The 72,089-nt window shown below is 45.1% G+C and overlaps 1 protein-coding gene across 1 annotated transcript; it reads right to left on the minus strand.

Annotated features, from left to right (window-relative positions):
• Positions 1-17,411: 17,411 nt before the first annotated feature.
• On the minus strand, positions 17,412-49,113 carry B3GNT2 (UDP-GlcNAc:betaGal beta-1,3-N-acetylglucosaminyltransferase 2). The gene is made up of 2 exons (XM_068975737.1): positions 49,030-49,113; positions 17,412-19,855 (listed from the first exon to the last, which is right to left on the minus strand). Exon 2 carries the CDS (start codon positions 19,844-19,846, stop codon positions 18,653-18,655), a length of 1,194 nt encoding a protein of 397 aa, XP_068831838.1. The 5' UTR covers positions 19,847-19,855; positions 49,030-49,113; the 3' UTR covers positions 17,412-18,652.
• Between the last annotated feature and the right edge of the window lie 22,976 nt (positions 49,114-72,089).

A 72,089-nucleotide genomic window follows, 5' to 3' on the forward strand; every position in this document is an offset into this window, starting at 1 on the left:
AAGCTTGAGAGGCAGCATCATCAAAAAGATCAGATTAAGGACACTACCTTTCTCTTCAGTCTATTGTTTCTGATGGTCTCAAGTAGCTGCCCTTATGCTAAGGAAGAGAGAACTGCAGAGAACATCAACAGGTAAATGAGATTTTAGAATTTTTAGCTGTATTTAAATGACGTGAGATATTTCACTGTGGTTACTTGCACATATAGCTGACTTGAATTGCCAATGAGACCACAAGTCAGGCCTGCAAGCTGGTCTTGAACCAGGGGATTCCATCTGATTCTCCCAAAGTCTGGCGTTTGACCTTATTTCCTTCAGCACTATCCCCTCCCCCAGGCTGGGCTTCTGATTTGCCTAGAGCCCAACATCTGTCATACTAACCTGCTCAGCCCTCCTCCTCACCAGTCTCCTATTCCAAAGCTCCAAATATTCCTCCGCCACTCCTAACAAGGTCTTCTTGACACCATTCTTGGGCCCAGAGGTCTACCTGCTGGACTAGACTTACAACAGGATCTGTGCCCCAGAGTCCACCCTGCCCCAAGGCCAAGTCCAATCTCCAGGTACCAGCTCCTCTAGTCAGGCCTGAACTGCCACCCTCAGCATCCAGGTGTTGAAAGAGGAGACTTCAGGTGCCTGGCCAGGTAGGGTCCTCAACATATGGTCAACTATTAGAAAGGTACTTCTCACAATTAACTGAAGTGTCTCTGGTACAACTTCCACCTGAGATTCTGATTCTGTCATCTTCTCCGTTTAAAGGGAACTTCCCTATTTCCTACTCTACCTGATCACCTTACAGACAGAAGATCTCTTTCATCACCCGTTCCTTTTGCCTGCTCTTCTCAAAACCAAAGCACTTTTAGTTGAATTAAATTTAGAAAATATATATATATATATATTGCCCTTCTAAGGATACGTAAGATACAGTTGGACTCAGAGCAGGGAGAGTAGAAAGAAAGAATTTCAATCTTTCCATCAAGAAATTCTCTGTCCTACTTGATGGGAACAGGAGCAGAGCCAAACTTTCTAAACCCTGAAGCTGCTGCAATTTTGTGACCATCTTAAAAGAGAGAACACAAAACATCAAATACACACACACACACACACACACAATTTCTTGAAATAAGAAAATTTCAACGAATTTAAAAATTGTATATAGCTTAGAAATAAAAGGATCATAACATCCCCCCAAATTACATACTTTTATAAATTGCCTGAGACACCTCTATCGTACTTTTTCCCTGTATTTTTTGGTCTGTACACTCTGATCATATGTCACAGAATAATAATTTTGTGAAATGATTTTTTATAGAGAGAACAGAAGGATAACTCAGTCAGTCTTTCTTAGCATGTTTGATGAAAACTTGCTTTATATTGACAGTTTACAAAAGTCTCTCCATAATGCTATGTATATTGTTCGATTTTTTTCCCAAATGTGGGGAAAATTATCAAGTTCCTTTTATATAGAAGCTAAACTAATTCCAGGGACTTTCAAGTTTTCTTGTTCAGTGACTCATTTTATGCTTGGAATTGACTACATTCATCATCCATTTTGCCATCAATATCTTCATAGAGGCTCAATATGAGTTTCATGTTAATGTCAGTTTTTCATAGCAAGACAGCCAAAACTTAGAAGACTATATAGGTGTGTTTGGGAGAGGTCAGTTCAGGCCGAGGCAGAAGTATGAGCACAGGCAGGCCCAGCAAAGAGAAGTTCCATGGATCATGCAAAGGGATCAGGGATGATGTCAACGAGTGATAAGACTAGGCTGTTAGACCAGGTTGGAAGGTAGAGAATAGTGTCAAATATAGCAAGTATCTGAAGGCAGATTCTCATGCCTTTAAGAAATCAAGTCATTGATGAATCAATGAGAATATGAAAATCAACCTAGTCTAGCATTAAATCCATGCAATGAACCTCAGATTGAATCCTAACTCTGCCAAGCACCAGCCTGTGAAACCTTGCCAGCAACATGGCTTGACACAGAAGGGACTGCAAGTCACATGCATGGACATCCCCAAGTCTCACAAAATGTATCTTCAAATCAAATTTCCCTTAGTCAGTCCTCAAAACGTCCTCACTTATAGCCACACAGCCAGGCTCAAGAGGAAGGCTGAAGCAGGAAGAAGCCCCAGCCCTAACTGACTGCTGTTAAAATACTTCCTAAACTTTACAAAAACATGACTGTGTGAACACATGGCTAGCAGCAATCCCAGAGCTGTGCAAGTGAGGAGCCCACAAACTCAAATTTCACTAGCTTCCTAGTAAATTTATCTCTTGGTGGAGAGCATAAAACAAAACACAAACACAATGTATTAGTTATCGCCTGTAGAATAACAAATTACACCAAAACTTAGTGCTTTCACATACACTTATTATCTTACAGTTACTGAGGGAGAGGAATCAAGGCTGCAACCATAATGTGTTGGCCTGGGGTCTGTAGTCTTATATGGAGGCTCAACTGGGGAAGGAGCCAGCTCTAAGCCCATGCATGTAGTTGTTGGCAGGATTCACTTCTGTGAGGGTTTTTAGACTAATGGCTCCATTTCCCAGTTGGCAGACAGGCCACTCTCAGTTTTTTGCCACATAGGCCTTTCCAACACAACTTGTTCCATTAAAACTACCAAAAGGAGGACATCCCTAGTGGTCCAGTGGTTAAGAATCTACCTGCCAATGCAGGGAACATGGGTTTGATGGTCTTGGAAGATCCTACATGCCAAGGGACAACTAAGCCTGAGGGCCACAACTACTCAGCCCACTTGCTGTAGCTCCTGAACCCACGTGCCCTAGAGCCCATGCTCTGCAACAAGAGAAACCCACAGACTGCAACTGGAGAGTACCCCCCACTCGCTGCAACTAGAGAAAGCTCGAGTGAGGCCAGAAAGACCCACTGCAGCCAAAAATTAATAAATAATTTTAAAATACATCTTTCCTTTAAAAAAAGAAAAGCTATTGAAAGGAAGGTTTGCTAACAGGAAATCATTTATAATCTAATCATGAAAGTGACATCTCCATATCTTTGTCACAGTCTATTAGTTAGAAGCAAGTCACTAAGTTCAGACACTTGGAGGCGCCAAGAAGAAGCTGGTCTCTAGAATAATTTTCTATCTCCCTCCACTGGCAGGGACACTGGACAGGACACAGCATGGCTGGTTGGCCTACAGGCTGGGGCAAAAATTAGAAGTGTCTCATCCACTGTGACCATAGGCAGGGTTGGAGACTGAATGCCAGACCCCAGTCAAATGCCCCAGGCTAAGATTCAGGTCTCAAAATGAGTCATTAAATGCAGGACTGGGACAGATATCAAAGCTAAGAGCAGAGGCAAATGGGAGCTGGAAGACTGGACAAGAAGTGATACAGGTAGTCAAGGTAAGTGATTGGCACCTACAGCCAGGTATTTATTATTTTCAGGTTATCCTTGTGCAGGCAGCTTGAGTCCATGGAAGGGGCCAGGATGGGCTTCCCTGGTGGCTCAGGTGGGATGGTAAAGAATCTGACTGCAATGTGGGAGACCTGGGTTCGATCCCTGGGTCAAGAAGATCCCCTGGAGAAAGGAACGGCAACCCACTCCAGTATTCTTGCTTGGAGAATTCCATAGACAGAGGACCCTGGTGGGCTGAAGTCCATGTGGTTGCAAAGACTCAGACAGGATTAAACAACTAACATTTCACTTTCAAGGGGCCAAAATAGGACAGATGGAAAGGACACAATAAAGAGTTAGCCAGAGGGGAAAGGAGTGGGGGAACACGTGAAATAGGTGAGACAGATGGACAGATAAGAAGTACAAACTTCAAATTAAAAAGAGAATGAGTCATGAAATGTATAGTGTGGGAATACAGTTCATATGATCATGTAATATCTTTATATGGTGAAAGATGGTAACTAGATTTAGGTAATGTATAGAAACAGCCAATTACTATGTTGTGCACCAGGAACAAATATAGTGTTATAGTTCAATTATACGTCAAAAAACAAACACACAAATAAACTCAGAAAAAGGGATCAAATCTGTGGTTACCAGAGGTAGGGGGTGGGGAAAGAGGGAGCTGGATGAGGTGGTCAAAAGATATAAACTTCCAGTTATAAGATAAATAAGTACGAGGGGTATAATATACAGCATAATTTTTATAATCAACTGCTCTATGTTATATATTAAAATTTTTTAATTTTTATTTTTACTTTATTTTACTTTACAATACTGTATTGGTTTTGCCATACATTGACATGAATCCACCACGGGTGTACATGCGATCCCAAACATGAACCCTCCTCCCACCTCCCTCCCCACAACATCCCTCTGGGTCATCCCCGTGCACAGAAAATTTTTAAGAGAGTAAATTCTAAGAGTTTTCATCACAAGGAAAAATAATTTTTTCTTTTTCTTTTCTTTTTAGTATATATGAGGTGATGAACAGTCAGTAAACTTATTGTAGTAATCATTTCATGATGTATGTAAATCAAATCATTATGCTGTACACCTTAAATTTATACGGGGCTGTATGTTAACTCTGGGGCTTCCCTGATAGCTCAGTTGGTAAAGAATCTGCCTGCACAGGAGACTCTGGTTCAATTCCTGGGTCTGGAAGATCCACTGGGGAAGGCATAGGCTACCCACTCCAGTGTTCTTGGGCTTCCCTTGTGGCTTAGCTGGTAAAGAATCCGCCTGCAATGTGGGAGACGTGGGCTCGATCCCTGCGTTGGGAAGATCCCCTGGAGAAGGGAAAGGTACCCACACTCCAGTATTCTGACCTGGAGAATTCCATGGACTATACAGTCCATGGGGTCACAAAGAGTCAGACACGACTGAGCGACTTTCACTATGTCAATTATATCTCAACAAAACTGGGGAAAAGTCAAGTGCCACCCCCTCCCAAATAAAATAAAAAATGAAGAGTCAGCAACTGTGTGGAAAGAGAAAGGCAAATACCACAAGACAGCACTTATAATGTGGAATTTAAAATACGATGCAAATAAACTTTTTGGTAAAACAGTAACAGGCTCACAGAGATAGAAAACAAATTCATAATTTCCAAAGGGGAAAGAGGGTGGGGGTGATAAATTAGGAATTTAGGATTGGCAGAGACAAACTCCTATACATTAAAATAAACATCAAAGTCCTACTTACAGTATAGGGAACTATATTCAGTATTGTGTAATAATCCACAATGGAAAAGAATAAAAGTATATATATGTGTGTACATTATGTATGTTTATGTGCTGTGTGTGGTTAGTCACTCAGTTGGGTCCAACTCTTTGTGACCCCATGGACTGTAGCCTATCAGGTTCGTCCATCCATGGGGATTCTTCAGGCAAGAATACTGGAGTGGGTTGTCATGCCCTCCTCCAGGGGATCTTCCCAACCCTGGGATCAAATCCAGGTCTCCATTGCAGGTGGATTTTTTACTATCTGAGCCACCAAGGAAGCCCAATATGTGTGTGTGTGTGTGTGTGTGTGTGTGTGTGGGTGTGTGTGTGTATAACTGAATCACTTTGCTGTACACCAAACACTAACACAACATTGTAAATCGACTATATTTCAACTTAAAAAAAAAAAGTTAGCGACTGTGTGGAATAAACACTTCCCTATTCTTTCTTCCTTTCCTCTCTGGAGACTTTTTGCTTGTCTCATTACCTTTTCCTCCTTCAACAAATATTACCTGTTCATCTCTTCATTTATTCGACGACTCTATTAAGCTCCTATTATAGACAAGATACACAAGTAAACAACAGAGATCTGCCTCATAAAGCTTTGTACTTACTTTCACTAGAAAACTAAGGGGAAGAGAACAAAGACTGAACTCAAATCAATCAATCTGGGTAGTAAAAAAAAACTTAGGATAAACACTTCGGAATCTGAAACTATTACCTATGCACTCACATATGTCTTCCTTCAGCAAATATTAGTTCGCATATTCATTCATCCAACATCCACCTCTTGAACTGCAGTTATGTGCAGGTTCAGAGGCAATTAGGATGGACACACCTCTGTCCTGTGGGTGTGTATGGGAGACAATGTGCAGACAAAGAAACCAGTTCTTCAAAGTCAGTAAAGGGGAGGAACGGGACGGCGGGCTCTCAACTCATGGACAAACAAGCCAGCGCCAGCCTCCTCCTGGGTGAGCACCTAGTCTAACAGGAGGAAGGACACGAGGTCAGCAAAGCGACTGAGCCCAGAGGCCGATGGCCTCTGCCCTGATTGTACCTCTGATTCCAAGCAACCAGCTCATGGAAAGACAGGGACCTCATGGCCTCATGAAAGCAGAACTATAGAATTTCAGGATCAGAAAGTCTTAGGCCTTGGTCTGCAGAATCGGGAAGGAGTGTATGGACAACTGGGGTGCGTTCGCATGCTCATGCCACTCAGTCATGTATGATTCTTACAGACCCATTGGACTGTAGCCCACCAGACTCCTCTGTCTCTGGCATTTTTCAGGCAAGAATACTGGAGTGGGTTGCCATTTCCTTCTCCCCAGTGGCTCAGTGGTAATGAACCCGCCTGCTGTTTAGGAGCAGCAGGAGATGTGGGTTCAATCCATGGATCAGGAAGATCCCCTGGAGGAGGAAATGGCAACCTAGTTCAGTATTCTTGCCTAGAGTCGCAAAGAGTTTAGGTGTGACTAAGCATGCATAGGTGTTAAGAGCCCACTGGACAAGTGGGCAGGAAGCATTAAAAGGATACACCTAATAGGCAGTAACAATCATAGAGTCTAACGTGTCCGATACTAGTTTTGGGGAAACAGTCTGAATCAACTGATTTGCTCTGTTTCTGTGCAAGATTTGGAACCTTTTTTTTTTTTTTGGAACCTTACCTTTTTTTTCCCCTTAGATTTGGTGAAATTTAATTTTTTTTAGCAGCAACACTATTGTGATATAACTCACATGCCACACATTTCACCTTTCTGAAGTGTGCGATTCAGTGGTTTTAGTATATTCACTGAGTTGTGCAACCATCACCACAATGAATTTGATGGTTTTCATCTAAAGAAATCGTATACTCTTTAATAGTCACTGCCCGGTTCCCCGTTCCATCACCTCTAAGCCCCAGGCAGTCACTAACCTGTGTGGCCTTTTAACTACCTATTTGAAATGAAAAGGTCACATGCTCTATGAGCCTCAGTTTTCTCCTCAACTAACACATCTTCATCAGCAAACACTGTGGGTCTTCAAGTAGAGCCCCAGTAGCTGCACAGCGGGAGACCAGGGTGGGGCTGTATCAGACCCTCAGACGACAAACCTGAGCACAGAGGCTGACGAGGGGGAATCTCTGGACAGAGGCGTTAAAGTTCAAAGGGCAAAGAGAAGCTCCTCCAGGCTGGGGACCTAGACAGGGGTGTCACAGCGCTGGTGGCATTTGCTGGGGACAGTGATAGCCTTACACATGCTCCTCTGGAAGGCCCAGGGAGACAGTCTCACAGCACAGTAAAGCCCTTACACTTTGAAGTCAGATACCCCAGGCATAAGTTCTGGGTCCCGAACTTGGGTTGACATAACTTCTTAAGCCTCACTTTCCTCATCTGCAAAATGAAGGAGGAAACCAGGACTCAATGGAGGATCAATGGATCCATGGCTCAATGGATTACATCCCACTCAATGGGCTCAAAGTATCATATCCCACAGACGCACTGAACTTCCCTCCCTGCAGCCAGAGTGCTCCCCACAAAACCAGACTCCTAACACTCCCTCCAGCAAGACCTGGAGGTCTCACCTCCCCACATCTGACAACACCAAGCACGCTTTCAAGAATGATCACATCGATTGGAACAATCGATTATTCCAACCTCAGCAGCTGAGACTCTGCTCACTCAGTCCCGGAAAGCCCCGTGCAGCTCGGAGCACAGAACTTCCTAACGAGCACCCATCCACCTTCTCCTCCCAGCTGGACCCAGCTGCTTGCTAACCCCTATAGAGCTGCCAGGGTCTCCCTCCGTTGACTGAGAGCCCGATAGGGGACCTGCATCCCACGCCCTGGTTGTAAAGGCAGTAAGCACCTCCCCCTCCTCAATCTTCTCCCAGCCCACTAGCATCTTCTCACAAGGAACTCAATTTTACACATGCAAACACACATGCTTGCTCACACACATCTCTCCCATTTATTTTTCTGGCTCTTCACATGTCACCAGACCTCTCACTTAAAAACTGAGCTGTTAAACTTGACCCTGAAAGAGAAGTTATAAACTGTCTCATTCAGGGATCTCCAGACTGATGCTGAACACATCCTGGGAGAAAAGAAAGATTACTTCCTATTCCCCACTGCCTGATTCCTAAATTTTTTCACCCGGATTCTTTGGCCTAGGACAAGGACATCAACTCCCACCCCCAGCTGCCTCCTGGGAGCCATCGACTTGCAACTGGGAGGCATGGACTTGCCTTGGAGGAAGCACCTGGAGGCATCCACAGCTGGACTCAACCTAGAACTCAGGGAAGGAACTAGCCTTCATCGTTATCAACCTTGACCATGAAACCCAACTCCAGTGAGCTTGAGAGGAAAGGGAATGTACTGGCTCGCAGAGCCAGGGAGGCCAGAGGTGGATGAGCACCCATGGCTCAAAGTCTCCCGTGTATCACCATCACTCCCTCCACACATCCTCCTGCTTCACACAAGTCTCCCTTATCCTTTTCCTCTACTGATGGAAAGATTCCAGGGGAGTCAGGGAGCCAGCCAGGCAACTCCACTAGCCATGAAGAAGAACACCCTTCTCCCAGTCCAGGGAGGATGCCCACGGGTCCTGATTGGCCATGTGCTCAACACTCCAGTCCTGGGGCTCAGCCTGGCTCCAAAAAGAGGAAAATGGAGGAAAGCGTGCTACAGACAAAATCAGTAGCTACAACGTCCTCCACATGGCAGCTAGTCTCAAACATGGAAACTTCATCTCTGCATCAAAATAGAGTTCAAGTGCTCTAAAGTAGGGGAAGAGTCTGGGAGGTCCAGAAGACTGCCAAGGAAAGCCATTCTGTAAACAAAGCTCTGTGTGTTAGGACAAGGAACTTCTGGGACAGCACTTTGTAGCAGGCAACCTTGAGTACATTGGCATCTCCTGACCTTGGCCAAGGACCCCCTGCTTTCATGCAGTGGGAACCAGCATTGCTTTACTTGGGCATCCTTGTCCCATGCAGGAAGGGAGGGTTGCTCAGGGCTCCCTCCAACCCTGACCAGACCGTCCACTCTGGGATGACCCTTGAAGATGGCTCAGTGCAGCAACCCACTGCCTTACTGGAGTAAACTTCACCGACTTCTTTGAAGGAATTTACTTCTAGCTCACTCCTATTTTGGGCTTCCCTGATGGCTCAGAGGGTAAAGCGTCTGCCTGCAATGTGGGAGACCTGGGTTCAATCCCTGGGTCAGGAAGATTCCCCTGGAGAAGGAAATGGCAACCCACTCTAGTATTCTTGCCTGGAGAATCCCATGGACGGAGGAACCTGGTGGGCTACAGTCCACGGGGTCGCAAAGAGTTTGACATGACTGAGCGACTTCACTTTCACTTTTCACTTTCACTCCTATTTCAAGCCTCTGCTAGGTGGGCCCTCCATCATCCTGTCCCTCCAGGTCCACAAGGAGTGTGACCGTGGATCTTCAGGTCCTGGCCAAGACCTCTACCACGAGGGATATGGGCCAGCTGAGCAGCCCCCAGCCAAGGCCACTTCTATAAGCACATATTATAGAACATTCTATAAGTTCTGTAAGCACATCCCATAAAGAGAGATATACTCTCCTGTTAGCAAGGCTTTCCCCTTGCCCTGGAGTAACAAGAGGCTCTTGCGTCACCCCAACCCCGTGAGCCAAGACACTGCTAGCTCTTCCCTGCCACAGATATTTTGAGAGCCAGCCCCAGTGTGAGGAAGTAACCAGTGCGGGTTGGATCGGCAGGGGATGCAGAGGATAATGAAGGGAACAGTAAAGGTAGCCAAGACCAGAGGAAAACCAGGCATAGACCTGGGACAGAGGCAGCAATAATAGTGATGATGAAAAAAACAGCTGTCTTCATTAAGCACTTACTGCACACCAGGCTTTAAGTGCTTTACATGCATTAACTCAGATATTTGTTAGTTTTAAATGTAGAAACTTTTCAATGTACAAATGTCCTCCAAGGCATTTCTAAACTACAAAGATAAAGAACCTTACAGAGAAGAAATCCAGTGAACAAGGTTAAAATTGCCAGGAATGGGACATCTTGACACCAGGAGCCCCAGCAGGACGCACTGAGGATGGAACAGCACTTCTGTGGTGTTATTGCCAAAAATGCAAAACCTCATACTAATCGTGAGTAAACAATCATGAGACAAGTCCAAGCTGAAGGTCACTGTACAAATATCAAGTACTCTTCAAGAGGATTTAAGTCAGGAAAGGCAAGGAGAGGTTTAGAAACTAATAGATTGGAGAAGGTCAAAGAAAAATAACAAAATATAATGTGGGCCCCTGAATAGGACCCCAGTGGACATTAGTGGAAACAACTGGTAAAGTTCCCATAAGGTCTGTAGTGTAGAAAATAGAATTAGAGCAGCGTGGATTTCCTGTTGTTGGCTGGCTCAGTGTTCATTTTGATCACTCTGATGTGGTCATGTCAGAAGCTGGGCTTCCCTGGTGGCTCAGATGGTAAAGAAACTGCCTACAATGTGCGAGACCTGGGTTTGATCCCTGGGTCGGGAAAAACTCCTAGAGAAGGGAATGGCTACCCACTGCTCCCTGGTGGCTCAGACGGTAAAGCGTCTGTCTACAATGCGGGAGACCTGGGTTCGATCCCTGGGTTGGGAAGATCCGCTGGAGAAGGAAATGGCAATCCACTCCAGTGCTATTGCCTGGAAAATCCTATGGACAGAGGAGCCTGGTAGGTTACAGTCCATGGGGTCGCAAAGAGTCAGACGTGACTGAGCGACTTCACTTCACTTCACTTCACCCACTGCAGTATCTTGCCTGAAGAATCCCCATCAACAGAGGAGCCTAGTGGGCTGCAGTCCATGGGGTCCCAAAGAGTTGGGCACAACTGAGCCATTAACACACACACACACACCCAAGATGTTAACATTATGGAAAGTTGGGTGGAAATGTACAGGTACTCTCTGCTCTACATTTCTGTAAATAAAAAATTAATTCAAATTTTTAATTTTAAAATTATTTTTGAATTTGATGTCTTCTAAGTGCAAGAGTCTCCAAACAAATCAATCCCATCTCAGAAGAGTAACTTATGGGGTTGGTCTAGCAGCAGTGAAAAATGCCCATGCTTTGAATAAAGCAGACACTATTTTGTTTGCAATATTATTAAAAATCTGCCACAGCTGGGGTTTTTAGGGCTCTAATAGGCCCTCTTTGTTGAACAAGTACTCAGTTGCACGGACCATGCCAGCTCATTCCGCAGTTTCTGGAGGTGTGACCAGCAAGACAGAACGTGAAACGTCCCTCCCCACCTCACAGGCCAATGGGCTCTCCACGGGGTTGTTCTGGATCTTTCTGTTCATCTTGTTCTTCAATCTAGTAGGGCTCAGTGAGAGAGAAGTTTCTCTAGCTTTTCTGACTGTGCATCACACCCCCTCCTTCTTCATTCCTTCCACAATGACTCACTCTGGGAAGCTTTTGCAATCAAATAAAAAAGGCATTTCCCACCAACTTTAAATGCGACAACTCTACCCCTCAATACTCATGTCTCACATCCCACAAGAGCAAAGACACACGTGAGATCACTGCTATTTAAGAGGTTCGGGTTTATCCAGGTTTGATCAGTTTCTTGGTTCTTTTCTCTTTGTGCCTCTTGGGGGTTCTCCCATCTTGCTGGCTGGGAGGATAAGAGTAGATCTGAGGCTGGGGAATCTGGGGCTCTGGCTTCTGGCTGCTTGCTGCTCCAGGTATGCTGGGCCTCAAGGTTTCAACGGGCAGAACAGGCAGGACTTAAGCCTGGTTGCTCATCTGGACCTCGGTACCTGTTGTCTGACCCTGCGCTTCTGCACAGTGAAGTTCCTGCCAGGCCCCTCCAAGGCTCCCCGAGGCTAACTCTTCAATGTGCCAACAAAGTTCAATGTTTCCATTCTCTCCTCTAACCACAGACTGGAAAGAAATCACCCAATGATTAGTTAACGTCTCATGACTGTATCCTATTTTGCAATGAGGTAGGACAAGTGGGAAAAAGCATTCTGAACCCAAGGCCTTGAACCCTTGAACAAGAGGAAGAGTCCAGAGTGCCACTGATGCAGAGGAGGTGAGGGCCAGGTCTTTGTCCAGGGAGATCTTGATTAGGGCCAGAGCAAGCTGGGGAAGGCCTAGCCACGTCTCCCCTACCCAGGAATTTCTGGCAGCTGAGGGGGTGCTGTCTGTGCAGGGTCAGGTGTCTGTGAACAAGCCCCCTTCCCCAGGCCACCCCCACCCCCACCCCACCCCTCAGCAGCTTCAAGGGACAGTGTGGAGGGCAGAGCAGGGGGAGACAGCTCTGTCCCAGGCCCTCTCGGGCCAGTTCCAGTTGTGACCCTCAGGAGAATACAGACAAACAAGGGAGGGAAGGCGAGGCCTGCCATGAAGGCAGTTGGGGGTGCTCTGAAGGGAGCACAGGGCGGATATCAACAGACAGGGCAAGGCAAGTGCTCTGACCCCAACAACAAAGGAACTGACCTTCCATACTGATCTTCTTGATCCCAGGGGCATTCACAAGTCTACCACACTCATGGGCAACTGAAGGTCTCTGCACCCCACACTACCTGCCCCAGACGTAACAGCATTCAGAGAGATCAGAAGCCAGGGCCTAGTCCTTTTAAATCTGGGGGATATTCACCTTAGAAACCATAAAATGGAATGCCTTCCATTTCATAAGGCCTCTTCCAGACCTGACAACCCAGAGACCCCTTTCCCTAGGATGGCAGTGGGTGCCAGGAGGACATTTGTGGGGCCTGACTGTGACCCTAAGTCTACAAAGTTGACACGTGTGACCCCAAGAGTCTGTGCCAGGTCTCAAGGCAGATCTATCCCTACAGGGAGAAACAAGGGATGCAGGTTCTGCAGAGGAAGGAGAGGAGAGGAGGGTGGCAGAGGAGGGTGGCAGAGGAGAGGTGGGTGAGAAATGAACTTGGAAAGGTTTCCCACTGGTTTCTTCACTAGACTGAGGAGTGGGGCTTAGTGATGGAAATACTGGGGAGGGGGACAGAAGGGAGGAGGCTGTGGGGGCAGTATGGGAAGCTCAGAACCAGGGAGCTGGCAGCACTAAGGGGCAGGAGGATTTCATGATGGCACACATGGGTGAGGAGCGCCTGTTGCACAGGGCGGGAGGGACAGCGTGGAGTGAGATGCTGCAGAGGTCGGGGAGGGACAGTCAGAGGACCCTGGTTCAGAATAGCGCACAGGCAGAAGTGTTAGCCTCCTCCCACTACTAAAATCACCTTGAAATGACAATAAGGGAGACAAAAGGGAAGAAAGAAACCCCAGCAGCAAAGAAGAGAAAGTTTTCATCTCTGAAAAAATAGAAAATATACAGAACTGTATTAATAAGCAAACCAGGAGAGCAGAGTCCAGAACATGAATAACAAAGATGCAGGGGATGTGCGGCCGGCCTTCCCAAGGGAGCCCCGTAGAAGCTCCCAGCATGGAAGAGGGAATGGGGGTGATCTGACCGAGGGCCTGGCTATACAACAGCTGGGTCAACACCGCCCCACAACCACAAGCATAACTACACACAAAACAAGTTCAGTGAGCATGAGCTCAGCTTACAGGCCAGGAAATGTTCCCTAAACTGAGCAGAGATGCAGGAAAGGCAGCTTCAGCATCTAGGGTCAAATCTTCTGCTTCCCACCTGAAAGGACATCAGCCTAAACTGGGACACACACTTATTATAGATCCTCACTCCAAATGCAGGGAAGTGGCCTTTTGGATGAACAGCCCTGAGAAAGACATCCTTCTCAGGAACTTATACAAGTCAGTTCAGTCCTTCATTCATAAAAATGGCAAGTAATCACTTTACTATTCTCTTCATAACCAAGCCCTGAGGAAATCCATGAATTACCAAAATAAAAGTCTATTTTCTTATAAGAAGTCATTGCATCCATAAAGACAGGCGGCTACAGAAAGACGAGTAATTAGAGAAAAAGATACTGTTTTGGAAATTTAAGGAAAAGAAAAAATGCACAGCCAAAATTTAAACATTCTATAAAGGGCTAAGTAATAGAATGGTTACCACTGAAAACCTAACTGTTTCCATCCCGGACCATGCTGATAGTTACAGCGCAACCCTACTCAAAATCACTGTACACTTGAATGTCTCAACAGAGCTGTTACCAAAAAATAGCCGAGCCCCCTCAAGCCTGAGAAGTGATCCTGCAGAGGCACGCTTTCTGGACCATTCTTTAAAGATGCCCCAGGGACTTAACTCCAGTTCTGTGGTGCCAGTTGGCTTAACACACACTACTGTTGGCTGTCTGCCTTCCCAACATCACTTCACCATGAACCATGCACCTACACTTCCCTACACAACTTGAGCTGGAATCCTCCTAAGATCTGTTTCTGGAAGAGCCCCAACCAAGAGCAGGATAATACTTTTTTCATTTTGATAAAATTATTTTAAAAGAAGAGGTGGTTGCAGTTGGTACCAGGATCAGGGTTACTGATGACCTTTCAACAGAGTGGTCAGGGAAGCCAAGCTGGGGGAGGACTTGGATGATGAGATGAAGCATCAGTTGAAGACAGGCTAGGGGTGGGCTCTATACAAGATGGTAGGATTCGAGAGTCATGAGCAAGCCCACGCTGACACTGAGGATGCAAGCTCCTGGTGCAGTCCGCTTACTGCTTGTGTAAGATGAAAGAGCATTTCCCTGATACAGGGCAGCTGTCGGGAAGCTGCAAGCACCATTGTTCAACCGCCTGGCCCCTGACTTCAAAATAAGCCCTTGGATTACAATCAAATTAAAAACTCTACTTCTGCTTCTTCAGCACAATCAATACATCCCCTTTCACAATGCACAATGGACAGGAAGAAAACAACTGCCAAAGCTCAGAAGCCACTACTATGATTGCTTGGGTGAAAATTCCTAAACACAGATCAAAGTGAGAGAAGCAGGAAATAAACCTAAATGGGCTCCACCTTTCAAATAAACCTAAACAAGGCTCCATCTTTCAATTTAAGGGCACACACATACACACTAAGGCGGTACTTCAGTTATCCTAAAATGTAGTATTTCACATTTTAACACCTCCCACAACTGAGTCATATCCTACAATTGATACAAATCATATTGAGTTTTTTAGTGGTGTATAAATAGTACGGCACCTTATAATTAATAAATATGGAATTTCATATGTAATGTGAACAAATAAGATTTTAGGGACTCCTTAAAGAAAAAAGGGCCCAATTTTTGGCCTCTACCTTCCGAGATGATATTAAGGGGGAAAAAAAACTTTCCTTTCAAATTACTTTGAGACCTGAATACATCATGATAAATATTTTAATTTTTCACATTTACTGTTAATGCTAATTAGGTAAAGTTTGGTTTCAAAGTTATTTGGCAGGTGACCCAGGCATCAGAAAAGTAAAGCCAATACAGAATTAACATAACAGAAAAATCAATGTATCCTATACTCTACACAGTCCAGCACATGAACTATTTATTTTCCTGGTCTAAACAAGAATTTTTATTTCATCTGACATTTTTCTTAAGGCAAATCACAGAGAAGTTAACTTTTAGCCCAAATAAACACTTCATTTCAGCTTTCCTTAGAGTGAAAATAAGCCATCCTTTACTTTAGTAAGGGCAGCCTTCCTTTCTGCATCTGAGAGAAAACAAGATAACCCAGTACATATCAGACATTCCAGACCATACCAATCACAGGTAGAAAAGTAGGAGGTGGTCACACTTTGGGTGCCTTTATTTCTGGATTCAACTTCAAGCATGACTCAAACTTCCTGCCCTTCTTTTCTATTCTCCCCTCAACCAACTCAGGACAGGAAACCAGAGTCAGGGATGGAAACGAGCCATTCTGGTCTCCTTCATCCTTTTCCTCTTAAAACCTGGTTGGGTTGATGAAAAGTCCAAACTCTGGCAATGATCATTTAGCCTTTTTGACCTTCAGACTCAAAATCATCATGACTTGTGAATAAGCATGAAAAAGGTTCAAATACCAGTTTCCTCTGAAGCCTCAGTTATTGAATGTTTCTCTAAGAATGAATTAGATCTAATACTTACACCTGAGATGGACACTCAGGTAAGAATCTATCTCAAGGGCACCAAAAGTGCTTCCTGAGTTTAGGATCAGCCAGTACCAATGGTGAGCCCAATACTTAGGATCCCTTTGCTGAAAAAGGGTCATCCCATGAGGTCAATGACCTGTGTTGTGGGCTCAGGTAATGACTGCATGAGAACCTCGGCCAAATAAAGATCTGGAGAGCATCTCACCCACCAAACATCATCAAGCACCAAGGACTGATGTTCAAACGAAGCTACATGTGATGAGGAGGCTCACCAAAGGCCCTCCGTGGCTTTTCAAAACATGCTTCAAAACTTGCTGCATCTCTTCTTTCTCTGCAGACTTGAAATCTCAGTGAAGGAGAATCCCTAAAAGAAACAAAATTAAAAGATATCTTCCTCAGGAGAGAAATCTGCTACTTGAGAGCACATGGTCACGGAAGCACATGCTTGTAAATGGACACAAGCAATTTGTGAACCAACTGCATATGAATGTTCTGAGAGCTTCATCATTCTTCTCTAAACCTGACATGGTGGTGTGGGCCACTACCCTTTACTCACAAGCACTGGAGCCGAGAGGTCAGACGCCAGCACGTGAGCCCTTGAGAAGCACCAAACTTACAAGCCTTCAAACCCCACAGTGAGTGAGTATCTGTGTCCTCACATCCACTCACATGTATGGCCTCAGCATTCCCAGTGGGAGAGGACAGTGTGCTATGTGTTCTCACAATAAGCCTTCTGTTTTTTGAGTTTCATCCAATGCCTACTTGTTTTTAACTGAACGTTAGCAGTTTCTTCTCAACACAAGTCCAGGAAAATAACGGGCGGTCAAGGCTGCTCTGTTTCATCACAGATGGAACATACATCTATGTTTCACAGAAACACACAAACCCCAAAATGGATATGGCTTAGGATGATACAATCTTTAAGATGCTGCTCCATCTCCTAGTTATATTCTTCATGCTACCAGGAAGTGGAAGCATAAATAAGTACTCATGCTCCTCTCTAAAGACGCTACATGGGGAAGCACTTTTAAAAATATTAAATGCAAAGACAAATGACCCACGGAGACAGAGAAAAAGGTATAGCTCAATGTTACTACTGTAGTCAATAGTTTCTGGGGGGAAAAAGTGGCCTTTTTGGGAAAGGCCTTTTGGAGAAAAATGTAATTAAATACAGGAAACAGAGATTATAGATGACACGTTACACATGACAATTAAAAATATGGTGACTTTATTCCTATCTCCTTACAGTCCCCATTATCACATCTGTAAGAATCTTCATCTCTATAACACAAAAATATCTCAAGAAAGCATGTCACAAGATAGTATATATAAGCAACAGTTTGGCAGAATTATAGTTTATATTCCCCCAAAAAAGAACAGATTTTAAAATTCAAAAATAACCATTAGTTTTATTTAACATGTTACTTTACTATTTAAAATACCATGCTCTAGTTAAATAAGTCAACAACACTGCATACAAATAAAATATTACACAAAATATATTTAAGAAAATGTTTGGTATTTGATCTGAACAATAAATAAAAACACAGGTACTTCTACACTGAAACAGGAAAGCAGTCACTACTTAGGATAACAATTTTGTATAAGTAATATGTAACCATACGGCAAGAATAGAATCCTGCAGTTTCAAACTGACAAACCATTCATGACAAGGTCTGCAATTTCAATCTTTTCACTTAAAGTTCAAAAATGACATATGCTTTCCTGGTCCACAATGAAAAATTATAAATACAATATGGTTGCCAGGGACAATTCAATCTTCAGTTTGAACATTATGGAATCATACTCATTATTTTCAAATACTAAAAAAGAGAACTATCATGATACCACACAGGAGACCAAATGCAAGATAGTTAAGCTTTCTCATGATGATCATAAGACCACAACATGATACACTGGTTAAATGTCATCCAGCGATGCTCATTTTGCAGAACTGATTGATTTGGTTAACACAAGGAAATACTGTTGGGGTGGCAGGGCAATTCTGACAAAAGTCAATTTCTTTCTAGATGATTTTAAAACTTCATCTAAATTTCATGAAAACAAATGTAATTGCATTTCACTAAAACCACTGAGTCATATACAGCAATGTCTCTTTTGCCAATAGGTTTATGAATACCTAAACTGATAATTTACTCATTATAATGGGAAATAGGATTATCATCATATGAGGGCTAAACAAAAATATGGTCAAATTCTAGAAACATGATTTCAGATGATGAGGGGGACAAGTTAGAAAATAATGACCACTGGCTAACAGGAAGGGTCAGAACCATTCATTTTGTCTTGTTCTACATAAAAAATTAGCATCTTCTGCTTTCCCTCTTCAGGAAGTACCACAATGAAGAGTTTAGGGGCCGTCAAATGGACATGACCTATAAAGGCAATTTTGATGGTTTTACATAGAAATGACCTCTAATGGAAGAGAACACAAATGGGAACTATTTGAGATACATTTCTATGTAAAATGTAGTTTGCACATAATTCAGCATTTTAAATGAGCACTCTGCAACCGAGACCAAATATCAATCATCTCTTGAGGTTTTCTACTATGTACCAACATCAAATCTACATAGGAACAAATGTTACTCCTGCTTTTCTCTTCTATATCAAATGTCCTGAAGCCTTTGTGTCTCTCTGGAGCGAGGCCGAGTTTCTGAAGGCACATTCCAGTATAAACATCATCAATGGGGTAGAGAAGGACCCGGTCAGTTACATTGTACAGTCTCAGGGCCAGGTGGCCGGAGTACAGGAATCCGCCTCCTCCTGCATAAGGCGGGTAGACGCCAGTGTAAACAACTTCCGGGATGTAGTACTTGAGTTTCTTATCCCGATGAGGTCCAGCATTATGAATCACATCACCAATAAACAAATCTTTGGCTTTGTTCCCGGATAAGCTATTCAAGTAATTCAGGAGATGATGCGTGTTCACAAAAACATCATCATCGCCCTTGAACACAAACTCAGCATTTGGGCAGGAAGTGCTCACCCACCTGAGAAAGAGTACTTCTTTCAGAGACAAGTTGAAGAATGTATCTCTGTAGTTCCACAAAAGAATGTCTTGGTGCTTCTCACTCTCAAATTTCAGCATATCTGAAAGGTCAGGATGGTTGTCCTCTGCGGGGGTCTGGCCCAGTAAGAAAACTCGCACCACCGTTTGGTTCCCCATATTGGTTTCTTTGCCCCAAGATTCCCGAATCGCTTGCCTTCTATCGAAATGTGAAGTTAGGGACTTAATCGCCAGCAATAAAAAGGGCTTCTTTGCACACTTATCTGGTTGGTCTATAAGCAGTGAATAATTTCGACATCTCAAATATAGCAGAAAATCTTTAAATCTGTCTGGCAAACTGTTGAAATCTGAAACTGCTGACATGACCCTCAGGTCAGGTTCACAGTAATTTAGATGGCTTATATTGGAGAATCCGTATGCTTCTCCTGTCTGGTTGGCTAACGTGTTCAAAATGGGATTGAACCTCCTGTTCAGCTTTTCTTGTTCCTTGTTCCAATATGCCCGAGGAGGGTCAGATATCTTCCAGAACCTTTCTTTAGGTATTATTACTTCCCCCTTTGCATTTTTTTCTTGGCTATTGCTTTTGGAGACTTCCAGGATCAAATAAATGAAGACATTTACCATCATCAGGATTCCCAACAACTTTATTCTTCGACGTCCAACACTCATTTCTCATATCTGAAATAAAAGAGAGGACCATAGTACTGATTAGATTATTATTCACCGCATTTGCTCACATGTCACTTGTCTCTTTCATGTCCCCCAGAACAGTGGTTTAGAGCACAGATTCAAGACCTGCAGTACCTGGGTTCAAATCATGGCTCTACCATCCTCGATTTGAGCTCTGTGACCTCAGGCAAGTTGTATAACAACTGATGTCTCAGCGGCTTCTCCATTTATAAAATGGTGATAATAACCCACTTAAGTCAGGAAGCAACAGTTAGAACTGGACATGGAACAACAGACTGGTTACAAATAGGAAAAAGAGTACGTCAAGGCTGTATATTGTCACCCTGCTTATTTAACTTATATGCAGAGTACATCATGAGAAACGCTGGGCTGGAGGAAGCACAAGCTAGAATCAAGATTGCCCGGAGAAATATCAATAACCTCAGATATGCAGATGACACCACCCTTATGGCAGAAGTGAAGAAGAACTAAAGAGGCTCTTGATGAAAGTGAAAGAGAAGAGTGAAAAAGTTGGCTTAAAGCTCAACATTCAGAAAACTAAGATCACGGCATCTGGTCCCATCACTTCATGCCAAATTAGATGGAGAAACAGTGGGAACAGTGGCTGACTTTATTTTGGGGGGGCTCCAAAATCACTGCAGATGGTGACTGCAGCCATGAAATTAAAAGACACTTACTCCTTGGAAGGAAAGTTATGACCAACCTAGACTATATATTAAAAAGCAGAGACATTACTTTGCCAACAAAGGTCTGTCTAGTCAAAGCTATGGTTTTTCCAGTGGTCATGTATGGATGTGAGAGTTGGACTATAAAGAGGGCTGAGCACAGAAGAACGGATGCTTTTGAACTGTGGTGTTGGAGAAGACTCTTGAGAGTCCCTTGGACTGCAAGAAGATCCAACCAGTCCGTCCTAAAGGAGATCAGTCCTGGGTGTTCGTTGGAAGGACTGATGTTGAAGCTGAAACTCCAATACTTTGTCCACCTGATGTGAAGAGCTGACTCATTTGAAAAGACCCTGATGCTGGGAAAGATTGAGGGCAGGAGGAGAAGGGGACGACAGAAGATGAGATGGATGGACGGCATCACTGACTCAATGGACATGGGTTTGGGTAAACTCCAGGAGTTGGTGATGGACAGGGAGGCCTGGCATGCTGCAGTTCATGGGGTCGCAGAGTCGGATGCGACTGAACTGAACTGAATAGGAAAGTTTCGAGGGCTGTAAGCTTTTAAAGTACTGGCTGGTCCACAGTGAGGTGTGAGTAAGTGACCCTTAACACTGTGGCTGTTTTAGATACCTGAGGGCAGAGATACACATTAACTAGACAACTCACAGCTTAAACTTCCTTGCTTATACAAGGACATATACAAACTAGTGTGCTGCAAACAGATGTGCTCACAATTCAAAATGACAAATACAATCTATATTTGTTATCATGTACATACCTGTACACACATAGCTATTCATATGTGGGCTGCAGTGTGTGCAGTTCCATGTCATCCACTGTAATCACCTATTTTATTCTATTTCCTTTTTTTTTTTTTTAATAAAAAATGGTGGCCACGACTTTGAATTATTTCCCAACCTACCATTTCACAGATGAAGAAACCAAGGCAGAAAGACTAAGACACTTGCCCAAGGCTGCAGGGCTAAGAGGAGACACTAACCACACCGAGTGTTCAGAGAGATAAAAAGACACACACCAGCTTCATCCGAATCACCCACAATTGAGACCAACCCAAATGCCATCGAGAGAAGAATGGATTATGGAACTGTGGTACATTCATACACTGGAACAACTCCCAGCTATAAAAAGGAAAACTACTGCTAAAGCAAAAATAGTACAGTGAGGGAGACGACAGGCCTCATACCCCCTTTATGTTAGCTTAAGAAGGCAAAAATTAATCTAGGCCCTAGAAATCTGAAAGTGATAGGGGTGGGGGTTTTGAATGGAGAGGGTCAGGAGGGGCTTTCTGGGGTACAGAAATGTACTTTGTATATCTTAATCTAGATGATGGTTTCATGCATGTATACATTTGTCAAAGCTCAAACTGTATCCTTGAGAACTCTGCTATTTATAGCAAGAAGGAAAAGAGAAATGAAAATGACATTTTAGTGAAATATCAAAGGCCAAGAACAGACTTCAGGCTGTGGGCAACGCAAGAAAGAAAGAGTAATGAGACAGTTTGCTGGTGCTATAACTGCAGAGTTCTAACACTACTGAGATGGATGACCACCCAAGAACAACTGGTTAGATATGCCTGACATTAAGAGACAGTCCTCAAAAGTGGAACGGCAATAACCGGTAAAGAAATTTCTTATCAGGTTAATTCTAGAGCTGAGAACTCATCCTTGAAAAGAATCCTGAAGGATTGCTTCTCAGGTGCCAGTGCATTATCTTGTTACAATGAACCTCTGCAGTAGATACTGTTACTTTTATTCCCATTTTATACTTGAGGAAACAGATTTAAAGAAGTAACTATGTTAACGGCAGAGCTGGAACCCTAACCACGGTGATGGGGTTTCAAGACCACCACGGCAAATGGCAGCCACTCTTCTCTGACCTCTAGAACAAAGTGGGTTTGGGCGGAGGGCAGAGGGGTGGGTGGGTGGCAGGTTGCAGTTACTAAAGATTGATTCTTCTAAAATTTCAATACGAAACGTGGAAGTTCAAAAAGAATGACGTAGGACTTCCCTGATGGTCCAGTGGTTGGGAGGCTGCCTGTCAATGAGAGGAAACACAGGTTCGATCCCTGGCCCAGAAGAATTCCGTAAGTCATGGGGCAACTAAGCCCGCAAGCCGCAACTCCTGGGCCCAGGGTCTACAGTCCATGTTCCACAACAAGAGAGCCCACCACAGTGAGAAGCCCAGTCACCACAACTAGAGAGTAGCCCCCACTTACCACAACTAGAGAAATGCCCGCACACAGCAGCAAAGACCCAGCACAACCAAAACCAAAAACCTAAAAACTAAACTAGTAATAAAAAGAGAATGGTGTAAAGGAAACAAGCCTGGTATTATTGGAGGAGCACTGGATTTTGTTTTTTTAACTGAAGCATAGTTGACTTATAACGTATTGGTTTCAGATATACAGCATAGTGATTTGATGTTTTTATAGATCATACTACATACAAAGTTATGATAAAATATTGACTATATTCCTTGTGTTGTACATTACATCTTTGTAACTTATTTATTATTTATTATGTTTTTTAATCAAGAGTAGTATTTACTTTTTACTGTAAGATTTTAATATTTCCTCGTTCTAACAAATAAGCCCCACGGTAGAAGAGGTATTTGTCATGCTGAGAATTCTGTGAAGTTATTACTACATTGAACATCCCAGAAGAGATTGATGGGGATTCACAAACTTTTTGTGTCTCTTAAAAATCTGTCCAGTAGATTCTAATCTAGTCGTTTGTATTTATTGCTGCTGGATAGTTTTGGCTGAGGACATATAAGTGAGAGATGTTTCCATAAAGCCAGTCACTATGTCATACCTTCACTTCCCCAGAGCTTTTACACACCTAGAGAACGCAGCAGATGCAAAGCTATGTGCGTGGTCTCAGCTCACCTGGTAAGCAGTGTCCCATCACCTCATTCTTCCCTCCCTTCTCAACCACTACCCGCCCTCCAGCCCTCAAGAATCCCACTACTGACCTACCAAGGGCCTTCTTAAACTTCCTCCAAAGAAAGTGATATAAAAAAAAAAAAAAACCCATAAGGTATTTCCTACTCCTTAATTATAGCTTCAAAGGGCGCCAAGTCACATACAACCTGAATAATTCAAAATGTCCACACTAAGTCTAAGGGCCATGCCCTCCTCCTTAGGTCAGCTCCTTTCAAAGAGCCTTTGAACACACCTATGAGCAAACTGAAGGTCTCAGCCCAGCACATCTTTGGCAACCTAAACCTCTTTGCTATGGGACTGACTTGCAAGGACAGGAGAGCGTGAATGTGTCTGTGTGGGTACCTGATATAGTTAAAGAATCAGTCATCCTATTAGTAAATAAATCATGGTCTCATTCTGTCTTTTTTTTTTTTTTTGATCTCCAGATTCCAGACAATATGCTTTCTAAAAACAAACCTTTCCTCTAAGTCAGGATAACTCTCCTAAAGTTAAAGTAGCACTTGACCCAGTATCACTGATCTGGAGGTCTTGCCCTTCACATGGACAGGCTGAAAGGAGGACAAGGAAAGGTATGAGGGGGAACAGAGAAAGCCTACAATGAGGAAGATCTGGAAGGAAAACAGCACATGCTACAAACAGCTAACTACTTGACAAAAATTTTCAACTCAGAAAAGGAATATGGATATTCCTGAAATTCCTAGAGTAGAAGAGGACAGCTTAAGGAAGGAAAAAAGAGAAGCACAGTACTTTTTGCACAGACTGTGAACCTCTAAGTTAATTTTCCTAGAAAAAGATTCAGGGTGAATAATATGATTCCAAATAAAAAAGCCAGTTATGCATCCTGACCTACGGATACCTGCAAATCAACTAGAACCATCTGAAGTTTCTTATCACAGAAAGTACCAATACTTCTTTCAGGAATACTCTGAGGAATACTGATCCTGGCCAAGGTTTCCAGCTTCACTGATGCAATTCAGGCTTTTCCATCCGTGATCAAGAACCAGGCAGGCAGGATGTCCTATCCCCTCAGCCAAGACAGGGCTTCATGGCTCTCAAAGGAACACCATCCTCCCCTTGTTTCAAGGATTCCAGAACATTTTCCTGTCCATTTCTCGTTTGCGCTCCCTAAGGAAAGCCGAGAGGATACCACTTTTCCAGGGAGAAAAATGGGAGCTCAGAGAGGGTTAACTGGGCAAATGAGGGCTTCCCAGGTGGTGAAGTAGTAAAGAATTTGCCTGCAAGGCAGGAGACGTGGATTTGATCCCTGGGTCAGGAAGATTCCCTGGAGAAGGAAATGGCAGAACACTTTATTCTTACCTGAAAAATTCCATGAACAGAGGAGCCTGGCAGGCTACAGTACATGGGGTCACAGAGTCAGACACGACTGAGCACACAAATGTCACAGGGTTAGGTGATAAGGCTGAGATGAAACAGATTTCTGGCTCCCAGCCAGGGCTCTTTGGAGCTCCTCCTTTTTCTATAAGGCATGCCCACAGTATTGTAACTGGTTGAACTGGTTCAGTTCAACAGTGAAGTCTCAAAGGCTGGCTCAAGACTGAAAAGACCCAATGCACCGGATCATGGTACATTTGGTGGTTACCAAGACTTTCCAAAGAAAGGGAAATGAGAGCCTAGAAATGCCCAGCCCTGCTTCTGACAAGCGGCCAGTCTTCCTTTCCTAAATTCCCCAAAGTGCAGCTTGGGCCAACTCTTACCATTATTTCTAAAGGGCATTTATTCCAAACCAACCTGGGCAGGAAGGGTAGGAAAACCACCCAGATTCCCAACTTGACATTTCTATCAAGTTTAAATGTCATCTTTCATTTGTGACCAAGGCACAGTCCCTCGCATGAGAACTAGACTATTACAACAAACCAAAGTTCACGGAAAGGAGGAAAAAGCAGTGACCTCCATAAAAATATCTGTGGGAAAAAGCTCTCTGAATATCTGACTAAATATTCCCATTACAGACATAAAACCAATTCCGTGTCCTTTTTTCAGCAGGAAGTTACACTGCTCAAAAAGAATTTGAGTAAGAAAATCTACCCTGCAGCTAGGGAAGATGTTATACAACCCTCACTGTGACACACAGAATTTTTACTGCGACTAACAGAATCAGAAAATCTCATGTGCAAACAAAGAACCACCTTAGCTTTCACCTTGTACTTGGGAGTAAATTCTCCCCAACAAAGACTGAACAGTCTTGAAATTTCTAAAACACTACAGCTGGTTTTGTTTGGTAACAACTTCTTTCTTTGCTTCCCTTGTGGCTCAGCTGGTAAAGAATCTGCCTGCAATGTGGGAGATCTGGGTTCGATCCCTGGGTGGGGAAGATCCCCTGGAGAAGGGAAAGGCTACCAATCCAGTATTCTGGCCTGGAGAATTCCATGGACTGTATAGTCCATGGGGTCACAAACAGTCAAGCACGACTGAGCGACTTTCACTTCCACTTTCCTTTATTTTGCAATTAAAATATTTAGAAAGGTAGAGACACACACACAAATTTATGTTAGCTGAAGATGGACTACAAAATAGTACAGATGCCATGCTTAAACTATGTGAAAATCCAGATAAAATACCACACAAAACCAAAACCAGTGTAATCAGAGTGGCAGGATTGTAGGTTATTTAATTCTTTAATGCTGCCGCACCATCTTTTCCCTTCAACATCCTCTACTGCACACATCCAGACTGCTGGGATGGGCGTGGGGAACATGTCACACACAAATCCTAATATGAGGTCCCCATTTTTGCAGCCCACATCACTAGCGTGGGCCGTGGTCCCACAGTCCCAGACCCTCCAACCCTGTCCTGGACGCTGCAGTATTCTGCACAAGTTCTGTCACGAGGTCCACCCCTAGATCATTGCACATCCTTCCCTGGGTCCGTGCTCTCTGCCTGAAGCCATGCATGAGAGAGGACTCTTGAAAATAACAGTAAATTATGAACATATCGGCTTTAATAAATACTTAGGTACCACTGGCTATATGCTAGGCACCAGTGATGTTATGAGGCAGATACTCAGAGAGGTGACTGAACTTGTCCAAGGTCACACAGCTGGCAGATGGCAGAACCAGGATTCAAATCTAAGCAGTTCAGCTCCATTATCTGAGTTTTAAACCATGATACAAGCGAACACTGCAGCACAGGCTTATGACGAAAGGGACTAAAAAGATGATGGTCTGGTTTTCAATGGTTTATCTTCTTAAAAAATTATTTTAAAATGTTAAAGCTTTATATGTATACATTTGAACCCTCAAAACTACCATCAGACAAAGTCAGATACGGGAGGTAGGGTGGTGTCATAAGTAACCCTTACTGAATGATTATGCTATAGACATTTTATTCCCCTATAAGCAGTTTAAATAATCCCGGTGTTTCATTCCTGGATGCCAGACTGGCACCACAAAAGAGGATGATTCCAAAAGGTTCCCTCCAGTTCTAAAAGCAAAGCACTGGCCAGAAGACATTTTAATGTGGCCATTGCCAGACACAAGGATTTATTCTTACAAAACTCTAAGTCAGGGACTCACTCACCCATCCCAAGGGGCTCAGGTATGTTAGGTAGATGGTCACCAACAGCTAGTCAGGGACAGAGCCAGCAACCACACTGAGACCAAATCCAAAACCTATGCCTATGCTCCCCCATCCCTAGAACCAATGTTAAGGATAAAAGAAAGGCAGGACCTTCTTGTAATCATGAAATGAAATGACCAGCCATTCAATACAATCAGGCTGAGGCCTGGAGGCTGGAAATCCAAGTTGCTGATTCAGTCACAAGAGTTTGGGCTAGCAGCCTCCGTGTCCAGGGAGGATCCTGCTTCCTGCTCATTCTCCTCCCCAAACAGGATACACAAATCCTTCAAGGATCTAGAGCCCAAGCCTGCTGCCATATCACACGGAGACAGGGGACTTGGACGTCAATCAGCCTGCCCAACCTCCTCCGTCCTCACTCCAGAACCCCGGCAAGAGTGGCTTTCCTAAATCCTTACCTCCCAGGCTGCTAACATCTGTTGCTTGGTCCTTGCCAGACCTTTTCAGACAGAGAGAGGGATAGCTTGCAGCTAAGTGGTTCTGGGGGAGACAGGGAATACCTTCCAGTGCTCAGGGCAGACGGCTGAGTGATAAGGGTATAAGTGCAGCATCTTGGTGGGGCCAGAAGAGTGGGCCCGTACCTAGAGCTTGTTCCTTAATGGAAGCAAGAAGCCTGGCCGCAGTTCTTGTCAGGACTGGAGCTGGGGAGCCCCAAGATGCCCTCAACACCCTCACCTAGCGAGAACATATGTCTGACATTTTCTGGTCTGTAAGTCAGAACAATGATCAACTGAATTCAAGGAATCTGGTTCATAAGTCAGCAGTAGTAGCTTCACATTCAAAATTTAAAGGGAAAAGTATACATGATGAATCTATTCACCTATATGTCCCCATAAGTGACATTATACATCTAAGTGTCTGCAGAGCAAGTTCTGATCCCCACTGATTACAGTTCTCCCAAAGCCCAGTGTGGCTGATTTTCTCAAATGGTGTGTATTTAGCCGCTCAGTAATGTCTAACTCTTTGTGACCCCACAGACCGTAGCCCATCAGGCTCTTCTACCCATGGAATTCTCCAGGCAAAAGAACTGGAGTGGATAGCCATGCTCTTCTCCAGGGGATCTTCCTGACCCGGGGATCAAACCCAGGTCTTCCACATTCCAGGCAAATTCTTTACCGTCTAAGCCACCAGGGAAGCCCCAGGGAAGTCTCAAGTGGTACTTACCATTTAAAATAAAATCAAACACTAAGATCATTCTTCACATTAACATGTTCAGATTTTCAGAAAAGGAGAAAGAAGAAAATTTAGTAAACAATGACAGGGATTAACCTTCCCACAGGCCATCTTGCCCCTGCCTTTACTAAAACTGGTAAGGGTTCGCGATCTTCAGTGTACAAGATTGTGTCATTATAAAACAAAGCTGGTAGATGTTTGAGGACAGGTATGTTCCAGACCCACCTGCACTTTGGAAAATTAGTATGGCACCTGGAGCCAAACAACCCAGAGTTAAATTCTGGTACTGCCACCCTACTATTAGCTGTGTGACCTAGAAGTTACTTGACTTGTCTGAGCCTCAGTTTCCTCACCTGTGAAGTGATGCTATAACCTGCCATACCAGGGTGTTGTCTAGTGTAAAACAGGCATTCAATAGTTTTCTTTGATGGGTTTGGTTCCTCCACCTAACACTAAGCACATTTCTCAAGTTCTGTCGTTCACTGCCTCTTTATAAATATTCTCCCTCTAGAAACCGTTCTATCCATCACCTTAAATGTCACTCCAAAAGGAGGACCCCCCCCCCAAAAAAAACCCAAACCAACAGGGCTTCCCTGTTGGCTCAGTAGTAAAGAATCCGTCGGCCAGTGCAGCAGCGATACGGGTTCGACCCCTGATCCAGGAAGATCCCATGTTCCATGGAGTGACCGAGCTTGTGTGCCACAACTGCTGAAGCCTGTGCACCCTAGAGCCTGTGCTCCGCAAAAGAGGCCACTGCAGCGAGAGGCCCACACACTGCACTGAAGAGTACCCCCCACTCGCCACAACTAGAGAAAAGCAACAACAACGAAGACCCAGCACAGCCAAAAGTAAATAAAGACAGCAGCAGCAAAACAAGAAACTACGGGTCGCATGTTGAGCCAGCTAACTCCAGATACTCAGTGTGTGTGGAGTCCCTCTTCCTGGGTCCTGCATTCACCATGGACCGACTGCCCAGGTGCACGCCCCAGCAGCAGTGAGCTGCTTCTTCCTTTGCTCTCCACATCTGTGTTCCCACCTCAGTAATGTCACCACCTCCTCAGCTCTCCTCTATTTCAGTCAGGCTCTGCGGCTGGCGACTGTAGGAGCCCAACGCCTTATTCCCCGCAGCTCCCAAATATCCCTGTTTCCCAACAACTCAGTCTTCAGCCTTTGCACATGCACCCCTGCTCCTGCTGTTCCTGGTGTGGTCACCGCCACCACCGTGGCACTGCATCCCCAGAGCCTAAATATAACTGTGCTGTCTTCTAAAACGCCTCTTTCCTCCACTCCCAGAGCTCAGGGCCGCATGGCCTCTGCCCCTCTTCCGTAAGACCTCTTGCCCAGGGCTATGCGCCAGCCTCAACACCAGCCTCACCCGTCCATCGTCTCACTCACATGCCCTCTAGTCCTTTATGATGCTCTGGGCTTCCTCCGCAGCCCCTCCTGCCAGCATCCCCCACCGCCGCACCATGGACACTGTCACCTCTGACCACAGCAAACACAGTCTCTTCCAGACAGTCCCAGCTTCCCCTCTGCCATCCACAGAGTGCCCTCTGTCTGCCATGCCTTCCTGAGGAGCTTCTTCTACTCCTCAATTCGGTCAAGTGTCACTCCTGAAGCATCCAGGAGCGAGGGTACCCTCTGCGGTCAAGGTCTTCACCCTGCAACGCCACTACCCCAGGTTGTAGCATCTGAGAGTTATGCTGCATTTGTTGAACAAACAGGTATTTTGGTCATCTGGTTGAGTTCACTGAATATAGCTGTTTCAGTAGAAATTAGATTAAATAAATATACATGACCCTTCTCCAAAGAGATGACACTGGGAACTATATTTGTGTTGCTCAATGATCTATGTATTTATAAAACCTGTTTCACTTTTTTAAGTACTAGAGTAGAAAAAATGTAAAGGCTTTTCTAGAGTTATAGGCGATAAGACTATTAGTAGTGAGTCCATATTAGACCTGGGAGGGTAGGGGCTAGATCTGAAGAGGTAAACTGTGGTGAAAGCCCCACCCAGGCCCACAGGCAGCCCTGCACCCACCTGAGTGGGAATGCAGGCATGTGGGATCCAGCAGAGAGTCTATGAAGGCTTCATCCCTCCACTAGCAGAGCATCCAGGCAATCCCCTCCACTCCAGCCCCAGAGGGACCTCCACACTCCTTTCTGATAGGGGGGTGGACCTCCAGCAATTGCTAGTTCCACCAAGGCCATAATAGCTGAGGGACAAAGTGAACATCCCTAAACAAAGGTCCCTGGTACAGACTGAAAGCTTGGGGGCACCTATTTACCCAGGCAGGAAACCATTGGAAAAGAAATGTTGCAATGCAGGCAGTCACTTCCTGGGGCACTTAACATGTTTCAGAAGTCCTTGTTGAAGAGCCTGTACATGGGTATGGCTTGTGAAGTTTTTCCATGTCAAGCTCTAGAACCTATGTACAAACCAGCATAGTCTGGCAGGCTCTCAACAAGTCCTCAGAGAAATTCCTAGACTTCTCTCTGGCTCATCCATATGTTTGCTCAGTTGGGTTACATGGGATGTATTTCAGTCTGGGTCCAACCAGGAGGCAGAAACCCCACCATAATTCAAGCAGGGGAAGTTTAAAAATATGATAATTGAGCAACTATAAAGACAGAACTATAAAATATTATAATTGATAACTCTAAAGGGCCTCCCTGGTGGCTCAGTGGTAACGAATCTCCTGCCAATGCAGGAGATGCAGAAGACGAGGGTTCAATCCCCAGGTTGGGAAGATCCCCTGGAAGAGGGCATGGCAATCCACTCCAGTATTCTTGCCTGGAGAATCCCATGGAGAGAGAAGCCTGATGGGCTATAGTCCATAAGGTTGCAAAAAAGTCAGACATGATTTAGTGATTAAACAACAAAGATTGAATAGAACTCTAAAGGTTGACTTATACTAGATGAAAGGTACCCCAAACAGGACAAACATGGAAGCACGGTTTGTATCTTGTTGAAGAAGGTACAGGGGGCAGTTCCTGGGTGCCCAGGATGGTCCAGTCACCAGAAAAGCAGGAATAACCCTCTAGGGTGCTGGTACAAAGCCTGAAATACAAGAATCCACATGCGGAGGGAGACAGGAAGCAAACTTTGGAGACTACTGGGAGCTAGGCGGAGAGAACAAGGGTGCAGAGGGAGTCCTGTCCACACAGGAAGTCCGGCTACCACTGGACCCAGGAGCTGGAGAGACCTCCCTCTGCAGGAGCTTAGCATGACAATGCATGGCCTGGACAGGGAGTGCTCAGGGCCACTGCTCAGGACAAACATACGTGGCCAGCTCTCTAGACGGTCAGGACCACCAGGCTCCCATATATACACGTGGGGACTGAGGAGAAGCAGCAACCTGAGCTGGGCTCAGGCTCCCCAGTCTATCACAGCCATGAGAGCTGCAGACAGGACAAGGCGGGCGCACACTGCAGAAAGCTGCAGCCTGCAAGCCCACGGGAAAAGCAGCAGGCTCTGTGGGAGCCTGGTTTTACACTCTGGAGAGCAGGAAGGAAAACCTCCTTCTCCTGCATCATCCTCTTCAGAGCCCTCAACTTGAGAGAAGGCAAAGGAAAAATATCTGCAGAGCTCTGATCCATTTTCATAGATCAGACAACAAAGGGTGGACTGGGAGCTGACAGACAATAGTTAAAAACTGGTACAAGTTAGAGATCTCTCTATCTCCCACCTGAAGTCATTTCCAACCATGGACATCATCATTTGAGTCTGAAGTTAGGTGGAAAGTGTATAAAACATGGGTCCTGTACAGCAACTAATAAATAAGTAATAAATACGTGACAGTACATTTGTCAACAGCAGAGAATGAGCCAGGACCTGAGTGGAGCTTCCAACAGGGTAGATTTCAGAGAAGTGAGGAGAAGCAGGGCAGGCAAGCGGTGCGGTGGGGCTACAGAGTGTCTGCTAGTAAAGCAGCAGCCAGTCTGTGGCCAGATAGGTTCTGAGGCGACTGGAGAAAGCAGATAAGCCCAAGGGCTTTCCATGGGATAAGCGTGCACCATGCCTATATCTAAGTAACAAGTGCTGTTGCCAGAGAGAGCCACAATGTGCTTTCACAGCCCCTCTGTCTAAAAAAAAAAAAACACCTGACTAAATCACACAGGAATATGAAATAAGGGAAAAAAGGAAGAACAGCTCCAAATTTGACCTCCAAGTTCATTACAAAGACAACTGGCTATTGTGTTCAGAGATTTAATTTTTGTAAAGCAGATTTGGACAGGCGAAGGCAGCATGATCTGAGTGACTCACCTTCTATCATGCATGCATGCTTAGTTGCTTCAGTCATGTCTGACTCTTTGTGATCCCATGGACTGTAGCCTGCCAGGCTCCTGTGTCCATGGGATTCTCCAGGCAAGAATACCTGAGTGGGTTGCCATGCCCTCCTCCAGGGGATCTTCCCGACCAAGAGATTAAACCTGCATCTCCTGCACTGCAGGCAGATTCTTTACCCACTAAGCCACCAACAGTTCTCTAAAGTACCTCTGACAGAGTACAGGCATTTGACCTGTCTTTCCTGTAGCTCAAATGGTAAAGAATCTGCCTGCAACGCAGGAGACCCAGGTTCTATCCCTGCATCAGGAAGATCCTCTGGAGGAGGGCATGGAAATCCACTCCAGTCAGTATTCTTGCCTGAGAATCCCATGGACAAAGGAGCCTGGCAGGCTACAGACCATGGGATTGCGAAGTCAGACACAACTGAGCAAGTAACACTACTACTACCCAATCACTAACCCATGAGTTGTTTCTGACTTTCCCTGCTGCTGCTGCTGCTGCTAAGTTGCTTCAGTCGTGTCCCCGACTCTGTGCGACCCCATAGACGGCAGCCCGCCAGTCTCCCCCGTCCCTGGGATTCTCCAGGCAAGAACACTGGAATGGGTTGCCATTTCCTTCTCCAATGCATGAAAGTGAAAAGTGAAAGTGAAAGTGAAGTCACTCAGTCGTGTCCGACTCTTAGCGACCCCATGGACTGCAGCCTACCAGGCTCCTCCGTCCATGGGATTGTCCAGGCAAGAGTACTGGAGTGGGGTGCCATTGCCTTCTCCGGACTTTCCCTATAATTGGGAGAAAAAAAAAAATCTGATGAACAACCTCATTTGTGTGTCTTTGTACACTGTCTTATTATTTCCTTTGAAAAAAAATTACAAAGAGAACAATCAAGTTATTCCATGTCCTTCCTCATCAAAAAAGAAAGCCAGACTGTACAACACCAGAGAGTACAGAGATCTCCACACTGACTGTGGACCTTGTCCTTCTTTTAAATCTTCACACAAAAACAACCTCTGCCATGTTTTAACTGTACTTCCCTCCTGACTTCCCACTCCTCACACCCTTTGCCCATTTTTTACATCAGGATTTTCTCAACTAACCGTCACAAGCTCAAAAATATGAAACCATTAGCCTGAGGTTACAAAGCTAATCTGAGTAGAGCCAGGACTTGGACCTTGGACCCTGACCCCGAGTCGAAACTCTTACTCCTTCTACCATACAACCTTGTTGCTCAGAAGATTTCAAGAATCCTCAAATAAAGCTGCAATTAAAAAAAAAAAAAAGACTTAGGAAGTGAAGTCACTGCATTTGTGGATACCCGGGAACATGCGGGTAGTTCCAAAGAAAGCGAGGCAGTCGAGTTTCTTGAGAAGCATGAGAAAGGAATAATGTAGACAAAATCTCCTGCTGGGAGCCGGTCCCTAGTTGAAGGTGCCCAGAGATCCTGGTCCGCTCGGGCGGGCACCGCCCCTGCTGAGGGTGGAGTCCCTGCCGCTTCCACGGCAGGTGTTAATCCACATTGAGGAATGAGAGACTGGCAGCGTTTGCACCAGCCTAGTCTAATAAACCTGTTGGGCAAACCCTTTTGTCAAGAGCTTTTACAAAGAGAAAATTCTGCCTTTCCTCACCCTTCCCTTCACTCTGGCACCACAGCCAGAAACAGCAGGGATTCCAGCCTGGTCCTCCCATCCGCCACCTGCCAGAGGTGAGCTCCCAGCCGGCCAGCAGCCCAGCTCCCCAGGCTCTGTGAGGAACGGACACTAGTCTGCATAAAAAAAAAAAAAAAAAAAAAAAAAGGTGATGGAAGAGTAATGTTGGCCACAAACTGCACCCTCTCTCCAGAACATGCACATGCATTCCGCACAGACCCTATCCTGAGTTTGTTGCCCACAGAAGCTATAAGGATTTCTTTCCCAGGGCCTTAGACCTCAGGGACTCCAACCTTCTCCTGCAGAGAAGAGGAAACCAAGGCACCGGAAGGCACAGAGCCTCGCCCGAGGTCAGCACAGGGAGGAGGCCAGCACTGAGAATCACCATCACTGACAAAGTCGTCTTCTCACCGCTTTGATTCTGGGCTATCAACATAAAAAACATGGCCAGCACCACCTCCTGCGGTGCCTTCCCTGAACAGAAACACCCCCACACCCCACACCCCCGCCTCCCCCGCCCTCCGCCTCCCCCGCCCTCCGCCTGTGGTTTTCTTACTTCTTCTTTGCGTCTTCACACTAAATACACCTTTATTTGACTTATCACACCTCGTGGGGAAGGAGTCTGACACACCTTACAGGGCACTAAGAGCAGGAGCTGGGCCATTCCATTTCTGTCTAGTGTCTGGCTGACGACAGTAAAACTTGAGGACCAGAAGGACATGACCAGGAGGGGCAGTAAAGGAACAAGGACTAAATAAAAGCTTTATTCTTTCACCATTTTCCTCTTTTGCTCCACACAAAGCATTGCTGAGTCATTTCACACACAGGCCCCGTATCTCCAGGTCCCCCAGAAACCCTCCCTGGCCCCTGACTGTCTGCGTGTCAGGCCAGGCCACTTTTCTTCACAACTATCATCCTGGGGTTTCCCCTCCGTGCCTCGTCCACGAGGACAACATCACTGGGTGTCATCTCGACACAAGACATCACCTAAAAATCCCAGGAGGACTTCCCTGGAGGGCCAGCCATTAGGAATCCACCTGCCAAGGCAGGGGACATGGGTTCGATCCCTAGTTCAGGAAGATTCCACGTGCCACGGGGCAACTAAGCCCAAGTGCCACAATTACTGAGCCTGCGAGCCCTGGAGTTTGTGCTCTGCAACAAGAGAAGCCACCGCAATGAGAAGCCCGTGCACGCAGCTAGAGAGTAGCCCCGGCTCACCCCAGCTACAGGAAGGCCACACATAGCAACAAAGACCCAATGTAGTCAAAAGTAAATGAATAATAATTTTTAAATTGTTTTTAATTTTTTAAAAAGTCTCAGGAAACATTTGTCTCATATGATTAAACAAATCTGTAAACAAACACAGGTCCAAGGGATGGAAGATGGGGAAAAGGTAATTAATAAAAATTAATAAAAATACTGGACTGGAAACTAAGTTATCATTATTTAATATAAGGTATATAAACTAAGTTATCAATCTGACCTTGTGTAAGTGCTTCTGGAAACAAGCAAGCTGTCAGCCATGGCCTGGTGATCCAGGTGGACAGAGATGGGGTAGGGGAGAGAATCTGGTGCTTGCTATGTGGGCTCCTGTCTACAGGTATGTATAGAGAAAAGCTGATGAAATCAACTGAGAAAGAATATTTTCACCTATCACTGAAAAGAGATCATTGTCATTTTACGTAGTAAAATGCATGAACAACTCAAAGACTAATTTAACAAAATCAAAAACTGACTCTCCTCAAAGTTTCTGGACTGACTTTCAAAGTCATATCATTCCTCACCACTTAATTTCACGGACAGCAGTAAATGACCATAAAGTAAAACTTTTAGATTTTTAAGACAATCACTTTAATGTTAAGCATTTGAGCAGCCAAATTCAATCTACCACCATCACAGCGATTCACCTATATCACTTCCAAAAGGTACTCTGTGCTGTGCTGTGCTGAGTCGCTCAGTCGTGTCTGACTTTTTGCAGCCCCATAGACTGCAGCCAGCCAGGCTCTTTGGTCCACTGGGATGCTCCAGACAAGAATACTGGAGTGGGTTGCCATGCTCTCCCCCAGGCAAAAGGTACTCTACAAACTTTCAAATCAACCAATGCCCTTCCCAATTCTATTAAATTTGGTAATTCTTGCCCCCATGAATTGTAGGGTTTGAAAGCATCTCCATCAACTCTTGCAAAACCAAAGTTTACATCTGTTTACATTTATTTCCAAAATAAAAATATAATCTCCCCAAATAAATATTGTTTGAACATATTTCAAGTTGGGACTGCATTAATACTAGTGACATTCACTGTGTTTAACTTCAGTAATTTAATAAATTGCCTTGGGAAGTCTCAATTTCTTGGCTATTTGTATGAAGCTTTCCCAGTGACAAATTTCCTTAAAGAGTATTTCCCCTTGGGCACAATGAAGGGGACACCAATGAGCATAAAGTACCATGCTTCAGGCTCCAGGACTCCCTGCTTAAACATTTGGAGTCTCTTAAAGAAGCAGCTTTGAGATAACTGCCTGAATCACTCAGAATTGTGATTGCCATGTAGTGAACAGTACAAGCTTGAACTCAGTAACACTGGTCCATTTGCCTGGAAGTGTGCCCAAGGCCCAAGAGTAAGACACAACTTTGCAACTAAACCACAACAAAAAGAATGTTGCCTATAGCCTGAAATATACAGGATAGCCTATTCTCAAAGCTCTAACCCTTAAAGGCATAACACTTCCTAATCATACAAAGATAAAAAGTTGCAGAACAGAGAATACATTTGTCTTGCTGAAGGTTTGCAAAAGCATCATGAACTTCAAGACACCTATGTGGACAGCTGCACGAACAAAGGATTCTGACACCATGAAGTCTGCAATAACCTACCACATCCTCTTCCCTTTTACTATGAAAGAAGCCCAAATTCTAACTTGGGTAAGATGATTCTCTGGGACACTAGCCCACCATCTTCTCTATCTGCTGACTTTCCATATAAAGTCACTACCCCTTGCCTCAGCATCTTGTCTCTCAATTGACTGCCCTGTCATGTAGTGAACAGTACAAGTTTGGACTCAGCAACACTGGTCCATGTGCCTGGATGTATGCCAAAGACCCAAGGGGATATACAACGGTTACTGAGGTATCCTTATTTTACAGATAAATGATCTGCTTCCAGAAACTTATTCAAGGTTCCCAAGATAGAGAGTAGAGGGAGGGGGCATGAACAGGGACCCCAGATGGGCTGCTCCCAGCCTGCAAGTCCATCTAAGCTACTGCCAAACTTGAATTCAGGCACGGAGCTGCAGGGTTGGCACAGCCAGGACGGAGGAGCGTGACACAGCCCTTCTTCCTTAAGCACTCTCACAAAGACCCCATCCGAGAACCAAGCATGCCATCCTCAAAAGCTCCTGGGACACAGCACCCCTTAAAAACAATTGTGGTCCTCATCCACACCACAGCTCATGCTGGCTTCTCCCAGCCGGAAACATCCATTCTCTTACTTCTCAATCCTTCCCCCAAGCTTAAAAGTACAGGTTCAAATCCCACCTCCTCTTCCATGAGGACAGGCTCAGTTCCCCCAGTGCACTGTATTTAATCTACTCTCCTTCTAGCATTTGGGATTCCCCAAAACTGAAGCCCCTCAAACGGAGTACCAAGAGCTAGTTGTCCAGAACCACCCCACCTCCAACAACATGTCCCAACCTGAACAGTGCCAGGTAAGCTGAGAGCCATTCTCCTCAACCCTGAGGGAGGCATGAACAAGAGGCTCCCCAACCTACAGGCTGTAACTGTGAGGTCAAAGCACCCCAAATGGTGAGTGCCAGGCTCTGCCACTTGCACACAGCACATCCAATTAAAATGCAAGCCCCCTGGGATTCCACTTCTGAGTCAGGGGCAGTCTCGTCCCAGAAGACAACCTTTCTAGTGATAAGTGGCCCTCGGGTGGCAACTTCAGGACAGGATACCAAACAAGCACAGTGGTTCCCCTCTCTTCCAGCCTCCATCTCCCAGATTTCTTTCCTGCCTCTTCTCCGTTTCTCAAATGTTGGTTAATTGTCAACAAGTTACTAACAGGTGCCTGAGGACTGTTTTTAGGTTTTTTAAATATCAAAATAAATCATACGGATTTAAAATATACATCCTCAAAACAGTGACATTTTGGCCTTTTGTCCAAATGTTCTATTAAAGGAAAAACTGTTCAACCAAGACTTAATGTGTACATATTTAAAGAAGGGATGAAATAGTAACATCGCTTTCTCTGGCCACCTGCCAAGAAAAATTTGTGTTGCCAAAATAAAAGAGAACATGTTGTTTGCTCAGTATATGAGCACGCTGCTGAGCAGCTCAGAAATTGGGCCTCTTTAACCAAGCAGTTTAAATCACTCAGTTTTATTGTATTTTTACTGGAATATAGTTGATTTACAATGTTGTGTTAGTTTCAGGTATACAGTAAGGAGAATCAGGTATGCATATATCCAGTCTTTTCTTATATTCCTTTCCCCTATAGGTCATCACAGAGTATCAAATAGAGCTTCCTGCGCTATACACAGTAGGCCCATCTGTTTTGTATCTGCTGCTGCTGTTGCTAAGTCGCTTCAGTCGTGTCCAACTCTATGCGACCCCATAGACGGCAGCCCACCAGGCTCCCCCGTCCCTAGGATTCTCCAGGCAAGAACACTGGACTGGGTTGCCATTTCCTTCTAGTAGTGTGTATATTATTTCCCTGTAGCTCAAATGGTAAAGAATCTGCCTGTGATGCAGGAGATGAGGGTTCAATCCCTGGGTCAGGAAGATCCTCTGGAGAAGGGCATGGCAACCCACTCCAGTATTCTTGCCTGGAGAATTCCACGGACAGAGGAGCCTGGTGGGCTACGGTCCGTGGGGTCGCCAAGAGTCGGACACGACTGAGCGACTACACACACACACAGTGTGTATATGTCAATCCTGATCTCTCAGTTTATCCCTCCACCCCCTTACCCCTTGGGAACCATAAGTTTGTTTTCTTAAATCACCTAATCACCTAATTTTAAGTGTCTCTGTGAATGTCACCTTCATATACCATAGATTACCACCACGTCCTTGAAAACATCTTGGACACAGCAATCCAGGCATTTCTCAGTGCCATATGCACCCTGTCCTCACTCCTTTCTCTCTCGAGGTGTCCAGTCACTCCCAGAATGTCCACCATCCCCACACCGATGACTCCCAATTCCACCATCCCGACACCAGTGACTCCCACACCCACACCTGGAGGGCCACAGGAGCTTGCCCTCTCTCTCTCAGTGGTGCCCACACAGCATCTCAGTCGCCTATGGGGCAGGGACCAAAAAGGGGAGACCATCTTGCTGAAACCAGTGATGGCTCCCTGGAGCTTCATTATGTCACTCTCTGTATCTGCACCTATTTAAAAGTTTCTATTATAAAGAGGCTTTTTTTTTTTTTTAAAGAGGATCCATCAGAACCTTGAAAAAATTCAAAAGAGAGAAGCAATCAGTTAAAAATAGGAGTATTCATGAGAGATATTTTAACTTCATTTGAAGAAAAATAACTCCTTATGTCATGAAGGGAGAAGAAAAATAAAAGGGATGCATCTCATTTACTTTAAAGAATAAAACCTACATTAAGTTCCTTATAAACAGGCATCAAATTTAGCCATAAAATAAAAAATGTAAAATACATGTTATTAGTTCCAAATGTTAAATAATAGAGAGAGGATGGTATTTGTAACAAACCCACTTTGACCCTTTCATTGTTAGGTACACAGACTTGATCCTGAAAACAACACCAGGCTTCCCACTGAACAATCTACACCCAGACATGAAGCTGGTTTTCGTTTTGCCTTTTTTAAAAAACAACTGTGTTACTTCCTGATCAGGATTCAAAAAAACAAGAAGCACTTTAAGAAGCATTTGGATGTTAAGTGCTTTTCAAAGAAAATAAACAACAGAATTCTGAAGCACAAATTATAAGCCTTAGCAAGTTTATGGTCCATGGAAATAACCTTACTGGAGTGTTAACACTTTCATATTGGTGGCTGCATAGCATTCAAACAATCCACACATAAGCCTGGCTGCGCAGGTTTTCTCTTATTATGCAGGAGGTGGGGATGAGGAGGGAACAAGCTAAGTGGGTTGCCATGGATACAAAGATACTTAATATCAGCTCAGGGACCAAGACCTACTTCTTGTTCTCCACATGGACCAGTCTCCCTTTTCAGTAAGTCACTCCCCAGCCCCCACAAGACGGCCCTCCCCTGCGACAGCCCTTGCTGCTGCCTGGCTCCTGTATCAGCGACAATCTCCACTTCATCCCCCACCTCAACGTGCTCCCTCTCCAGTGGCTCCAGGCACAGGCTGCGCTTTCCCTTCTCCATCAACTTCCAGAAAAGGTTCTCTGCCTCACCACACCCCTTTGGTGTGCCTCGACGTTCCCATCCCCTTCACCCTCTAGAAACTTCAGAGTCCACAGCCTCTCCTGACTTCCCAGAGCACCTAACACTGCTGGCCACCACTCCTACCCCACCACAAGTTCAAGACCATCTCCTATCCCCAATTCTCTACTGGTTCTTGAGCATCTTGGCAGCCTCTGATCCTGGCCCCATCGCCCCAAGTGGGCCCTCTCCACAGTTCTGGGCTCAGGCCTACGCTGGTCTTCTTCACCTTACACTCCTGTCCTCCAGGCCCTCTGCCACACACTACAGCCTCCAGTGTCCCGCTAAGAAACGTCCAGATGTACTCGGGTGTGGAGCCCACTTCCTTCACACCTGCCTTCCAGATCTCCAGCCATCCACTATGAGAATCTTTTTCTCTCTCACTTTCAAATAAATCTCACACACACACACACACACACATACTTTAATACTGTACCATCCCTGACCTGGTTTGGGCCCTCAGTCTTCCCGCAGCAAGACTGATGAAGTGACCTAATTCAACATATATCAAGCACCTAGTTAAACCAAGCAATGTTTCAAACAGACCAAGAAGAATGAAGTTATGTGGCTGATTATCACAAGGTTGATAGTGCTTAGACGAAATAGAAGGCACAGTACGGGGGAAAGGAAGGAAAGGGTTAGAGATAGCCTCTCTTTTCAGAGAGTAGGTTGCGGGGTAGGAGCAAGGGGAGGCAATTCCAAGAAGAGGGGACAGCCGATATAAAGGCCAGAGACACGAGAGCCCGAAGGCCAGCATGGCTGCAGAGACTTAAGTTGGGGGAGAGCTAATGTCACCAGGTCCAAGCTTGTTCTCCTCGCCACCACACAGGCCAATAAATCCAAGAGACGAGGTGTTGGGCCAAGGAACACAACTTTATTCCGAGAGCCGGCTGATCAAGATGGCAGACTAAAGTCTCAAATAACCATCTTGTCAGGTTTGGATGCCAGGTTCTTTTATGCATCCGAGATGGGGGGAGGGAGGAGAGGAAACAAAGTAGAAAGGCAAACATCTTCTAGAATGGCAAGCCTCCGACAGGGGGATGTGTTAATTTCTTTCCTCCCGCCATCTCCAGGCGGACAGGATTCTGAACAAAGGCACTTTAACTTAACAGTCAGGCAGAGGGGCAGGTTTCTCTGAGACAGGCCATCATGTATGATTACAATAACAAAAGCAACGGAAAGCAAGTCAAAGAAACGGTTTCAACTGACTTCCAGCTGCAACACTAGAAGAGGAGGTGAACTGAACCAAGGGCCCAACAGGTGGCAGAGTGTTGGCTTTACTCTGAGGGAGACTTGGGGCCACCGGAGGGTTCCAAGTAAAAGTTATGTAATACAGTTTCCGTTTTTAAAGATGCCCCCAGCTTCTTCCTGAAAATAGACTGTTGTGGGGCAAACGGGAAGCAGGGAGCCCCATTAGGAGACCATGAAATGACCTGGGCCCACAGTCACAACTCCCTCATACCCACCTCTCTGGCTCAAGCTCATCTTCCTGATAAACGCACGCCTTACCATGACATGTCCTCGTGTCCTCTCTGCAAGGACTTTCCATGGCTCCCCACAACCTCCCTGACCAGGCACCGCTTCTTCATACTGTCATCAAGGCTGCATGGTGTCCTATGACCTCTCCCTAAAGGACCCTGACCTCCAAACCCACGGGATCACCCGCTACTTCCCTGAAAAAGGGCCACAAGCCTGCGATCCCCACCGCCTCTGCCCTCCTTTCTCTGCCCCTAAGTTATTTATCCATCCATCAAGGCTAAGCCCCAACTCAACTTCCTTCGGAGCCTTTCTTGGCTGCCCCCAACTCTGCACTCTTCTTGCACCTCTCTCTGTCAGAGTGCTCCTTCAACAGTTTCTGGTTAGAGTTCCAACCAGATTGCTAACTCCTTGATGGCAAGCATTGTGCCTGGCCCATTGAGGAATATACAAGGAGCCAAGCACCGTGCTAGGCATCCACTAACTGCTCACTGCATGCTGGCTAAGTGAACGAAGTGACCCTTTTGTTATAAATTATCTTGAGATCGTGGGTGGTACGTGGTGGGACTGTCCAAGGACAGGTTTTCCCCTTTGGCCACTGTAATCTGGAGACCAGGGGTCTCCATGATGGAGCCTCTGGGGACTGCATGGTCCAGACACAAGTAGGGCCAGAGTGAGGATGGATCTGAATCCAAGCCTTCAAAACCTTCTGTCCTCTCAGCCAAGCACCTGCTTTATATTTGACTAAAGCACTGGCAACGGGCTTTTCCTAGTCTCATTCTGCAAGTATACAGATGTAGAAAAAAAGCACCTAGAAGGATCTCAACCAATTAACAGCAATTAACAGTATTAAGAGATGGAATTAACTTCATTCTCTTCACTTGATCTTGATTGTTTCCCTAAATAAACATAACAAAAAAAGTCTTTTAGAAAGAATGCCATAGTACCATCAAGATACACTTAAAAAAATGGTTCCAAAAATACAAAGTATATATATATATTTTTTTTTTTTTTAAAAAAAGCACAAACACTGGCAACATGAGACCATTGAATATACAATATCATTCATAAAGGAAGACTATAAAACTTGAAACTGTTTTAAATGGGTTGTCTGAAGCATGCAATTAACAACTGGCCCTGTGCTTTCACTCTGAAATAATTATTTTACAAAACATAAGGCAGTAAAATATTGTTCTGGATACCCCGGGCACTAAATGATGTCTCTTATCTAAATCAAACTTTTACACGGGTTTCACAGACATGTGTGAACCAGCTGTCATCACTGCATCTTAGCTCACATCACACAGGTGACTAATCAGCTCTAAAAGGGACATTTCAAAGACTTATTTTATGACTTACAAAGGAAATATCAAAAATGATAGGTGATCAACTATTAACAAATAATAGGTCCCATTTAAGCTGAATGCTACACCACCAATGTGTTGACTCAACAAAGATCTGGCTTCTAACTTTCAATAGAAGACTTACACAGCTTTTATTTAGTGAAACAGTATATTAAAATACAGAAGATATAGTTGCTTTAGTTACCGTCTTTTTAAAGAAATAAAAGGAGGACAAAGGAAACTGTATGTCAGGCACAGTGCTAGGTATTTTAAGTGTATCATCAAAATAATTTTCTTAGCAAATCTGAGGTAATCTCCCCTATTTCTCTAATGAGGAAACTGAGGCTTAGAGTAATTATCACACAGTAATCACATCAGAGTAAGTGGCAAAAATGAAACTCAAATCCAGGTCTGTCTCACAAGACTACACAGTGTCAGCCTGGAAATGCCACTTAAGTGGAGTTTAAGAACAGGCAAAACCAACATATGATGATATGTATCACATCTAAGATGATGTAAGTCAGAATAATGGTTGCCTCTAGGGGCTGGAGACTGACTAGAAAGTGGCACAGGGACCTTCTGGGGTACTGAAATAATTTTCTTGATTTAGCAGTGGACACATATGAGCTGCACACTTAATATTAGAGCACTTTACATACTTTAAGGGTTTCCCAGGTAGCTCAGCAGTAAAGAATCCATCTGTCAATGCAGGAGACACGGGTTCAATCCCTGAGTGGGGAAGATCCCCTGGAGACAGAAATGGCAATCCATTCCAGTATTCTTGTCTGGGAAATCCCATGGACAGAGGAGCCTGGAGGGCTACAGTCCATGGGGTCCCAGAAAGTTGCACATGACTTAGCAACTAAACATCACCACTACCTCCAAGTTCATGCTCTTTAACCACTAAATATCACACAACCACTTGACAGAACTGACCACACTCTAGAATTGACTCCCTTGGACAGTCAGTTTTTCAAAACATTTTGGTAAATGAAGTACATCCTAATTCCACCAGAGTGGAGGCATTAGAACAATAAATCTATTTTTAAATGTTACATAATGAAAAGTAGAAAGTATCAATTTTCTTACTACTGGGAATTTCCCCTCTGTAGCCACATCAGAATGAAAATAATTTTAAACCTTGCTCTAAAGGAATGTTCATAGATGCAGAGAAGGTAATTTGTAACAAAATCCTTAGAGTTATCTATGCTGCTGCTGCTGCTGCTGCTAAGTCGCTTCAGTCTTCAGTCGTGTCCAACTCTGTGCGACACCATAGACGGCCTCCTACCATGGAAGTACCTAAATAAAACTACACAAAATATTTCAAGACATATGTTGTAACTTTATCAACAGTGCTGACTCCCAAGAGAAGTTTGGATTTTGTTACAAAAACTAAGACAAGGCAAGAAGACAAAGTTGGTGGGCAAAGAGCATAAAACTCACAGTAGGGGCATTAAGGCAGTGAGTGTAAAATCTCAATGCAAGTTGTAACAGAAAACTCAAACCACTTTTCCCAGCAGTAAAGTCATTGTGCCGCATATGTCTGATTAATAAACTCTCCATCAAGTAACAAGTTCTTCCCACCAAAGCTTTGTTCAGACTAGCAAAGTCTCATCATCAGCTGGTGATGATGAAACTGTTACATCAATTTGCTCCAAGCCTTACCCCACACATCCATGTTCCTCTTTAGTCAAGAGGTAATTGCCTCTCCTGAGAGAGGAATTTACTCACACACAATTTGGAGACAGTTTGGCAAGCGTCTAGTTACAGTTATCCCATCTCGGGGGAAGTGGGGAGGGACAGCTGACTCCACACGTGTTGGGTGTATGTTTTTACTAGGTGCCATGGATTATGCAAGCCAGGAAACTCAACCTTCAAATTCAGATCCCATCTTAATTCATGTTTTAAGAACCTGTACACACCAAAAAGGCCAGGCAATTGACTGAAATGATTTTAATTCCTCCTGAGTATTTATAAATAAGACCAAAAGGACTTTATGAGAATTTTTCAACATTGGTAACTCATGCATCACTGTTGGGCATGCTGCAAGATTACATAACCCAATATTATCCCAGATGCAAGAACTGCAACATTTCTAAAAGTAACCATTTGCATGTATTAATTTTTCAAGTCTTTAAGAACCTGCCTAATAAAACTGTTAAAAAAGAAAAGAAAACCTAAGTAGAGTCAAATATGGCCAATTAAGGCTGAGTCTTATGCCTGAGTTGGGAGGATACCCTGGAAGAGGGCAAGGCAACCCACTCCAGTATTCTACCTGGAGAATTCCTAGGACAGAGGAGTCTGGTGGGCTGCAGTTCATGGGGTCGCAGAGAGTTGTAAACTGAGCGACTAGGCACAGCCAACAGGCCACCTATATTGAATGAAAAGCACTGACCCAGTATGTTATGAACAGGGTGTGCCTTAAATACATTCGCAGCCCTGGTTCAGCATTCCTAAATTATGCAGTTCATGGGGTCCCAAAGAGTCAGACACGACTGAGCGACTGAACTGAAATTACGGTTGGGGGGAAAAACCAAAAAAAAAAACCAGCATTGTCAGAAAACATTAAAACTTTGAAGTTTTGAAGGGGAACAGAATATGCCACCCTTAAATATGTCAGTGTGACACAATGATTATTTTGAATTAAAGTTACTTGAGAGAACAGCCAGTGTAAGGACATACCGATTCCCTCTGTTCCCCTGAAAGCAGATCAATCTTCCATAAGAAGGTCCCCTCCCTGCACCAGGAGGGTAGAAGGCATCTTTATCACCAGAGATAGGGAATTCAGGGCTGAGAAGGTTGCACAAACAAACCTTGTTACTCCTTTGCTGATTAGTTACCCTAAACCCAAACCCCTTTGTTTTGTCAATTCTTCACAAATTTGTTTCCTTATTGAAAAGGTATGAAAGCTGCCTGCTGTGGTCACTTCTTTGGGTCCCATGTTTTTAATCCCCGTACATAGAAATGTTTTTCTCCGATTAATCTGTCCGAGATCAATTTAATTATTAGATCAGCCAAAGAACTTAGAAGGGAAAAAAAATTTTCCTCTCCTACAGTTTCCAAGTTTGTGAAACAAAGGATTCACCTTTTCACTTAACCCTGCATCAGCTGAAAAAGTGCCACACACTTCTACCCAGAACATCTTAGTTTTATACCAACAATGCATCAGGTAAGATAAAGCAAAATGATTATTAACTTTTTTGGATTCTCATTCATTTCCTAGTGTAACCTTAAAAAAAAAATAGCCACACATCTGAGTAAATTGTACAATGAAAAATCAACCATGAATTATCAGTTTCACTTTATTTTTAGCAAACCTTTAGCATCTCAAAGAAATCTAAACTGTGGGCTTTAAAAAGCAAAAAACAAGGAAATCTTCAAAATTACAAGCCACCTATGTACACTCAACTCTCCCATCAGAAACCCAGAAAAAAATTTTTAACTTTTACAAGCGTATTATGCTTATTTTCCTCAAAAGATTACCTCATTCCCTGGATTTCAAAAACTATTTGCCATCTGCCAAATTTGGCTGATTTCAGTCTCCAACAAATCTAAATGGTTACTGTTTTTGTTAAGAGGAAGTTGGCGCCTGGAGAAACTTCTGTACTGATTATACAATGACCACCACTTACTAAGCATTTCTTAACCCCCCCATGATGGGCTTCCCAAGTGGCTCAGTGATAAAAGAATCCGCCTGCCAATGCAGAAGCCACAGGAGACATAGGTTGGATCCCTGGGTTGGGAGGATCACTTGAAGGAGGAAATGGCAACCCAATCCAGTATTCTTGCTGGGATAATCCCATGGACAGAGGAGCCTGGTGGGCTACATGCAGTCCATGGCTTCCATTGACTCTCACAAAGAATCAGACAACACTGAGCAACTGAGAACACACACAACCCCCCATGATGTAGAGCGAGGAGTCTGGCAAACATCATCCTGTTGTTGTTTAGTTGCTAAATTGTGTGGGCCTCTTCCCTGGTCTTAAAATCTAATCTGGTTTAAGAGCCCTGGGACTCTGTGTGACACTCTCCCAAATTCCACCAAGCTTATTAATAACTTCTATTCAAAAGAAGGTGGCTTCCCTGGTGGCTCAGACGGTGAAGAATTTGCCTGCAATTCAAAGGAAACAGAAGAGGGAACTAGAACTGAGGGAAGAAGTGACGGCCCTACCCTCCCTCCTGGTCAGCCGTCAGATCCACAGGGAGAAACCATGAGACCTCAGGGCTGAGCTGGGCTGGGTCTCAGCCTTCCTAGTTCCAGTCCAGGCCCTATCGGCCACCTCTTTAACTATCCCCTTACCTCCTGGGGCTACATTACACTGGAAGGATTTGTTATAACAAGTAGAAGCCCATATTCAACAACTGCCTTTGCAATCTGAAAATCTACAGCAAGGCTACAACAAGAGAGCGGCATGAGACTGGTAGAATTGTTCCAAACTACCGTTCTGCGAAGTTAGGGAGATTCAGGAGGCCATGGCTGGAGAGCAGGAGAGAAAAGATAAACCACCCCTCTGTTTTAAGGAAAGGAGCCTCCTCTTCAGTCCAGGTTTAAAATATATACATTATTTTCAGAGATGTGCTTTCATGTCGTGACACTCGTGCTGAGTATCTCGGCCGCTCCTCCTCACTTGATGGGGAGAAAGTGGGTTCTGGGGCTCCCCAGCCCTGAGTGGAAAATCCCGTGGCCTGGAAATTAAGGTGACTCGGTTTTACAGGCTCCGGAAGGGTCCGCCTGCCGTCGCGGGGCAGCCTCCAGGACCTGCAGTCGCGGCCTTCGCAGAGTCCGCACCCCTCCACGCCCACACCCCCACGCAAGGTGGTTCGCAGAGGCCGGCTAGACCCGCTCCCGCAGCACCCACCCTTTCCCCCCGCCCCCCCTCATCCCAGACTTCGGTCAAGTAGCCTGGTTAATCATTCGCCGGCGGCGTGGAATATTTCTGTAGAGGTCAACGCGAAAGGTTTCTCCTAAGTTTCACAGAAACCAGCCTTCAGGGACCAGAGGTTGGCCGTGGCGGGTGGATGGGGGTGGGGAACGACTGCTCGCGGCTCTCGGAACACCTGATCTCCCCATGCGGCACGGGAGGCAGCGCAGTACGAGGGTGGGGTGCGGGGGTGCAGCGTGAGATCAAGCAGGGACCCCCTCCCCAAAACACCTGTGCAACCCAGATGAGGACGCCAGGGCCTCTGACGCCCCGCTTTCCCAACGCCTGCATCACCCCGGCGAGGGCTCCCCCGGAAGTTGGGGTGCAGCGGAGAGGAGCGGGGGATGTTCCCGAGTCCCAGGAGGGGAGGTGTGGAATGGGGCAAGAGGCTCGAAAGACACGCTGCCGCGGGTTTCGTTAACCTCTTCGTCTAGGACCAGGAAGGCAGCAGGACACGGGGGGACGAGGGGGAGGACCGGGACGCCAAGATGCGGCAGGAAGACAGCTAGAGTCTGATTCCTCCGCTGGGGCGCCAGTGCGAAGCCGGCACCCTCGAGGAAGCAGATGGTGGAGGGAGAGAGGAGGGTCCCGAGGCGGGGAAGCCGGGGACCACAGAGAGAGGAGGGCGCGCGGCCGGCCTGCGGAGGTGAAGCGTGCACACCCGCCCGGCCCTACCTTGTCCGGGAGCAGCTCCTGCTCGGCGGGGCGGGGGCGGGAGATCGCGGCTGCATCCACGTCCCGGCCGCTCCGAGCGGCTCAGCCCGGCGACCACCGCCGCTCTCGCTCCATGCGTGGCGCCCGCTATGGGGCAGCCCGGCGGCGGGGTGGCTCCGCCTCTGCTCGGCTCGGCCCCAGCCTCGGCTCAGCTCCGGCACTTGTTGCCGCCTCTGCCGCCGCCTGGCTCCCGGCTCCGGCCGCGGCTCCCGGCTCCGTCGCCGCCGCAGCGGAGCTCTCCTGGCCCCACCCCCACCCGACGCACCAATCAGGCCCGGCACCGCCCCTCACGTCGCCGCCCCGCCCGGCCCGAGGCCCGGCGCCCGGAGTTTGGGTACGGCTCAGCTCCAGCCTGTCGAGCTGTGCGCGCCCACTATCAGCCGGAGCTCCGAGTTCCTCCTGATTTCCGGGGAGCCTCGGCGCCCTCACCTGGAAAGCAGTCTTAAGCTGGGGGGAAGGAGACTCCCCCTCCGCCCCCGCCAAGAACTAGACCCTCGGTGGGGAAAGGGCAGCTCTCAGTTCAAAAGAACTATTTTCCTACTCCAGTCTAACCCAAATGCCTCGTGTTGTCGCCCCTGTTGTAATACATCCGGTGTTGGGAAACTAAGCGCCTGAGCGAGGACTCCAGTGGCGTCTTCTGGCCGGAGTCAGTTCGCGACAGGTCCTAGACCGAACCCCGGCGGCCCAAACGCCTGGGCTGAACTTGGGGTTCCACTATGGAAGATGGGGGTAGGGAGAAACAAGGCCAAAAGGGGACTTGACAATTGCTCTCTGCCCATCCAGTACCTGCCACTAACTCTTAGGTGCCCGAATGACGCCTACTTGGCACCGGCACCGGATCTTCGGTTTTATGAAAGTCGCCCAGGACGTGGGGAGAGGAGTTTTGGTGGTTCCTCCAGGTCCCATGGGAGACTTGGGAAGCCAGAGACACAAGATGTCCAAACGCTGTGCCTCGAACCCGCGCCGCGGCCCCAGGGGGCAGGGCGGACACCTAGGTGCAGCCTTAATGGCTGAACTGTGACACACATCCCTCCGGCAAGATGGGGACTTGGCGCTAACCGCAAGCACCCGTCGGAATTCCGGGGACCACTGACTCACCCTCCTATCCCAGCGCCCCCGCCGGCTTGTCAGCGCACTGTATTCTTAAGTGAGTCTAAGTTGCTATTGACACAAGTTTGAGGGCCCCAGATAAACCCGGCGCGACCGGATGGAGAGGTTGCGCTGGTTTGAAAGGGCCAGCACAGGCAACTGGTCCCCTTGCACACCGCCGGGAGGTAAGCCTGTCCAGAGGCGCACCTGAAAGCGCCCTCCTCCCCCCAAGTATTTAATCTCTCCAGAAAGAAAGCAATCCCCCTTAGATAATCAGACTAAGAAATTAAGAACACCACACCCGCAATTATGTGCATTTTCCAGGAGGCCTTCGGAAGCTAAATTACCTGAAAGTGAAGGAATTGCGGAAGTAGTCGTTTCAGGCACCTTTGAGCTCGGCCAGCTCAACTTGTGGGGCCTTACTTTTAATCCAAACTCAGAGCAAAAGGGCAGCTGGTTGCTGCTGGATGCACTGAGGCTCACCTCATGGGTGCGGTCCTCCACAAACAGGAATTCTGAGTTAGATCTGGGAAAGCTTTGATTTGCAGCCTTCGGTCCTTTTTCCTTTTACGTTGATCACATGATTCTTCTAAGACTGGGACATAAAGTCCAAACAATCAGACTTTTGATAATTCATAGAAAAACATCTGGAAGCATGCAGACGAGCTGTCAACATACCCCAGATGTGGGGTTGAGGTGTCAGAAGGAAGGGAGATGAGTTCTATAACCTTACTGACTCTGAATTTTTTTTTCCAGTTATATTAACTTTCATGGGGTTTCCCTGGTGGTAAAGAATCTGCCTTCAACGTGTAAGACCCAGGTTCAATCCCTGGGTTGGGAAGATCCCCTGGAGAAGGAAATGGCAACCCACTCTAGTTTTCTTACATGGAGAATCTCATGGACAGAGGAGCCTGGTGGACTACAGTCCACGGGGTTGAAATGAGTCAGGCATGACTAAGGGACTAACACACATATTAACTTTCATAATTTAGAAAACTAATAAAACATTTTTAAAGAATTCAAGATATTAGAAAAATTTTAAGAGCTCTACAGAATATATAAATTAATAAACAAACGAGCCTGTGTCTTTCATTCTGTGTCAAAATACTTAATTCCAAGTCCGTGTTCCTGGGAAAGAAATATGTTAAGGCTGTCTATTGTCACCCTGTTTATTTAACTTCTGTGCAGAGTACATCATGAGAAATGCTGGGCTGGATGACTCACAAGCTGGAATCAAGATTGCCGGGAGAAATATCAACTACCTCAGATATGCAGATACCGCTTTAATAGCAGAAACTGAATTGGAACTAAAGTGCCTCTTGATGAAAGTGAAAGAGGAGAGGGGAAAAGCTGGCTTATAACTTAACATTCAAAAAACTAAGCTTATGGCATCTGGTCCCATCACTTCATGGCAAATAGATGGGGGGAAAGTGGAAACTGTGATAAGTTTTATTTTCTTGTGCTCCAAAATCACTGTGGATGATGACTGCAGCCATGAAATTAAAAGACACTTGCTCCTTGGAAGAAAAGCTATGACAAACCTAGAGAGCATATTAAAAAGCAGAGACTTCTCTTTGCAGACAAAGGGCTATATTCAAAGCTCAAAAGCTATGGTTTTTCCAGTAGTCATGTATGGATGTGAGAGGTGGACCATAAAGAAGGCTGAGCACCGAAGAATTGATGCTTTTTGTGGTGCTGGAGAAGACTCCTGAGAGTCCCTTGGACAGCAAGGAGATCAAACCAGTCAATCCTAAAGGAGAGCAGCCCTGAGTATTCATTGGAAGGACTGATGCTGAAGCTGAAGCTCCAATACTTTGGCCATCTGATGTGAAGAGCTGACTCATTGGAAGAGACCCTGATGCTGGGAAAGATTGAGGGCAGAAGGAGAAGAGGGCAGCAGAGAATGAAATGGTTGGATGGTATCACTGACTCAGTGCACATGAGTTTGAGCAAACTCCAGGAGATAGTGAAGGATAGGGAAGCCTGGTGTCCTGCAGTTCATGTGGTCACAAAGAGTCAGACACAACTTAGTGACTGAACAACAACCATGTTTATTGGTTTAGATAAAAATATCTCTATGCTGCTTTTCTGATCTTTAAAGGCTGTGATGGGACAAGACTGACATTTGAAGATTTTTTTCTGCCATCAGATCGTTATATTGTTTCTACACATATGCCTTCCCTTTAAATGCACCCTTAGTAGTCACAAACGTATTTCCAGGGACTGTCAGCCAAGGGGTTTTAGTAAAGGAGCTACTACAATGTCAGCTGGCAACCAACAGGAAATTAAGCAGTATCCTCTGCAGCTGCCAAAAGCTGCCCAGGCCCTGAAATTTAAAAAATAAGCACATTCTCTCCCTAGTGCCATTAATTAACGCAGCTGGGAATGTATCTGTAACTATTATACTGTGTCTTGGGGGAAATTACTCAATGCTGAATTCTACTCTTCCGCTAAATTACTCAATGCTAAATGCCCGTTTGGCTGCAGTCTCTGCCCTAGGGTTGGGGCTTGGGTCCATCATGAGTAGGTAAATATGTATTATTCATTTATTTAACAAATATGAGCTGACCACCTACCAGGTGCATGACACAGGGCTAGTCACTGTGTGACTAGCAGAACACAGACAGTCTTCCCTTTTGGAGCTCACAGTCTAGCAGGAGAGAGAGGAACTTAACAATTAAATGCACTACCAATTGTATGATTACAATGGTGATATTGGTCAAAGAGACTGCAAGGAGGAGGGACCATTTGTCTGGGGAACCCAAAAGGAGGTAACATTTGAGTTGAGCTGTGAAGGGTGAGCTGGATTTACTCAGGCAAAGAGGAGAGGAGAGTGGAGAAGAGTTCCTGGCAGGTTCAGGCTATATAAGGGGGTGTGGTTGAGGAGGAGGCTCGAGGCGTAATCAGAGACTAGTAGACAGATCATCCAGGGCCTTCTATACCATTTTCAGTGGGATCACTCTGACTTAGATGTGAAGAAGGAGCAGGGAAGAGGGAGAAGTTCTGTGGAGGAACAGTTCAGGGGCTGCTGCTATAAAGCAAAGGGCTGTTTGTGCCAGAGAACAAAGAGAAAGAAGTAGATAACAGACAAGACCACAAGACGTGGCAACTGCTCAGCTAGGGAAGAAGCAAGAAGTTCCAGGTCTCTGCTTCTTCAACCAGATGGGTGGTGGTGCCATGTTCTGAGTTGGGGGACCTTTGGGAAAGGAGGATTGAGAAAACCTTCCAAAGGTTCACATTTGGTCAAGGTGGGTTTGAGGTTCCTACAAGATGTCCAAGTGGAGATGGTGAGTAGATGCTTGGCTGTAGGGTCCAGTTCTCTGTGGAGAGGCTGGGAATGAAATGGCTGTTATAGAGGTGGCGGTGAAGTCCCAAGAGTGAGATGGCATCCTGGAAATGTGTAGAGCCTACCAGAAGAGGACCTACAACTGAGCCTGAGAAACCCTTATCTAAAGGCTCGTGCGCATGCTCAGTCGTTAAGTCATGTCCAACTCTTTGCAACTCCATAGACTGTAGCCTGCCAGACTCCTCTGTCTGTGGGATTTTCCAGGCAAGAATACTGGAGTGGGTTGCCATTTCCTTCTCCAAGGGATCTTCCCAACCCAGGGATCACACCCACGTCTCCTGCATTAGTAAGTGGATTCTTTACCACTGAGCCATCAGGGCTTCCCTGTCTAAAGGCTGGCCAGAGGCAAACTATCTGGCAGAGGTGGAGGAACACCCGGAGAGGCAGGGGAAAAAAAAATAGGAGTTTGCAGAAGTGGGGCCATGGAGCCCAGGAAAGAATGTGTCATAAAGAGGCAGTAGCCAGCAACACTCAAAATGGCTGAGAGACCCAAGGGAAGTGAAACCTGAATACATGCACTGGATTGAGTGTCCTTGGTGTCATTGGGACTTTTACAAGCAATGACTGGTAGGGTGAAGGGATGAGAGATAAACTGGAGTGGATTGAGAAGTGAGTGAGAGGTGAAGAAATGGAGAAAGGGGCTAACTACAGGCAAATCTTTAAAGGTTTGACTGTGAAGGTTCAGAGATAGAAATAGCTGGGAAAGAATGTTATGCCAGCAATGGGTTTATTTTAGTTTATTTTAGGGTAGAATAAATTGAATGTGTTTAAATGCTGATGGGAAAGACCTTATAGAGAAGAAGATGAAGGTGCAGCAGAGAAAGGACAATGAATGAAGGTGGTCCCTGTGACCATGGGCGAGGGTGAAACAGTCTGAGTGGAAAGGCTGACCTCATGCAGGAGGCTGCCTCCTCTATTATAACAGGAGCAGAGAGGCTGGAGATCAACTGGACCAGCAGGTTCGGTATATGACGATGCATCTTTCCACCACATACCTTTCTCTCAGTTTGGGAGGAGGTTGGGAGCAGAGCAAGGAGGGATCTGAAGAGAGTAGGAAACATTTGACACTGTCAGTGCAGAAGGTGGGAGGGCTGAAGTGACCAGAGATACCGCTGGATGGCAAGGGAGCATGGTAACCCTCCTAAGATTGGTGGTTTGAACTTGTAAGGCACCGTTTGGCCCTCCTCTGTGATTTCCTCCAGCAGAGCTCAGCTGTCTGCTCTGGTGCAGGCTCACGTGAAGGAACTGCTAGCGCAGAGGAGCAAATTCTTTTTGCCAAGGAATTGAGAACCTTGGCAACAGTAGGGCTGACCTGATGTGTGACCAGAGAGAAAGGACAGAAGTGAATGCGCTGGAAGGACCAAAGCAGCCAAGGCTCAGGCATGCTAGAAGGAGAGGGGATGGAGTCAGAGCTTTGGATGCTTAGGTTTGTGGTTCAGAAGGTGGAGAAGTTTAGCATGATGACAAAGCCAGGATGTGATGGGGAAGAGTAGAGAAAGTCACTGGAGAATATAAGGTCAAGAGATTGAGAGGTAGGGTATTGGGTGCGTCCTCTGGGCAGATAGTGAAGCCATCCAGGAAGCTGTGGGCAAGAACTGGGGTGAGGGTCGTGGTGTGAAAGACCATGGAGCCAGGAGCTGAAGTCTTAAGAGAGTGAGGAAGAAGGAGTGACCAGTTCAGAAGATGGGAAACTTTCCCAGAAAGGGGAGGGCACTGTGGGTTGATGGCAGCATAGAGGAGCTGGGGGTAGGGTGGGGTGGCGTGGCGGTGGGAAAGTGGTAGAGGGGAAGGTGGGGGAAGGTGAGGGCATGAAAGCAAACACAATGGGTCCAGCTGGGGCTGCCCGAGTTGTCTCTATGAAGCCTCACAGGAGCCCTGAAAGCCAGGGCCACATCCCCCCTTTCTTTCTCCTCCCCAAGATTCCTACCAGGGAGAAAGGCCTGTGGAGGCCGCCCTTCTTCCTCCCCTTCTTCTCCACTGGGGGCTTTTTTGTCCAGCAAAAGAACCCCTATGAGGCACTGGCTGTAAATCAGGAATCCCAGGCTTGCCTCACCTCTGCTACTTATGTTCTCTCTTCTTCAGGGCGATTGTAAGGAATAGAGGAGACAACTTAACTAAATAACTTTCTAAACGGCAAAGCGCTATAGGAATGTGAGTGATTTCACTCCTTCAGAAGCCCCTTATATGCACCCACACCTCTCCCAGGAGCTCTTTCCCAAAGTTTGTGAGTCCCTGCCCCAGAGGAAGCTGTAATCTTGCCCCGGAGACAGGACAAACACACCCAAAACAATTAGAGAGGAATGCACAGCTGTGTCTGATTAAGTGCTAAACTGTAGGGTGCAGACAAGAAGAGCTCAGACAAGGGAACAATTAACCAGAGTTGGGGGAAGTCTGGGAGCCTTCCTGGAGAAGGTGGGGTGGAAGGGGCTCAGACTGTTCATTTATCCTGAGGAGAATAGTTGCAAATATGTCCATTCCTTTGTGGCTGCAAAGTTGTCAGTCTGGCGTGGGTCTACAGAAAGTTTCCAGGTCTAGAGTTCTCTCTTGGCGCCCCTGCTTCTGTTATCACCCCTGTGATTCTTAAGTCCCGGGCTCCCTCGAGCTGGCTGGGTAGCCTGGGGACTACACAGTGGATCCTATGCTTTGCCCTGGGCCTCTCGTGTTTGGGTCTCTCATGTCACCCATTTCCTGGTGGAGAAACAGTGGTTGATCTTCAGCAAGTTTCCTGTGCCCTTTGGTGCCAGCACACACACACGGTATTTTTGCCTAGCCAGACTGTAGGCTTTTGACCATAGAGTCCTGGGTGCCCCTCCTTCTGCCATCTGCCTAGGACACCTGCATGTCCATTAAAAGAGCCTTGAGCCCATTCCCACACCTGCCTCCTCTACTCTTTCCTGCCCTTACCTATCATGCCCCAGAAGCATTCAGCCACCTGCTGTTCAGATAGAGCCCCCATGAAACTGCCCAAGAAGCCAAAACCTGCAGCCCCAGGGCTGGCTTCCACCCACTTGCTTATATGGAAGCCAACTCCTGCAGCTCTGTGGACACTGTTCATAATGAGGGCCTTCTTGCTTGGTGGCTAGCCCCCATGGCCTGGTTGGTGCCTCTGTCCTGGGCCTCCCTCCTCCCTTCACTGCAGGCCTGGAAAAGATCCCTTCATGTCACAGAGCCAAGCACACATGTGTAGCATCAGAAGCAGAAATCCCCAGATCTCATATATCCTCTGGACAAAGGTTTCTCCAGAAAGACAGCAGTGAGTTGCTAGCCTGTTAATCAGTTCCAGCTGGGGCCATGAAAACAATAGCCACCTCCTGTCAATAGCTAAATATATGAATTCCTGATGGCAAGTGTGAAGTTCTTAGAATTCTAGTCCAAACTGCTTGGAACTTGCAACTGAGAACATGAAGGTCCCAGAAGTAGTTTTCTAGAGGCCAAACACCTGATACTAGAGATAATATCTTGAATGTTGACAATTAAGTCACATGTTAAAAATCACCTGACTCCTAAAGCAGACCCTCTCTCCCAAGGTTACTTTGACTTTGCAACAGCAGAAAAACATAAAGCCTTTTTATCAGATGCAGATGCTAGAAACCAATGTCATGATTCCCAGGGGGTTTGTTCCATAGCCCACAAGAGCCCTGTTGCTGGAAGAACTCCGAATTCCGAGGTGAGTAAGTCTAGTTTGTTCATGACATTGTGGTGAGGTATACGGTCAGCAGTTTGAAAGGGCATGAACAATCATCTCTGTTAGGGTCACCATGTTGCTTTAGGGGATAGAACTCTTGTTACAGAGAAATGCAAAATCATATTCTCAATTATTATCAAACTCCAAAATTACACTCAAGAGGAGAGGCCCATAATTGCAGCATCAAGCATGAGACATTGCCATTAATACGATTATCAGGGCATAAGCTTATTAGAGGACTTAATGCCTCTTTGCTGGCATCATCCTTTCTAAAGCTTCCCGGGTCTGGAAACCATCTCAATTGGAAACACAGCTGTTACACAACAGTGATTTCCAAGGGACATAACAAAGATATGCTGGCCTTTACCAAAGGTCAGAGCTGCCTGGCTAAGAAGAGCTGAGAACACTTTCAAAACGGAAGACTTTCCTGCACATTCTAGTGGGCATTACTGAGAAAGGAAGTACATGCAGCCCTGAGTCCTCCCCAGCCCTGCGGCAAACCAGCCATGGGCAAAACTGTCCCTGACATGCATGTGCCACCTCAAATGGACACAGAAACTTACATTTTGGCTGCTGCTGGTGAAGAATCACGATACGGAGTCCTGCAAACCCAGGTTCAAGACCTAATTCAGATTTAGCCCTGTGCATCCTCGTGAGTATAGTAAGACCTATCTCAAAGAGTTCCCAGGAAGGGAAGTTAAGATCATTTATGACCAAGTACCTTTAGGCACATGGTACTTAATAAATGTTCATTTTTCCCGTGCCCTTGGCAGTGGTACTAAGGTCACGACTCACCAGGTCGAAATTCAGGTAGTATCTTGGCATAGAATCCTGGGAATTATCAACCTTTGTCCTGGGAGCCCACAGAAGGAGTTGCTGTCTGTCCTCACTTCAAAGAATTCAGACATCAGCTGTCATTATCTCCATGTAGCATGGAAAGATTATTTGACTGTCCCTGGAAGAAACCACCTGCTTGGTCTTCAGGAACCAGCGACTTACGAAACTCACTTGGCAAACTGTCTCACAATAAAACCACCACCAGGACGGGTAGGATCTCCTCCTTAAACATGACAGAGAAATCCAAGAGCAGTGGACGCCATGTAAAAAGTGCAAGCATTAGTCACTCATTCGTGTCCAATTCTTTGCAACCCCATGGACTGTAGCCCACAAGGCTCCTCTGTCCATGGGATTCTCCAGGCAAGAATACTGGAGTGGGTTGCCATTCCCTTCTCCAGGGGATCTTCCGGAACCTGGGTGTCCCACATTGCAGGCAGATTCTTTACCATCTGAGCCATGAGGGAAGCCCCAGTGGACCCCATGGATAGTCTCTAAAAGGGAAGCAGGATACATGCAACAATGTGGGTGAATCTCAAAACCACATCTTTCATGTTGAATGAAAGAAGTCATACACCAAAGAATATACATGAAGTACAAGAAGACGCGAAGACTAACCTATAGGGACAGAAATCAAAATGCTTATTGCCTTGGAGATAAGGAGACAAATAACTGGAAAGAGACTTGAGGGGACTTTCTGAGATGAGAAAAATATTTCATCTGTTGATTGGAATGATGATTACATACCATTGTCAAAACTCATCACACTGTATACTTTGCATTTGTGCGCTTCATTGGTTATAGATTAAACCTCAACCAGCAAAAAAAAAAAAAAAAAAGGGAAGCAGATTTTAAGCAGAGGCTTTCTTGGTGGCTCAGCTGGTAAAGAACCTGCCTGCAGTGCGGGAGACTCAGGTTCAATCCCTGGGTGGAGAATATCCCCTGGAGAAGCGAATAGCAACCCACTCCGGTATTCTTGCCTGGGAAATCCCATAGACAGAGGAACCTGAAGAATTATAGTTCATGGGGTCATAAAGAGTTAGGACTGAGTAACTAACATTGTTTCAGAGTTTAGGCAGAGGGGAGTACAGGCAAGTAGGAGAAAGAAGGAGGCTCCCCACCATCAGTCCCACTACTGTGCTGGGCAATTTCTCCAGCATCAAACTCTAGGGCAGCTATGAACTGACCTGTCAAAATAAATGACAGATCAGAGAGGATACACTTTTCTAAAAATGAATACCCTATTCTGAGCCAAAGGTTCAAGCCATTAGGTTCAAGCCCTTGCTCCTCTACAATTTGAAAACCTTTCCATCACTATTTCCTACTTTTCTCATCAAAAGTCATCCCAGGACATAGTTTTCTAGAGTCAGCTTCTTTTAGAGGTCACTCTCTCTCCACCCCTGGCTGCACATACACATTAATGCATAACATTATAACATTAACTCTATAAACCCCAAGCCCATAATGCCATAAAAAAAGAGGCAGAATTTAATTAATCAACCAAAGTCAAATTACTGCTCACCAGAAGTCAGGAAAAAAGAGAGTTTAGGTTATCAAGAAACTTCCAAGAGAAAGAATCCTGACAAATATTTAAAAAAGCAAAATCCTCAAAGGGTGGGAAAATGGAATCGGACAACTGGAACAAAAATCACAGATTGTAGAGCCAACTCCATCATTAAGTTCTTGTGTGACAAATCCCTCCTGTTCTGTCAATGGGGATTTATCACAGATGACCAAAAGATCCTAAGCAGGGTGGCCTCTTCTTCAGTTTGATTTCTCTGGTATTTTCTTGGCTCCACCTTCTTCCCAACTCTGTTCTTTTCTACAAGCATCTCATTCAGATAGAAAACGGTCTCTTCTTCTCCTTTTCTCTTTTATGATTCAGGAATACTTTCCCAGGAGATTCCCCTTTCCAACTCGTTTGCTGGGATGGAGTTCTACGCCAATCACTGGCTAAGTAAATGGAACCACCTTGACTAGTTTAAATTAATTATGGTTTACTGCTGAATCTTCACATGAAGAAGAACAGTCACTGCTACCAACCAGGACAAAGCAGATGTTACAGGTAGGGTTTCCCTGGCCCTGTATGTAGGAAGTTTATTGGAGAGTACTCTCAGCATCAACAACGGGGAGAAGTGAAGTTAGCAGGAATGCACAAAGGGAGAAGTTGAGCTACAATGAAATCACAAGAAAAACCTTAGCTAATCCTTTAGGGGAAGGGATAGTTAGTTTGGGTTCGACATGTCCACACTGCTATATTTAAAATGGACAATCAACAAGGCCTACTGTATAGCAGAGGGAACTCTGCTCAATATTATGTGGCAGCTTGGATGGGAGGGGAGTTTGGGAGAGAATGGATACACGTATATATATGGCGAGTCCCCTTACTGTACACCTGAAACTATTACAAGATTATTAATGAGCTATACTCCAATATAGAACTAAAAGTTAAAATGTTTCCAAAAATAAAGGGAGAGATTAATTTACTAAAAAAAAGTAAATCATTTGGAAAAAATAAAAACAAACCTTAGCTGATCTTTTAGACAGCTCTGGGGCTGGGATGGCTCAGAGTTGTCTCAACTGAGGTAAGGGAGCTGGATCTTTTTACTCCTGCACAGATCAGACATTAGATGTGGGCTGCCTCTGGGAAGGGACACTACCATGGACAGGGTGACTCTTTCCAGCCTCTCAGCTAATGGCTGCTGTCATCCCTCCCAAGAGATGGGGAAATGAGTGCTTCAGTCTTGGAGTGGGGATCTGGGTGGCTCTGCAGGAATGATGGATGTTGCAATACCTCAGGCCTCCTAGAAACCAACGAGGAGTCCACACTTATGTCTAGAGAAAGCCTTATATGTCAGCCTTTACCTGAATCACCTCTGGAACCCAATTACCTCATTACCCTTCCACTTCCTTAGGCAGAGGTGACAGAGGAGCCTCCAACTGTCGGCTACCATCCTGGTTTTAAGAGGAGGGCAGCAGGGACATGGCTATGGGCACTGAGTCTGGGTGGGACCCAAGCCCTCAGACTTGAGGAGCTTGATGCCCACAAGAATGAAAATCCACAGGAACAGCCTTGAATAAGCTGGGAGCCTGCTAAGCCCTGGCATCCGCTGAACTTCCCAAATTACACACATTAAGCTGTTCAGCTCCACATTTCCATAGTGTGCTTCCTGCCAAGCTTCGTAGCACCATCTACACAATGGGAAAATCAAAACGAACAGTTAGGCCAATTACGGATACGACAGGTCAAACAAATAAGCTTTTATCTAGGACTTAAGCAGACATAGTCAACAGGGGTCTAATCCAAAAATTGAGATTTGGACAAAGAAAGGCTTTATAAAACAAAGAGGGAGGTGTGGTGAGAGCAGAGATATTTGCATGAATTTTTCCTCTGTCTCAATGAAAATACTAAAATAACATTTTATCCTGTCTTTCCATGCTGCCCTGTGCCCCAACCCCCATCCCTAGCCTCTTGAACATTCTCTGGGTCTGTTACTGATCTGGCTTTAGAGCCAACCCACAGAAAAGTTTTAAACTAGGGTGTGAAAACAGCTGTCATTGAATTGAAAGGAGCTGGAGAATTTACTGCGTTAATTATTATGTATCTAGTTAAATGCCCAAGAATTAAAGTCAATCACAGGTATGATTGTGTGTATGTGCAGGAAGTACAGAGACTGTGTATTACAGAAACCCCAAGCATTTCAGCTAAGTGAGAAACTCTAGGTGGAGCGAAGGACTTGCATCCGATAATGCTACTATTACAGTAGAGGGCCAGATATGATAGAACTTTATTATCTTACTACTTTAACAAGAAAAACTGTTTACAAGTTTTTGGTCACTTTCATTCCAGCAGGAAAGACCTCAAGTCTTATGGATACTCATTGTTCTACAGAAAGGAAAATGCAGAATAGTTTCCTTTATTCTTTTTCCCCCTCTGGACTAACAAAGGCCACTCACTCCTTTTCATACAGGCCTGTAATCTTCTTTGCAATTCCGAAATCCATAAAGCTTTGGAAAATGAAAAAAATTTTTTTCATAGTGGTGTTACAACTAACTTGGTTAGTTTGGCAGCAAAACCTGACTGGAATTTATAGACAGGGGTAGTTACAGTTTTCATTTTTCCCCATATTTCACCACAAGTATGTTAATGTGTTTGATCACAGGCACTGCCCCAGGCATATTAATATATCGGAATGAAGACACATATTTCAGGGAATTATCAGCATACAGATGGTATCTGAAGTCATGGGAATGGTTGAAACAGTCCAGGGAATGAAAAGAAACAGAGAAGTGAAGAAGGCTGAGGACCAAATTTAGTGAATGGGCCTGAAGGAGGATCAGGAAGCCAGGAAGAAGTGAGAGAGAATGTGTAAGCAGCTCCTTTGCCCCCATTCTATTTGCCTATTTCTTTTTCCCTCAAACTGTAAAAACTCAGTATAGATGTGAGATTACTAGGCAATATTTAACCTAACCCCTATAGCGTGTACTCCATGCCTCACTAATCAGATAGTTTTGTAATCCCTGATCACACAATGTCTTGCCTAAATGTAGATTCTCTTCTTAAAGATGTAGAAATGAAGAATAAGTAATTAACAGATAACTAGATCTTTCCGCCAGCTCCCCCTGCAGTAATCCCATGAGCAAACTCTGTGAACAAGGTAGAGTCTAAAGAAAGGTCACGAAGAATCAACAAGTCTGCACATAGTGAAAGATGATGAAGACAATGACCCCCTCGTCAAACGATTAACTGAATCTAGCTAAGAGTCAGACTCAACTAAGCGACTTCACTTTCACTTTTCACTTTCATCCACTGGAGAAGGAAATGGCAACCCACTCCAGTGTTCTTGCCTGGAGAATCCCAGGGAAGGGGGAGCCTGGTGGGCTGCCGTCTATGGGGTCGCACAGAGTCGGACATGACTGAAGCGACTTAGCAGCAGCAGCAGCTTCCTTTTTTGCCCTTTAAAAACTCACATGGCCAAGCAGAATGTTTGGAATTGGTTCTGGGACATGAGTCCACCTTCTCCTTAGGTTGCCAGTCTCCCAGATAAATAATCTGTCCTTTGCCAACCAATACTTGTCTCTTGAGTACTGGCTTTTGGGAGTTAGCAGTTGAACTTGAGTTTAGAAACAGAAGGCAGAAAACAGGATGTGGAGATGCACCAGCCCAGGGAAGAGAAGGCTTCAGCATGACAGGTGGCCATCAGGGTTGGCTGCGTGGAAGTCAGCAGAAGACCAGAACACAGCAATGGGCTTTGTGGCCTCAGAGCTCTTGTCTCCTGGAAGACTGAGGCTGAGGCTATCTTAAACCTATTTTGTGTTTTTAAGAGTGCCAAACTCTGCTACGTTCATTGTAGGTGTATATTAAAGATGTCTTAATTAACTGAATATGTCAATTAAAGCCATTGATTAGAGGGGCAAACCTGCTTTTGTGAGGTCTCATTTGGAATAAAAGGCTAGAAACACAGCAGATGTATTGGGTGGGGAACAGTTTATTCTCTTTTCTAAATGGTATTTATTACTTTCATAATCAGAACACATTCCTTAAAAAAAAAACACAACTTTTTTCAGTGAGAGTGGACAGTTGGGGAGAAAGCATTAGGGTGAAAAAAGCTTTTTGCCAGTGTGACCAGCAACCTCTTAGAACCAAGTTGTGCCAGAAGACAACAAGGCAGGGCTCAAGGGAAACAATTTTATTTCTCTTCCCTCTTATTCTCTTTTGGTTTGATTGGCAGGTGAACTATGGTGCAAGTCAGCAACTTGCATAGGGAAGACCATGAATGTGTTTTCTTGACTCGGTGAGACAGGAGATAAGTTATAGGAGGGAAAGGGGAAGAAAACAGACACCGGATAATGGAAAAAGCTGTGACTTTGGGGGGACCATTTCAGCAAAATAGTACGTGAACGTCTGTTACAAGCAAGACCAAGGAGGATGAAACATGGTCCTTGCCCTTAAAATGTGTGACTGTGCTGCTCTTTCCTTGGACCACCAGTACTGATGGTCCTGATGGACAAACGGGGCTCAGTCAACCTCCCATGAAGGAGGGAATCAGATATCCACTCATGAAAAGATGTAGCGCATCCTTTAGGTGGAGAAAAAAATTCCATTTCTTTATTTTTTTGGATCCACTAGTCCAAACAGGTACCCTCTGCTTCAAGATGTCAGGAAAACCAGGCCTTAGGATACTTAAGGGCCAACCGTTCCCTCTTTCTTGGATTTCAACACTGCCTGGCTGGCTATTCATTTTTTGCCAGCTGCCCCTTAGAGTTGCAGATATTGGGAGAAGACCCAGACCCTAGCAGAGTCTGCTCCAAGGCTGCCAAGTCCTCATGACATTCTGGCCCCAAGGAGACCCCAGAGACAGTTTTTCCCCTTTTAGTGGCAAGATCCAGGCCTGGCTGATGTGCTATGATATTGGGGTCCAAAAGCAGTTCCTATTTTGCTTCCAAAAGTCACTTTCGGATGCCAGAAAAAGGGAAGTTTTAATCTCTAAAGCCTGGAACACAACATTCCAAAACAGCTGGAAAGGCCTTGGAAACTTCTCAGATGAAGTTAATTAAAACCTTCCTCTGCCCTAAGGGTCAAATTCTGTTGTTCATGGATAACCTTCAAGTTGTTGTCCAGCTTAGTTTCCGGATGAGCAAGTCTCCTGGGGACTTCAGTATTTTGTCTGGAAAGCTGTGTCCTGTAGAAAGGGCCAGCTGTTTCTGCAAGGGAAACTGTTGTTTTCTGCCTCAGAGGTTCTCAGCCAGAAATGTAAGGAGAGCCCAGAGACATTTCTGCTAGCAGTTTCTGGTATGGTTCATATCCCATTTTTCAGCCAAAAGAAATCTATCCCTCGTATCCACCCAGGAAGAAAATATCCTCATGATACACAACATTGAGGCTGAGAAATGGAATATTCCCTACCATGTCAGTAAACAACGATGTCACAGTCATCAGGAACTACAGCCCTCCAATGTGAGCTGGTGAGTCCTAAGGGCACTCAGGAAGGAGAAGAATACTTGCTATCACAGAGTCGGACACAACTGAAGTGACTTAGCAGCAGCAGCAGCAGCAGCCATCTGACTGCTACAGTCACTCCCTACAGTGAGCCCCAAGGAAGCTCAGGATGTGAAAAACACAGAATACTAGCCCCATAGTTGAGATGCATATGAAAGGAATAATTTAAGTTAGCCCAAACTCTTGCAGCTCCCCATACATAGAAATGTACTAAATTCCTTAACTTGGAATATCTAGTTTTCTTTCTTTTCTTAAAATTTATTTATTTGGCTATGCTAGGTCTTAGTTGAAGCATGTGGGATCTAGTTCCCTGACCAGGGATTGAATCCAGGGCCCCTGCATTGGGAGCATGGAGTCCTAACCACTGGATCACTGGGGAATCCCGGAAAATCTGGTTTTCTTTAATTAGCAATAATCATTTGACGTTCAGACTACCTGCCCTTTGTTGCAAAATTTCTATAGAACCTGGTTCCTCTCCTTGCCTCCATGGAGCAATTCTCTCAGGGCTATTTGAGATGCTGCCTCCCGGGCTTAAGTCCTAAAAATTTCCACTGAATAAAACACAACTCTCAACTTTTGTGCTCAGTTGTGTCCAACTCTTTGTAACCCCATGGACTGCAGCCTGCCAGGCACCTCTGTCAATGGAATTTTCCAGGCAAGGATACTGGAGTGGGTTGCCATTTCCAGTTCCAGGGGATCTTCCTCACTCAGGGGTTGAACCCCCATCGCCTCTGTCTCCTGCACTGGCAGGCAGATTCTTTACCACCAAGCCACCGGGGAAGCCCTCTCAACTTTTAGGTTGTGACTATTTTTTAAGTCGACAAGGCCCATGCTCACCATCAGAAAGGCCATCTTTGCTCTGGGAAGAACTGATGGTGTCTGTCTCTCTGCACAAGGTCAATAACTTGTATCACTGAAATGAAATAAGAGGATTACCATAGCAGGAAGCAGTGCCTCACTTTCTCTCCTGCTGCTGTGAGAAACAGTGCAAGAAACTGAGCCTAGCCCTGGCTTGGCCACACACAGCTGGCAGGCATTTCGGGAAAAAGGGAGCCATTGTCCCCAACAGGATACATGCTTTGCCAGCATGTCTTTTCATGAGCCCAACACAGGTCACCTTCTCTGCCTGCGGATCAACAAAGTCCTTCTCAACAAATATCAAATGTCTTTGTGTGTTAAAAGATCTCCAAGAACAGATGTGGTTGAGGTATCCGACTGTAAGTCAAGGGTTATTTTTTGCCCAGTCTGATTCAGTAAATATTGACTAAGAAGCTGACTTAAAAGAAACGATGCCATGGGCTACTGGAAAACCAGTGTAAGACCCAGGTCCCTGACCTCTGACTTCCAGGAGCTTTTCATATGAGGCTTATCTGCTGTGCGTTCTACCACACTCAATATCTCCTATAGAGGGAGAGCCTCCCCTAGCCAGAGCCCCCTGCTCAGAAAAATAGCACCAACTGTTCTATGTCCAATAATGGTCACTAATTGCCCAGGACCATGGCCTAGCCCAAGGGCCACGCAGATAGCAAGGCAGTGGCCTGGAGTGAACTGGCATGGAAAGACTGCAGAATCTATAGAAGCTGGTGTATGTGGAGGAAGCAGAGTACACAATTGTAGATAGAAGCTCGGTCCTTAAAGACCACGTCCTGGAGTGAAGCTCCTTTGACTCAGCTCTACCACTATTCCTCCCTTTCCCGATGCCCAACTATTTTCCTTTTTCTGGGCTCCTCTGTATATGTACCTATCAATTTCCATACCTTAGCACACACACCTACACATACATACTCTCGTTACCACCACTACTTATAGTAACAAGAGAATTTCTGTTCCTGACCAAGAGGGAAGAGAAGAAAGAGAAGTCATGCAGTCACCATGGTAGGAGTTGGAGGGCTTGTGTGACCTCAGACCTTTAGTGATGGAGATGATGTAGTTTGAAGCTTGCCCAGGCCTGACACAGCCACAGGGATCATAAGCTCCAGAAGGGCTGCTGTGTTTGCTGCTGCATCTCCTAGCTCTGTGCCTGTACAAAGCTGGAGATCAGTAATGCTGGCTGAATGAATGATTGAAAAGACTGGGAACCAGAGGGATTAATGAAGGCTTAACTTTGGTTGTCTTTCATGTCACAGTCTCTCTCCCCATGCTCCATACCTGGGAGGCTGATCAATACTGACTATATTCAAACACTTCCTTATCCCCTGACTTCCAGTGGGGTTCAGCCAAATGGAGAACCCCAGCCAGAGATCAGAGACAAGGAGGCAAGCGATACCAGGGAATACATACCCCCACGAGGGCTACATTCTTATAAGGAGGCCCCCTCCCTACCATTGCTCTGCTTCCCAATTCTCTCTCTTCTTCAGGCCTCAGACCTGTAATGACTCCCAACCCAATGCTACCATCCCCAGGTAACACCAATCCTTTATGGTTCCCCCACCAACCCTTGTAAATAATGCCTTTGTTAAACATTCCTCAAAGCACCTGGTTTGAATGTAGCATCTATTTCCTGCTGAGACTGCAAGTGACAGAGGCTCCAAAGATCAAGTGCACCCTTTTTGCTATCATGTTTTCTCCACGTTCTAGTACATTCTGCTCAACTCAATCAGCAAACATTCATTGCTTTACAGAGGCAAGCTGGTTGGGAGGGTGTTTGCTCAGAGTGACCCAGTATGAGCTGAGAGGGTGGGTGGAAGAGGGAAAGCAAGAGAGGGCCCTGGCTCAAGGCTAGTAAATATACTGCATAAACAGTTAGTGAGGAAGACACCTATCTTTGCAGCAGGAAGTTAGAGTCAGACCTTCCATTCGGGAAGAAAGTTTTCCTTCTCTAATAACATTAGTTTCTTTGGCTAAAAATGTTTTGTTTTGAGATATATTTTATTGTACAACCATATAATAATAATCCAAAATGTTCTTTTGAGGAGAAGGATATTGCTCAGCTCTAACCACATAGTTAATTAACCCAAATTAATGCAGTGGACGGAGAAGGCAATGGCACCCCACTAGTACTCTTGCCTGGAAAATCTCATGGACAGAGGAGCCTGGTGGGCTGCAGTCCTTGGGGTCGCTAAGAGTCGGACACGACTGAGCGACTTCACTTTCACTTTTCACTTTCATGCATTGGAGAAGGAAATGGCAACCCACTCCAGTGTTCTTGCCTAGAGAATCCCAGGGATGGGGAGCCTGGTGGGCTGTCTACAGGGTCGCACAGATTTGGACACGACTGAAGCGACTTAGCAGGAGCAGCAGCAGCAGCAATGCAGTGGAAGCAGAGTGGGGGTGGAATCATCTTTTCTGTGTCATTTATGCCTTTTTAATATTGATAAGTTCTCAAAAAGCAAGGGTTACTGAGCATATCAAGCTGTGCCCCTCTTTCAACCTTTAGAGTGGAGTTAGGGAGAGTGGGTGGAGGCAATAGGGATATTTTAGTTTTATGATAATGTGCCCTCTCTGAACATACCAAGAGAGAAAAGTACATTTAAAATTTTCTGAGAAGGAGATTAACAGGGTCTCATGTGATCTGAAGCTTTGTCTCACCTCTAAATAAAAACTACCTTTCCATGGTTCTCTGATGTATATTATCTCATCTACTTGGGATCTACTATTAAAGCAGGTTTCCTACCAGGCAGATTCAACAGCAGTTTAAGATGCCCGATTTCCTACCTAAGATGCAAATGGAAAAACACAGCCTCTGAATATACTTGTTCTGTTTCCCCCGCCCTCCTCCTCCTCACCTCTTTTAAAAGAAGGATATATTGGTTTCTTCAGTTCTCAGTCTTTTGGCAGCAGCCATTTAAAAGAAAGAATCATGCGGTAATTATTAATTTTGCATGGGATCAACTCTGGCCTCAGCTTTCATTTGAGATGCAGTTACATGAAAAACAGACTGCGTTAATTTCATCCTCTCTGGGGTTGCTTAGCAACAAGGCCTTGTTCCAGATCATTTCTTCTTCTTGGCCCAGAGTGCTCTCTTTGGGGCATCGCTCATGCTAAGGCAATCATCATCCTGTTGCTGTCCCTTCTGAATGTGTCCCTGTGGTCCTGATGGCCCACGGGGTTGGTGGCTTCGCTCCAGTCACACTGGCTGGGGTCTGTAAAAGCCCTGAGCTTGTCAGCACAGAGAATGAACTATGCTTGGGGAACTGGGGATTTAAACAATAGAGGTTAGACAGGAAAGTGAGCGAGGAAGCAAGAAGTAGGTCTAAAGCGATGCTGGAAGACAGTGGGGCAAAGATGAGAGAAATACTGAAGTCCTTTTCAGTTAAAAAAAATAGCATTACTATGTTCTAATTTGAAAATATTTCTAAGCTATATTGTTAAATGATAAATGTGAGATCCAGAACAGTATGCATAGAATACTGTTTTTGGATGGGAAAGAGAAGAAGAGGAGATATGAAAATATTTTCATTACTTTTGCTCAAAGAATACAGATGGGAATTCTCTGGCGGTCCAGTGGCTAGCGCGTCATACTTTCACTGTCCAGGGCCCGGGTTCAATACCTGGTCAGGGAACTAAGATCCCACAAGCTGTGCAGCGCAACCAAAAAAAAAGGAAAAAATACAGATGATTATGAGTGTTTGTGAGGGGCAAGACTGATGCAGTAGAAGGGCAGGGGCAAAACCAAGATTTTCCACCTATGTACCTCTTCATATGGTTTTACTTTATAAACTAAAAGAATGTATTACTTAGTCTAAAATTTTTTTTTTTTAGTAAACATTAAAAGGAGTTAGGAATCCAATGTAAGTTGTTAACCTTTGGGACAGTTGGGAAAATTGGGTGAAGGGTATCTGGAGTTCTGTTAACTGTTTTTGCAACTATTTTTGGTGAATCTGGAATTGTTTAAAAATTAAAAGAAATTTTGAAAAATATCAGCAACCCCAACAAATTTTCTAGTTTTTCCTTCCTGTTTTTTAAAGGCAGTCAGTCTGCCCATGCTGAACACTTTGAATGACTTGGTAGGCGATGGGGATATCTTTGAGCATTCTGAGCTTCAGAGAAAAAGACCTCAGGTGGGAACATTAGCCTTAATCAGAGTGTCGTTCTATCCCTGCCCCAAATGGCTTCAGCTGTGGTCCCTAGATTGACAAGAAATAAGTGCCAGTCTCCTTAGGAACTGGTCTCTCTGAGTATGAAACTCCCATGATAAGAGCATCACTCTCCAGTTCATATAAGCCCTCAGTTGTGCCTGCGTGGTTTCCCTGGACATCCGTCAGTGTTTTTCATCTCTGCAGCCGTCTCATCTTTTAAATCACTCTATGTGTATCTTTCTCCACTAATCTCCTTGAGGCTACGTGCAATGACTGAGTCATTCTCACACACAACTCTTCTGGCAGAGCATACTTTTTTCCTTATGTTTTTATTTAAAGTAAAAACTTGAAATAATTATGGGTTCATAGGAAACTGCAAAAGAATATACAAAGAAGTTATAAATGCTTCTCTTTAAAAAGAAAAATCTTAAATCAATAACCTAACTTTTCACCCAAAGTAACTAGAAAAAGAAGAGCAAACTAGATTCAAAGCAAGTGAAGGAAGGGAGAAAAAAAAGATTAGAAAGGAAATAAACAAAACAGACTAGAAAAACAATGGAGAAAATAAACAAAAGCAAAAGTTGGTTCCTTGTCAAGATCAATAAAACTGACAAACATTTAGCTAGACTGAAAAAGATAAAAGAAGACCCAAAATGACTAAAATCAGCAATGAAAGAGTAAACATTATTATTAACCTTGCAAAAAGAGAAAGGACTATAAGGGGAAATTATGAATGATTGTATGCCAACAAATTAGATAACATAGATGAAATAGACAAATTCCTAGGAAGACAAAGCCTACTGAAACTGAGTCAATAAGAAATAGAAAATCAAAACCACAATAAGATATCAGTTTACACCCACTTGAATGGCTATCATCAAAGAAACAGACAATAATATGTGTTAGTGAGGATGCAGAAAAATTGAAACTTTCATACACTGATGGTGGTGGGAAAGCAAAATGGCACAGCCTCTTGGAAACTGTTTCAGTCCTTCAAAAAGTTAAACATAGAGTTACCACATGATCCCAAATTTCCACTTGTAGATATGTCTTCAAGAAAATGAAAAATGTATGTTTTTTAAAAAAAGATTATACATAAGTATTCATAGCAGCATTATTCATAATAGTCAAAAAAGTAGAAAAAATCTATATGTTTATCAGTGAATGAATAAATAAACAAAATTTGGCATATCTATATAATGGAATATTATTCAACCACAGAAAGGAATAAAGTACTGATATATGCTCCAAGATGGATGATTCTGGAAAACATGCTAGACAAAAGGAGATAGACACAAAAGAACACATATTGTATAATTCCACATATATGAAATATCAAAAATAAGCAAATCTACCAATACAGAATATAGATGAATAGTTTTTAGAGGGTGGGGGTGGAGAATGGGGAGCAACTACTAATGGATTTGGGGTTTCTTTCAGAGAAATGAAAGTGCTCTGGAATTAGCAGTGATAGTTACAAACACTAAGAACCATTGAATTGTAAGCTTTAAACGGTGAGTTTTCTAGTATAAAAATTATGGCAATTTTTTTAAAAGGATAAGTAGAAACAATAGTTATTGCCTTTATAAAATGTAATGAGAGGGATTTCCCTGGTAGTCAAATGGTTGAGAATCCACATTCCAATGCAGGGAATGCAGGTTTGATCTCTGATCTAGGAACAAGATCCCACATGCTGCAGAGCAACTAAGCCTGCATGCGGCAAACTACAGAATCCACGTGCTCCAGAGCCCGTGCTCCGCAACAAAGAGCCCGCATGCTGCAACTAAGACTGGATGCAGCCACAAATTAATAAATAAAAATAAATGCAGTTCTGAAAATGTAATGAGAGATTCTATTTCCCCTTTACTCATTTACTCTTGACCCATATACCCCAGTGGTAACATCTTGCATGACTTTAGTACCATATCACAACCAGGAAGATGACTTTACAACAACCCACAAAGCTTATTCCAGTTTCATTGGGTTAACATGCACTTGTGCATATGTGCGCGCACACACATGGATGTATTATTAATTCTATGCAATTTT

This window comes from Capricornis sumatraensis, chromosome 1, assembly GCF_032405125.1.
Source record: "Capricornis sumatraensis isolate serow.1 chromosome 1, serow.2, whole genome shotgun sequence".
Classification (NCBI taxonomy): Eukaryota; Metazoa; Chordata; class Mammalia; order Artiodactyla; family Bovidae; genus Capricornis; species Capricornis sumatraensis.

Excerpts from the sequence above, each read along its gene's own strand:
- B3GNT2 (XM_068975737.1), bottom strand. The coding sequence starts at position 19,846 with ATGAGTGTTGGACGTCGAAGAATAAAGTTGTTGGGAATCCTGATGATG.